This window comes from Tamandua tetradactyla, chromosome X (assembly GCF_023851605.1).
Source record: "Tamandua tetradactyla isolate mTamTet1 chromosome X, mTamTet1.pri, whole genome shotgun sequence".
Taxonomy (NCBI): domain Eukaryota; kingdom Metazoa; phylum Chordata; class Mammalia; order Pilosa; family Myrmecophagidae; genus Tamandua; species Tamandua tetradactyla.
The window spans coordinates 13,524,961-13,597,049 of record NC_135353.1 but is presented as its reverse complement, the minus strand read 5'-3'; the positions used below and the strand labels follow the sequence as shown (position 1 = coordinate 13,597,049).

The 72,089-nt window shown below is 37.6% G+C and overlaps 1 protein-coding gene and 1 non-coding gene across 2 annotated transcripts; both read right to left on the bottom strand.

Moving 5' to 3' along the window:
- Positions 1-34,856: 34,856 nt before the first annotated feature.
- LOC143672303 (U6 spliceosomal RNA) lies at positions 34,857-34,962 on the bottom strand. The gene has a single exon (XR_013169768.1). It is a non-coding gene; the product is annotated as a U6 spliceosomal RNA (small nuclear RNA).
- Positions 34,963-43,927: 8,965 nt separating this feature from the next.
- On the bottom strand, positions 43,928-59,102 carry LOC143671562 (heat shock-related 70 kDa protein 2-like). The gene is made up of 4 exons (XM_077146776.1): positions 58,998-59,102; positions 55,303-55,356; positions 55,044-55,097; positions 43,928-46,659 (listed from the first exon to the last, which is right to left on the bottom strand). Exon 4 carries the CDS (start codon positions 46,657-46,659, stop codon positions 44,743-44,745), a length of 1,917 nt encoding a protein of 638 aa, XP_077002891.1. The 5' UTR covers positions 55,044-55,097; positions 55,303-55,356; positions 58,998-59,102; the 3' UTR covers positions 43,928-44,742.
- Between the last annotated feature and the right edge of the window lie 12,987 nt (positions 59,103-72,089).

The window sequence follows — 72,089 nt, the reverse complement described above, 5'->3', positions numbered from 1 at the left end:
CATGATAAATCCACTCTAACATCCCAATCTCTCTAAGCCTCTGGATCCCCTCATCTACATTATACCAGGGCAGTTCTGGCATTTCAACCTCAGGTAATGTTGGCCACCTTTTGATCCATGTTTCAACCAACCACCCAAACAAGCTGTTAACACCTTTTCTAACTGCTCTGGCTATAACATTGAATGCAGACTCTCTGCTTAGTGGGCCCATATCAATAAATTCAGCCTGATCCAGCCTTATATTCCTCCCACCATTATCCCACACTCTTAAAATCCATTGCCACACATATTCCCCTGATTTCTGTCTATATAAATTGGAAAACTCACACAGTTCTTTTGGAGTATAACGTACCTCCTCATGTGTGATACTTTGTACCTCACCTTTAGGGGCCTGTTGGGATTTTAGTCTAGTTATAGGTCTAGAAGAAATGAGGGGTGGTGGGGGTGGGTCATGAAAAGAACTAGAAATATCTTCCAAGCCATTTGCTTCAGGGCTTTCATTTGCAGTTTCATCTGGTGAAACAGGATTAATAACTCTAGGGCTAATCCCTTCAGGAGGAGGTTGGGTGGCCAATTCCTCAAGGCAGGCTGGAGGTGGGGCGGCTATGTCCTCAGGGCAGACTATTACAGGGTTATCTAAAGAAGGCTCAGCATGGTCTAGGGTTTCAACCTCACCCCCAACATCATTATCAATCCATATGTCACCATCCCATTTTTCAGGGTCCCACTCCTTTCCAATCAATGCCCTCACTTTAACGGCAGACACCATGCAAGACTGAGATTTCAGTTTACGTTGTAAAGTTGCTACTCTAACAATAAGATTCTGAGTCTGATTTTCAGAGATCTCAAGTCTACAGCTACAGGAAATAAAATTTTCCTTCAGGATACTCATAGAAACCTCTACATCTTTCAGACGGCACTTAAGCTTCTTGTTTGAAGCCTTAAGCCCATCCCTTTCACCCTTTAATGTAGACAGTGTATCTAACAACAACCAACCAACATCGCTATAACTCTTATTTCTACAAAACTGTGTAAAGGTGTCAAAAACATTATCCCCCAGAGTCTGGCTTCGTACAAGCGAAGCATTAGGAGAATCGAATGATGATATTTTGACTATCTCCTTTGCCAACTCAGTCCATGGATTGGGAGTGTCATTCTGATTACAGGAATCAGAGTCCTTAGTGTCTCTGAGCCCAGTCAGAGTAGAAAACCATTCCTAAAAACCCATTTTTAAGATTCTGTTCCTTAAGAACCACTACCGGTACCAAGATGTATTAGTTAGGGTTCTCTAGAGAAACAGAACCAACAGGGAACACTTGCAAATATAAAATTTATGAAAGTGTCTCACGTGACCATAGGAATGCAGAGTCCAAAATCCACAGGGCAGACTGCGAAGCCGATGACTCCAATGGATGGCCTGGACGAACTCCACAGGAGGGGCTCATCAGCCAAAGCAGGAATGCAACCTGTCTCCTCTGAGTCCTCCTTAAAAGGCTTCCCATGATTGGATTTAGCATCACTAATTGCAGAAGACACTCCCCTTTGGCTGATTACAAATGGAATCAGCTGTGGATGTAGCTGACGTGATCATGACCTAATCCTATGAAATGTCCTCATTGCAACAGACAGGCCAGCGCTTGCCCAATCAGATGAACAGGTACCACAACTTGGCCAAGTTGACACCTGTCCCTAACCATGACAGTGTTACATGCTACTAAAACAACCATTTTTCTTCTCAATTGCATTATTTTATAATAAACTCTCATTAGATCTTTTACTTTTATAAAACACTTTTATAAAACCATGCCATTCTTTGTCTTTTTGTCTTTTAAGCCTTTTGTAATCCACAGATTTTGTTTGTTTTATTCTGACGCTTTCCTGAAAACACTTGCAATCAGCTACAGGCCAGAGAGTTTTGTTTTCAACAACAAAAAAGATTATGTTAGGTACCTATGGAAAGGACTGTGCCAGAGAGTCTAGGGTACTGGTTTTTACTGATGTTGCTTAAAGAATGTTGGGACCTTACTACAAGACTGAGTCAGGATTTCCAGAAATCTAATGCAGAGCTGATGGGTCATGAGATTGCTAACCCAAGATTGAGTGGAGCGAAAATTAATTACTTAGGACTGAATGAATTGATGAACTGTGATTATGGATTTTGTTTGGAAAGCTGCTGATATATATATATATATGTGTGTGTGTGTGTGTGTGTGTGTGTGTGTGTGTGTGTGTGTGTGTGTGTGTGTATATGTACATACACTTTTTTTTTTTTTTGCATGGGCAAGCTCTGGGAATTGAACCCAGGTCTCTAGCATGGAAGATGAGAATTCTGTCACTGAGCCACCATTACACCACCTGGAAAACTGCTGATATTTTAATGTTTTATTTTCTATTGCAAGGCACCCCTCTTGCTTTTCCCTAGGCTAGCTATAACTCATAAAACATGTATTTTTTTCTCCCTGCCTGATCCTAGAGAATTTGGAACCTCTTACTGAATATTCTAATTATGATTATTTGTATAAGTTCAATAAGGAAATATCCTCTTTATTAACAGGACATAACTGGAAACACTGGTTATATACCCAAAGCTTGATTGAGATGTCATTATTGAAAATGATGCTTATTTAATCTGATATAATCAGAGAAATAATCTAAGTACTTAAAGGACCAAGTCAAAGTATTTCACGACATCAGTCAGGCTCAAGCATTTCAACTGACAGACCTATTTCCTGACCTAGGTTCTTGGAATCATAGAATAATGGGAACAATTAGTATGCCTTGGATTTGTTTTTTAATTGTATCATCCTGCATGTTTTTTTTAAATTTCCTGTTCTACAGATGGTGATTCAAGATTCTGCTCAAATTCGTCATCACCTTGAAGACAGATGGTTGCTCTTAAGATAGGTAATCAAAAGAAAAATGAGATAGAAATGGACTGTCTCTACAGAATTGAAAATAAAAATAAAATAATAGACACCCCCACTCAGAAAGAGCATTGCAATTGTAATCCACTCAACTGGGTAAATAACTCCACCCTAAACGTCCTAAATGTAATTGGACTGTCATCCAGCAAATCTTGCTATAATAAAAAAAAAAGGGGGGGGGGGATGACGGGGGAAGGGACAAAATAACTCTCAAGCCTATTACCACCACTCAATAAGAAAGGAAATCAATAATGATAATCGAGGTATTTTGTTCAAATTTTCAGTGAGATCACCTGGAAAAACAGCCCAAAGAAGGGGCAGTTGCTAAACAAGATAAAATGGCTGCCTGCATGAGGTGTTGCCTGGAGTAAATTCTATCCAATAAATGACACAAACTTTCTAAAACACAAAACAATTTATCTCAGGGACAGGACCTTCCAAACCTAATAGAACTGCAGCCTGAGCAACACTTAGGCACTTGGTACTAAGCCAGAGATAGCCTGTCAGAAATGAACAAATATATCATAGTAACTAATGTGATTTCTGATCCTTGTTTCGTCTAAAACCCTCCTATGTAATAGGAAACTTAAATGTCAACCTATCATCACCCAGTTGGAAATCCTCTAAGTTTCTTTAAAAGAGACTGACCAGATGGCTACTGAGACTCCCATTCCAACTTACCCAGTTTGAAATCTTTTGGCTCAAGCAGTTTCTCTTCCAAGTGCACTGCAGCCTAGAACTTCTGGACCCTGAGTTGTGGCATCACGTGAGGATGCCTTGAGCCAGAGTTCTGTTGGGTGAGCCTTGGGAGAGGGAGCCCAGTTCATGACTAGTGCATAAAACTCTACAGATTTTTGCATGATGATCCTGTACCCTGCCATTTTGCTGAATTTGTTTAATAGGTCTAGTAGCTTTGTCGTGGATTTTTAAAGACGGTCTCTATATTGGATCATGTCATTTTTTCACTCAAATAAGATTTACTACATGGCTATTATGTTCTAGGTTCTGTTTTTGGTGTCAAAGTTACAGAAGCAAAGATAGAAAAGGCTCTGCTCTAATGGAGCTAACATTGTAGTGAGAGAAGGTAAAAATAAAAAGACATAATACATCCAGTAGTGATAGGTGCTGTGAAGAAAAACAAACAGGGAGAGGGGATGGGAGAGTGGTTGAGCAATTATTTTATTTGAGAATCAAAAATAAAAACTGAAATTCCCAAGTGACATTCAGCCTGTTCCACGCTCCATCCTCAGCAACAGAGCTGTTTCCTGGCTACAGAGATGGGGATATGTCCAAAAATGGGTAAAGTACAGGAAACCTGCCACCAGAAACTGTTAGGTAAGTCTTAACCTCTGCTGGATGACATTTTTCTTCTCTATTCTCTTATATGCAAATTTTCATTTCCTAGCTCTCCACCCTTGCTGACCTTCCCTCATGACATGCACTTTGTCTCAGTAACTCCTGTTCCAGTTTCTCTGTAAAGGTCATTTCTAGCTTTGGCCATTGAAAATGCAAGGGAAAAAGGGTTGTTCAATTCCTCTTTAAAAGCCTGTACCAATCAGTACTGAAGTCCCCAGGCCTTGGAGCCCCCAACCCCCCATGGGATTATCTTAAGTCTGCTGCTTATTTCTTGAGCAAGGAGATATATCTGGGCATCACATTTCTTTGTGGTTTTTTTTTTGTTTGTTTTTTTTTTGGCAATCTTGGCTTTAATCTGTATCAGTTCCCTTCTGATTTGCTTCTCGTGCTCCTGGAATACTTTTAATAAAAAGAATTCTACTACCTGCTGTTGTTTGTTTGCTTGCTTGTTTTTGAGAGAAAATAATTTATTTTGTTCTCATGGGTCCTATATCTGGCTTAAAATGCTGTCTCCTCTTCCAAATTTCATATATTCTAGGGCAGCAAGGGTTTTATGAAGCAAAATGTTATGTAGAAAAGACATTTTTTCAAAATCTAATTACTGCATTCATGGCTGCCCACCAGAAATACCAGTGGTACTGTTAGGAAATATGACATTATTGCCACTTCTTGGTTGCCTCAGCCTGCCATGTGCTAGGAAATATACCTTTGCTGCAGATTTGTGACTATTCCAGAAATTCTTCTCTAAGAACTCAGGGCACTATCGCTAAACTATTAAAAATGTCATATAGCTGGATTTCCAGTGAAAACTTTGCCACTCTTGACACTCTCATACCCTAGGCTAGGCCAGGATTTCTCAAACTATGGCCCAGGGATATCCTGCAATAGAAATATCTAATGTACTGGCCAACTACGCAAATTGTGGCCCCACCTTTTACTTGCTAAATTAGTAGTGGGGGCAAGAATCTATGTTTTGCAAGCCCCCAAGGTAATTCTAAAGCAAAATGTTGCTTAGCCAACAAGATCTTTATAATCCAACTAATACCTATCTCCTTAGCCTCATCTTGACCATTCTCATATGTGAACCCTTCAGTTCACCCACTCATTTAGTCAGTCATTGAAAAAACGCTTTCATGAATTACCAGATATTTATCATCTACTGTGGTGGTTTGAAACTGTATGCACTCCCAGAAAAAAAAACATGTTCATACCCATTCCTGTGGGTATAAACCCATTGTAAGTAGGAACTTACAATGAAGTTACTTCAGTTAAGGTGTAACCCACCTCAAAAAGGATGGATCTTAATCCTATTACTGGAGTTCTTTATAAGCAGAATGAAATTCAGACAGAGGAAGACAAAGCCGCAGAAGCAAGAGGCTAAAATAAAAAAAACATGGAAGGGAAGAGCGAGACCATCAGGCACTGCCACCTGTCTTACCATGTGGCAGAGGAGCCCAGGATTGCCAGCAGCCAGTCTTCGGGAAGTAAGCATAACTTAACCTTGATTTGGACATTTTTTTGGCCTCAAAACCCTGAACAAATAACTTCCCATTGTTTAACCCAACCCATTTCATGGTATCTGCTTTGAGGAGCCTAGAAAACCAAAACACATACTATGATGTGCTTGACATTATTCCAGGCTCTAGGGATATAAGTGTGAGTAGGACATAATGGTTCCTGTTTGTCTTTTCTTTTTTGTGCATCCCCACCCATCCCTTAAACAATGAGACTCTGGCATAGTCATCTTCTTCTCAATCTCTGATTTCCCTGGGATACACTTCTAGGTCCTATTACATTCTCTATGCTAATAAATGCCAGTTGTGCTCTACAACTCACTTCTCTCTCCTGATCTCCAGACATTTATAGCCACCATCCTGCTAGATATTACCACTTGAATGTCCTGCATACACCTTAAACTCACTAAGCAAAAACCCACCCACCGGAGTATTTTCTCTCACTCCCCCTTACTTGCTGCTTTTCTATCTCAGCACATACTGGCAACATCCACTCAGTGGCTCCAGTCAGAAGCCTGGCCATCATCCTAAACTCTGTCCTCTCCTTTCCACCCTGTTCAATTTCCAATAGTCACATTCTGCCAATTCTACCTCTTAAATAATTTTCAAATAACCACTTTGTTCACTGCCACTAGCTTAGAATAGTTCATGCCATCACTTCTTTTCTAAGTTAAAATAACTTTTCCTCTAATTCATCGTTTTATTATCTCTAATTACAAAATAAATCCATCTCTTTGCAACAAGTGAAGCAATATATAAGTTTATATGCAACTTAATAGCCCTCCCTTTGTCCATTTTATTTCCATCTCCTGAAGTAACTTGTGTTAACAGGCAACAGTCTCTTAATTAACTTGTCTTCCTTACTCGAAAATTGCCCCCCACATCGCAACCATTCTTGACCTCAAAGCCACAGAATGGTCTTTTTTAAGTCACAAATAATTCAAATCACTCCCCTGCATATCTTCAAGATAAATCTGAACCCAGTTCTGTCTAGGTCCAGATGCCTTGTTCCTGAACAGACTGTATATCCACTGAAAACAACTTTGTAATCCTAGAAAATTATTTCATATTATAGAGTAACAAGGGGAAACCTGACTGGTCATGGCCATGGCCAGTGCTTCGTCTTTTATATGAGTCACACAGTACATCCTGAACTGTGACATGTTAGAATGTTTCTCCTACATCATTCAACCATCTGACAAATAAACACCTGCTTCCCTTATGGGAAAACCTACTCCCTACTATTGATGGCTTTCATTTTTTTTTAGCATTTGGGGTTCAATCACACCTCAGCTTTTTCCTAACATATCTGACTGAGCTAATGCCAACCCCGACATGATTTCCTCCCTTTTACTATTCTTTTTGTTGCAGTTACTATTTTCTTGCAATTCTCTGATAAACTTTCACTTCTTAAATATCAACTTCAATTAAAGATTCTGACTTAGGGGTAAGTGCAAGCCCTAACTATTCTTACGTAGTAAGGGCTTTCTAGAAAAACATATACATATGAAATTCATATACCTGAGAACCAGTTGGCCAGAGATTCAAACTTAGCATGTATCCAACAATACAGAACGATAAAGCATATATTTTGCTTTTTAAAGACTCTTATAATTATGAACTATCTACTAAGCTATGGAGCATTTTGTTAGATACATAAGAATACACTGATTTCAGCAAATGCTTATGCTATGGTCATGCTATGTTCAAGGTACTATGGTAGATTCAGGACAGAATAAGACACAGGTGACTCTATTATAGGGCAGACTAAGGTAGGAAAGGGAGAAAAGCATGCTTCAAATAAGGATTCAACTGAGGGATGCATCACTTATTACTACCGAAATCAAGAAAGGTCTCTTATAAGTTTCAGTATCTGCCCTGGTCCCAAAAGTATGTGCAGGCACTTGATAGAAAGAAATGAAGAGGAACACATTCCAAGCAGATTCCCCTAATTATATATATGGAGATAGGAAAGCATGGGGCACCTTTGGGAAGCTCTGAGTAATACAGTTTGGCTTGATCCCAGAATATGTATAGAAAGGAAATGAAAGAGAACTCTGCAAAGAGGAATGGATCCATGTCATAGAAAGCCTTAAATTCCACACCTAGGAGTTTGAACTTCAATGTACATGTACTGCAAAACCATTGGAAAATTGAGGTATATTCAAACCTCAATTTTGAATATACGAGTGTATATTATTTAGGAAAAACATCTGGAGTAGAAAGTGGATTATAATGACATAGAAACAGAGGGCAATTATAGAAATCAAGGCAAGAGACGACTTACTCTTGTAAGAATACCTCTCACCTAGATCCTTGCAACAGCACCTAACCGGTCTTCCTGATCCCTCTCTGCCAGAAATAAGACAAGTCTTCCAAATGGTTATCTGATGGCTTAAAGCCCTTCAAGTGCTTCTTATCACTTCAATTTGTGTCACTAGGCTTCAGCCAAACTGGTCTTTCTCCCACAAGTAGACCAATTCTTCTCACCTCAAGACCTTTGCAAATGCTCTTTTCTTTGTCTCTCATGTTCTTTACCCACTCACTACATGGTTGCTTATATTTCTTCTTTTAGGCTTCCACGACTCTTACGAAAATTAAAATCCCTCTCATATTCTCTGTCCCATTCTCATTAATTTTATTTATAGCGTTTATTACAAATTCTGTTTTGCTTATCTCTAACTTGGTGGTCTGTCTCTTTTAATTAGAACTTAAGTGCTGTAATGGCAGAATCATGTCTTGTTCATTTCTATAGTCCCAGTGTGTAAAACATAGTATGTACTCAATAAACATTTGTTAAATAAATGTTGAAAGATTTTCAGCTGTATGCAGGCATTGTATTAAGTATTGAAGGTACAGCATTGAATAAGTTAGATTTCTGTTGTTATGTAGCTAATGGTCTAGAAAAAAGAGACAGACATAGAAACACGTACGTGTAATGGGGGCAAGAGTAGCCAGGAATTCCAATTAAGAAACTCTTCTAACTGTTAAGGCTAGAAATGATGAGAATGTGAGAGACGTTTAGGTGAAAAAAGCAACAGCACTTTTGAGGATTAGTAGAAGAATGGACTCTAGGGTGTCTACTGGATTTTTTGCTGACACGGAGTGATAACAGTGGAAAAGGAAAGAGACAGGCTATTGAGGAATATTTTAGAAGCAGAACCATAAGGCTTGGCAACTGATTGGACATAGGGCTTTGAGAAAGAGAGATATCAAATAATGACTGAGCTTTCGAGTGTGGGTGATTGCAAGAATTGTAATGTCATGACCCAAAGTAAAGATGCCAGGGAAAGGAAAGAAGAAGAGGAATAAAAACATTTATGAATTTTAATTTTCAGAACATTTTCCTTAAACTTAAAGCTCAATTTTTATGCAGTGTATAAGAAGTATAGTTTTTTATTATATATTTTTTGTATTTTTTATTTTTATTTTTTTCTCTATATTATCATTTTATTTCTTTTTCTGTTGTCTTGTTATTTCTTTTTCTAAATCGATGCAAATGTACTAAGAAATGATGATCATACATCTATGTGATGATATTAAGAATTACTGATTGCATATGTAGAATGGAATGATTTCTAAATGTTGTGTTAGTTAATTTTTTTAATTAATAAAAAAAATTGAAAAAAAGGAAGTATAGTTTTGAATCTTATTCAAAATAGAAAACTTTCAACGTTTGGCTTGAGAATAGCGATTTTTCAAATAATTCCTATTAAAGATGACAAAAGGGCAGATGGGACCAGAAATAAATACTGCACCAGAGACAGCAGCCACCCATTCTTCATATAGCTTCATCAAAAATTACATCTTACTTTACCACACCAATAGCTTTAAAGATGAAAGAGTTAATGCAGAGAAATATGTACTTAGGGAAAACCAAAATTGAAGTGCAGAGTTGTGCCCAATAAAAATATGTTCTGTCTGGAATGGGGGAAAGATGGCAAAGTAGGGAGCTCCAGAACTCAGTCTGTCCTTCAGGGCAGATAATAAACATCTAGAAACTGTCTGAAAAAACTGTTCTGGGGCTTGAGAGGTCAGAATAATACTGTACAGCAACCAGAGAACAGTGGGAGGAAGAGACTGATAACCTAACCTGCTGTGATGGTTTGAATCTGCTATGTACCCCAGAAAAGCCATATCTTTTAGTCCTCATTCAATACTGCTGGGTGGGACCTTTCTGATTGTTTCCATGGAGATGTGTCTCCACCCATTCAAAGTGGGGTTCCCTTTAAGAGGGAACCATTTTTGGAAAAAGCCCACACAGCCAGAAACTTTTAAAAATGAAAAAGGAAAATGTCCCTGGGGGAGTTTCATGAAACAAGAAGCCAGGAGATAAATAGACTTCGCCATGTGCCTTTCCAGCTGAGAGAGAAACCCTGAACTTCATAGGTCTTTTCTGAGTGAAGGTAACATTTGGTTGGTGCCTTAGTTTGGACATTTTCATAGCCTTGCCTTAATTTGAACATTTTCACAGCCTTTGAACTGGAAACTTGCAACTTAATAAATTCACCCTTTTAAAAAGCTGTTCTATTTATGGTATATTGCATTCCAGCAGTTTGCAAGCTAGAACACCTCCAGCGAAGAACTGTGAGTAGCACTTTCCATGCTGGTAGTGGTTGGTGCCCATTCTCTATTCTCGTGGCAGGCTACCTCAGGATCCAGTCTCTAACAGACTGCTACTGTCAGAAAGGTACATAAAAGTCTTCTTCTCCAAGAACAGGATATGGCTCATGCCCAAGCACTGATCAGGGCTTTTGATTAGTGAATTTAGATCACTGGGTCCAGGCTCTGAGGGCAGCAATTATCTCAATCAGCCCCAGATAAAAGCAGAAAGCAGCCTCTGTTTTAACCCCACCCCCTACCAGAATAGTAGGAGGGTGATGTAAAGACACAGTGCCTTCTTAGGGCTGTGGAGAGCAGTCTGCTAAAGGGTGGCACTTCCTCAAGGATAGGAGGGGAGGATGGCTAAGCACTTATTCCAGATTTTTTTGTGTTTTTTAACATGAGCAGGCACCAAGAATCAAACCCAAGTCTCCAGCATGGCAAGGAAGAACTCTACCCCTGAGCCACCATGGCCTGCCCTATTCCAGCTTTTCATAAGCAAATTCAGATCACCAGGTCATAACTCTGAGCTAGAGTTTCAATTCACCCAAGACAAAAATGGCAGGGACCTACATGGGACATGCCATCCAGGGGTGAAAGTCTCCCTGGTGACATGGGAGATGACTCCCAGGGATGAATCCAGACCTGGTACCGTGGGATCAACAATTCCCAAAAGGGGTAAAAGAAATGTAATTAATAAAGTATCAATGGCATAGAGAGTTCAAATAGAGTCGAGAGGCTACTCTGGAGGTGGCTCTTATGCAAGCTTCAGGTAGATCTTGCTACATATCATACCCTGCCAACCCCCAATCAGGACCATTCCAGCCAATCCTAAAGAACACTTAGGGCAATATATAAGATTCCACAAGGGTTCCAGGCACTAGAATAACTTTCCAAAAACCTACAACCTCCAAATGGGTCCTTGGTTCAGATGAGTCCTGAAACCTAGCCCAGCCTCTCCAGAACATCAGATAGGTTCATCTCCCTATTTCATATTAGTGACAGACCCTTCCAATATAAAAAATGTAGAATTGCCATAGCCTAAACAACCTAAAAGAGGTATGGAAAGATCAAAGGTGATAGTTTAGTTATATAGAGAAGATAGGATTTAAAAAATGAATATGAATGCTGAATCATTAAATTGATATCTCTTTTAGTCTCCAGTATTTTAGAACAGCTAGGAGTAAAAACCTGAAATTGTGAAATTCTAACCCATGTCAAAGTCTGAAATATGTTTTACAACTAATTGTGGTGCTGTGCTTTGAAATTTCTGGCTTTTTTTGTATATATGTTGTTTTTTGGAAAAAAAGTCGATTGTGATCATAAAAAAATACTTAAGGCCTCAAACCTTCTATATTCTGGAGCAGCTAGAAGGAAAAATATGAGAGGATCATATGGTAGCCCATGGCAAACTCTGGGATCTGTTCTGTAACCACTTGTTGAAGAGTGCTTTGAAACTATTGCTTTTTTATTTCTTTGCTTTGTATATATGTTATACTATACAATAAAAAAGTTAAAAAAATAGAGGAAGCCTCAATTTCGACCCCTCCCCCACAAGGGTGTAAGCAATGGAGACTTAAGACACAGTATCTCCTTAGGATTGTGGAGAACAGTTTGCTGAAGAACACTATCTGCTGGGAAGGATGGGACAGCACAGATTCAGTGGGAAAACAAAGAAACATTTGTCATTCTTCCTGGTCTCCCCTCTAGGGCATTTTGAAAACAGTCTATACCCTATCCATGTATTCCTGGGCTTGCTTTGACTGGGAAATATCAACAAGTGAAAGTCCTCTGTGGGGTGACACTCTCCAAGAATTTGCCTTCCAGGCAAAAGCAGCTAGAGACAACAAAAACAGTATTTTGCAAAAACCGTAGAATCAAAAAAAAAAAAAAAAAAAAACAGAACAGATCAACATTCCACAAGGAGAAGAGGAAAGGAAGCTATCTCCTAGGGGTCAAGCAATTGCGCAAATAGTGAAATACCAAAAATTGTACCATATATCCAGGACAAGAATCAGAAGAAGAAGAGCTGAAAAAAACTTACTGATTAAATATGGGCTATTCTAAAGATCTAGAACAAGTTGAACCAATTGTCAAAGAAAAATGTTAAGACAAAGCCAATCAATAATAAAACTCTAGGCAAGAAAGAGAAACTGACCTCCAGTGCAAACTCATCAAGAAAACCAAATGCTGAGGCATCAGCAAAAAATTACCAATCATACTAAGAAACAGTAAAATATGGCCCAAACAAAGAAATGCATCAAAACTTCACACAGACATCTAATTTGGAACAACTAACCAAAGACGTTCTAAAAATCTCCTAAATCAATTCAGGGGGATAAATGAAAATATGACCAAAGAGATAAATGAAATTAGGAAGACATTTTGTGAGCACAAAGATGAATTTGAAAACCTAAGTAGAAACATTTGCTAGGAATCAAAGATATAATAGGAGAATCCCTTTTCAACATGAAAAAAGTTAGAATGGACATAATTCAAATATCCCTAAAGATTGGGAGAAAGATCAAAGGAGAAGATGGAGTTATAGCAACGAAGTTAAGATTTAACAAATGAGTATGACTACTAAATCATTATATTGATGTTTCTTTTTAGTCTCCAGTGTCTTAGAGCAGGTAGAAGAAAAAACCTGAAATTGTGGAACTGTGACCCATATCAAACTTCGAAATCTACTCTGTAATTACTAGTTAAAATGGACTTTGAATCCATTGTTTTTTGTATATATGTTATATTTCACAATAAAAAATGTTTAAAAATTTGCAGATTATCGTCAAATTAAAAAAGATACAATAGGAGTGATTAAAAATAAAGTAGAGGGGGCGCAAGGGTAGTTCAGTGGTAGAATTCTCACCTGCCATGCAGGAGACCTGGGTTTGATTCTCGGTCCATGCACTTCCCCCAAAACAAAACAAACAAGCAAAACAAACAACAAAAAACAAACAAAAATTCAACAAATGGTGCTGTGATAGCGGATACTCACATGGGAAAATAATGAAATGTGGCCCTGCTATACAGCATACAGAAAAACAACAACAACGAAGTAGAGGCATACAACAGCAAATTTGAACAGGCAAAGAAAAGAATCAGTGAAATAGAAAACAGGACAACTGAAATTGTATAGATAGAAGACGGGATAGAGAAAAGAATGGAATACATTGAGCAGGGTCTTAGGGATTTGAATGATAGCATGAAGCACAAAAAGACACACATTATGGGTGCCCCAGAAGGAGAAGAGTAGTGAAAATGGCATAAAGAATATTTGAGGAAATAATGGCCAAAAAATTCCCAACTCTTATAAGGGACATAAATATACATGATCAAGAAGCACAATGTACTCCAGAGATAAAAGATCCTAATAAACATACTCTGAGACACACAGCAATCAGAATGTCAAATGCCAAAGATAAGGAGAGAATCCTGAAAGCAGCAAATGAACAGTGATTTGTCACATACAAGGGAACTGCAATAAGGCAAAATGCCAGTTTCTCATCAGAAACCATGGAGGCAAAAGGGCAGTGGTAAGGTATATTTAAAGTACTGAAAGAGAAAAACTGCTAGAGAAGGATTTTTTGTCCTGGAAAACTATCTTTCAAAAATGAGGGAGAGTTTACAATATTTAAAGATAAACAGAAACTAGGAGTTTGTCAAAAAGAGACCTGCCATACAAGAAATACAAAAAGGAGTTCTGTAGGCTGAAAGGAAAAGGCAGAGAAAGGGACTTGGAGTGAAGTGTATAAATTAAGACTATCAGTAAGCATATCTAAAAGGGTAAAAAGAGAGACTAAAATATGTGACATATAAACACCAAAGGATAAAATGATTAAAGTAAGTTTTACCTTTAGAGTAATAACTTTGAATGTGAATGGACTAAACAGCTCAATAAAAAAATATGCATTGGCAGAATGGATAAAAAAGTATGATCCAATGATATGCTGTCTGTGAGAGACTCATCTTAGATACAACAAAAAACAAATGGTTTGAACATGTAAAGTTGGAAAAAGATATTCAACACAACAGTAACCAAAAAAAAGAGGAAAGATAGCTATACTAATAGCAGGCAAAATATAATGCAAAAGAGCTATAAAAAAAAGAGAAGAATACTATATTTTAATAAAAGGAGTAATCCACAAGAAGAAATAAAAATCATATTTATAAACCTAAGCATGCTGCCCCAAAATACATGAGGCAAATACTGACAAAACTGGAGGGAAAAACAGACATTTCTACAATAATAACTGGAGACTTCAAAACACCACTTTCATCAATCAATAAGATGTCTAGACAGAAGGTCAATAAGGAAGCAGAGAACTTGAATTATACAATAAATGAACTAGACCTAACAGACATATACAGATCACTGCACCCCAAAACAGCAGGATATAGATTATGCTCAATTTCTCAAGGATTATTCTCCAACATAGACCAGATGCTGGGTCATAAAATAAGTTCCAATAAATTTTAAAAGACTGAAATTGTACAAAGCACTTTCTCTGACCATAATGGAATGAGACTGGAAATCAGTAACAGGTGGAGAACTGTAATTAAAAAAAAATATGGAGCTTCATCAATACACTTTTAAACAATCGGTGTGCCAAAGAAGAAATTACAAGAGTGTGCTGGTTTGAAAGGAAGTATGCCCCCAGAAAAGCCATGTTTTAATCAAAACCCCATTTCATAAAGGTAGAATAATCCCTATTCAATACTGTATGTTTGAAACTGTGATCAGAGCATCTCCCTGGATGATGTGATTTAGTCAAGAGTGGTTGTTAAACTGGACTAGGGGATGACATGTCTCCACCCATTTGGGTGGGTCTTGATTGGTTTGTTGGAGTCCTATAAAAGAGGAAACGTTTTGGAGAATAGGAGATTCAGAAGGAGATTCAGAGAGAGCAGCATCACAAAGCAGAGAGTCCACGAGCCAGCGACCTTTGGAGATGAAGAAGGAAAACGCCTCCTGGGGGGCTTCATGAAACCAGAAGCCAGGAGAGAAGGCTAGCAGATGATGCCGAGTTAGCCATGTGCCCTTCCAGATGAGAAAGGAACACTGACTGTGTTCACTATGTGACCTTCCACTTAAGAGAGAAGCCCTGAACTTCATCGGCCTTCTTGAACCACGGTATCTTTCCCTGGATGCCTTAGATTGGCATACCTGTAGTCTTGCTTTAAATTGGGACATTTTCTTGGCCTTAGAACTCTAAACTAGCAACTTATTAAATTCCCCCTTTTAAAAGCCATTCTGTTTCTGGTATATTGCATTCCAGCAGCTAGCAAACTAGAACAAAGAGAAATCAGTAATTATTTTGAGACTTAATGATATTTAGTCTTCCAATCCAGGAACACAGAATGTCCTTCCACTTATTTAGGTCTTCTTTCATGTCTTTTAGCAATGTTTTATAGTTTTCTCTGGGTAAGTACTTTACATCTATGGTCAAATTCATTCCTATTGCAAATAGACTTTTGTCTTGATTCCTCTTCAGATTGCTCACTACTAGTGTATAGAAACACTACTGATTTTTGCACATTTATTTTGCATCGCCCCACTGTTATGAACTCATTTGTTAGCACTAGTACAATTGCTGTAGATTTGGGGGGAGACTTTCTATACATAGGATCATGAAAATGAGAACACAACATATCCAAATTTATGGCATAGAAAGAAGGCAGTGCTATGAGAGAAATTTATAGCCCTAAATGCCTATATTAACATAAAGAACTAAAATCAAAGCCGTAACTGTATACCTGGCGGAACTAGAAAAAGAACAGCAAACTAATCCCAAAGCAAACAGGAGGAAAGAAATGACAAAGATTAGAGCAGAAATAAGTGAAATTGAAAATTGAAAAAAGAGAAAATTAACAAAACCAAAAGTTGATTCTTTTAAGAAAAACAATAAAATCAGCAAACCCTTAGCTTGACTGACAAAGAAAGAAAGAGAGAAGATACCAATGAATAAAATCATAAATGAGAGGTGGTACATTACTACTGAACTCACAGAAATAAAATGGATTATAAAAGGACACTGTGAACAGCTGTATGCCAACAAATTGAGCAACGTAGGTAAATGGACAATTCCTAGAAACAAATTAACACCCTGCACTGACTCTAGGAGTAATAGACCGCAACAGACCAAATACAAGTAAAGAGAGTGAATTATTCTTCAAAAACCTTCCAACAAATGAAAGCCCAGGACCAGATTACTTCACAGGCAATATCAATTCTGCTCAAATTCTTCCAAAAAACTGAAGAGGAGGTAATACTCCCTAACTTACTGTATGTAGCCAACATCACCCCAACACAAAAGCCAGATAAATATATTCCAATAAAAGCAAAGCACAGACCAATTTCTCTCATGAATAAAAATGCAAAACTCCTGAACAAAATGCTTATTAATTGAATCCAACAGTGCATTTAAAGAATCATACACTATGACTAAGTGGGTTTTATCTCAGGGATGCAAAGGTGGTGTGGTTCAACACGTGAAAATTGAATGATGTAATAAAGTACATTAAAAATCAGAGGAAAAACCACAAGATAATTATAGCTAAGGAAGAGAAGGCATTTGACAAAATCCAGCATCCTTTCTTGATAAAAAACACTTCAAAAGATAGGAATAGAAGGAAATTTCCTCAACATGATAAATGGCATATATGAAAACCCACAGATAATATCATACTCAACAGTGAACGAATGAAAGCTTTCCTGCTACAATGCACAAGGATGTGCATTGTCAGAAGTTCCAGGTAGAGTAAATAGGCAAGAAAAAATAAGTCACCCAAATTGGAAAAGAAGACATAACACTTTCAATATTTGCAGAAGACATGATCCTATATATAGAAAGTCTCCCCCAAAATCTACAGCAATCGCACTAGGGCTAACAAATGAGTTCATAACAGTGGGGCGATGCAAAATAAATGTGCAAAAAATCAGTAGTGTTTCTATACACTAGTAGTGAGCAATCTGAAGAGGAATCAAGACAAAAGTCTATTTGCAATAGGAATAAATTTGATCATAGATGTAAAGTACTTACCCAGAGAAAACTACAAAACATTGCTAAAAGACATGAAAGAAGACCTAAATAAGTGGAAGGACTTTCTGTGTTCCTGGATTGGAAGACTAAATATCATTAAGATGTCAATTCTACATTAATTGATTTAGCAGTTCAATGGAATCCCAATAAAAATTCCAACAGTCCACTTTATAGAAATGAAAAAGCCAATTATCAAATTTATTTGGAAAGGTAAGTGGCTCTGGGCAGCCACAAACATCTTGAAAAATAACAAAGTTGAAGGACTCACACTTCCTGACTTTAAAGCATATTACAAAGCTACAAATGATGAAAACAGCATGCTACTGGCATATGGATAGATACACTGATCAATGGAATTGAATTGAGAGTTCATAAATAGACCCTTACATTATGGTGAATTGATTTTTGACAAGGCTGCTAAATCCACTCATTTGGGAAAGAATAATCTCTTCAACAAATGATGCTGGGGAAACTGAATATCAATATGCAATAGAATGAAAGAGGACCCCTATTTCACACATATATGAAAGTTGGCTAAAAATGGATCATAGACCTAAATATAAGAACCAGGATTATAAAGTTCCTAGAAGAAAATATAGGGCAGCACTTCTACATTTTGTGGTAGGCAGTGGTTTCTTAGACTTTACACTCAAAACACAAGCAGTGAAAGAAAACAGATGAATGCAACATTCTCAAAATTAAAAACTGTTTTGCATCCAAGTACTTTGTCAAGAAAGTGAAAAGGCAACCTACAAAGGGAGAAAATATTTGGAAACCACAAATCTGATAAAAGTTTATAATCCAGACTATATAACGAAATCTTACAACTCAAAAATAAAAAGACAAATAATCCAAGCAAGAGATTTGAATAGACATTTCTCCAAAGAAGAAATGCAAATGGCTAAAAAGCACATGAAAAGATGCTCAACATCACTAGCTATTGGGAAATGCAAATCAAAACCACAATGAATTATCATTTTACACCTAGTAGAATGGCCACTATTATAAAAACAGAAAACTATAAGTGTTGGAGAGGATGTGGAGAAATAGGAACACTCATTCTTTGCTGGTAGAATGTAAAATGGTGCAGCCACTGTGGAAGAAGATATTTTGGCAGTTTCTCAAGAAGATAAGTATAAAATTGCCATATGATCTGGCAATCTGTCTACTAGGTAAATACTCATAAGAAGTGAAAGCAAGGGCATAACAGATTTGCACATTGATGTTGATAGCAGCATTATTCACAATTGACAAAAGATGGAAGCAACCAACATGACTATCAATTGATGAATGGATAAACAAAATGTGGTATGTACATACAATACAATATTATTCAGCTGTAAAATGAATAAAGTCCTGATGCATGTGACAGCGTAGATGAACCTTGAGGACATTAGGTTGAGTGAAATAAGCCAGACACACAAGGAAAAATATTGTCTGATTTCATTGTTAAGAACTAATTATTGGCACACTCATGAAGTTAGAGTCTTGATTATGTATTACCAGGAGTTAGATTGGCGATAAGGATGTGGAATTAATGCTCTACTTATACAGATTCTCTATATAAGCTGATGGTTTGGAAAGGAGAGTAGATGATGGTAGCATACTATTGTGAGTATAGTTAACAGCACTTAGCTGTAAAGGTGAATGTGGCTGAAAGGGGAAACTTTAGAATGTATATGTTACTAGAATAAAAATTGAAGGATAAAGCATAAGACTGTGCCACATAGTGAACCATATTGTAAACGAAGGACTATCATTAACAATACAAATATAAGAATATTCTTTCATTAATTATAGTATATGTACGACCTAAGGCAAGGTGTTAATAATAGAAGGGTATAAGGGAAAAATATAAACTTAATATAAACTATGAATGACACTTAATACTATTTGAATGATCATTAATCAATTATAACAAATGTAAGTACTGTTAAAAAAAATAGTACTTATTAAAAATTGCTGTGAACAACTGTAAAAAATGTTCCCTACAGGTGCAAGGTGTTCATGACGGGACAGGATTTTGGAATCCTGTATTTTGTGCAGAATTGTTTTGTAAATCCACAACATCTCTAATAAAAAAAAAGATTAATTTGGCAATCTTGTTGAGCTTTCCGCATAGGGAACACTCACTGATGTTCTGAAAAACAGGTTTATATGTTAGGTATGGTTATAGGTGATAAGGTAGCTTTATTGACACAAAATTAAAATTTCACATTATTTTAAATAAATAGCAACCGATATACATCTCGAATATTTACGTTGGCTTGAAGGTTCAGCAAACACCGCCCTGAGCCAATTTTACACCCTCTGAACCTTCCTAGTGGCCATGATTTAAGCCCACGAATGGTGCTTATGTATATGTACCCAATTTTCTATGGACACTTGGAAAAAAAATGGCCTCAGAATATTGTATACATAGTGGCTGCCCAGAACTTAATTAAAATTTTCAACTGACTAAGCTGACTGCAAATGGTGCCATAAGTAAACTTACTAAAACTCTTCTCCAGAGAAGTATGACATTAATTCTCAGTCCAGTCACTATCAATCTTATTTGAACACTCCAAGCACCATAATTCATATTGGAGCTGTCTTTACACTTGCAAGTGTTTTGCAAACAAAATTTATGTTTAGGCAAATGAGAAATTTATTGGGAAAAGCCTTAACAGATCAAATATATTTGTACTGGTGGAAAATGGTTTTCCAAAGAGTCATTGAGGTGAAACAGAGACCTATTTTAAGTTAACTGTGGCTCCAAACATACATTTAAAGTTTTCAAAAAGCAGTTTTTATTCACCTAGTCATCTGTGAGGTCTTATCATGTATGATAGGATTGTGGGAAATTATATGACTTAACAGTTTAACAAAGTAGTAGAGAGGCAGTGTGTCTTAGTAGAAAGAAAATAGGCTTTGGAAGCAGATGGGCCTAAGTACAACATCAGTTCTGCCGCTTACATACTGTCTAACTTCACAGAGGTAATATAATCTCTTTTCTGCCTCATCTTCATGTGCTTTCAAGAGATTGTAGTAACAATACCATTTCAGTGTTTCAAGAATCAGATGAGATGACATATACGAAGGAACTAGAACAGCGCCTGGTATGAGGTACACAGTTGACATATTTTAGATCATTTTCTCCTATTTTTCTGGAAAGAAACAGCCATGCAAATGTTGGAAAAATACCCATGTCTCCTTGCAATCCTTGCATTTGCCTGAATGGATATAACTATAATTCACAGCCCTAGGGAACACCTCAAAGCCTACATTTGTCATCTTTTCTTCTGCTTGTGCCCATACTCAAGTTAGTTAATCCTTATAACCTCAAATTCACTTGTTGTAGTCCCTCCTATTTTCTAAAATGTAACTTAATTTGTTTTCCTCCAGAATGTCTTCCACATATCGTGAGAAACCACAAAATCCTGTACAAGTGGTTGATATTAATCTGACTGACCTCCCCTACAAATGCCAAACTCTTTTAGAGTGGAACCAGTTAATATCTGTTCATGATGACAGCGGATATAAAACTGGTGCATTGGAGCTCTGGCAAAGAAGATGGTGGCATTGGCTTGTGAGAAGAGCCCTGGATTGCTAGTTGTATGTCACTTACTTGTTATATGACAATGGACAAACCACTTAACTTAGAATAATTCCCTTAACTATAAAAAAAAGCTAGTGATGATCAATTGTGGAGATAATGTAGACAAGCTTTGTAAATATCTACCTTACATTACACAGTTGCTGAACAGCCCCACTGTTCAGTGGGGAAATCTTCAGTTAGCACATTTTCAGTGATACATAGAGATGTTTCAGTCTACAATATTCACGACTGGATATATTTAGAGATTGGAAAATTCTTAGGTGATTGTGTGCTATTCAACAAACATATTTTTAAGACTTTGCAAATCTCAAATAAGCAAAAATCTTTTTATTTTTATCAGGGAGTTGCTGAGGATTCTCATTCAATAGAAAGTGGAAAGCTTATCATCTTGAAATTATACATGAGTTACTACACCTATTATAGTAGAAACTTGTTCTGCCATGTTGGTCTTATAATATCATTCTTCTGCATTTCCCCATTGTTTGGCTACATAACTAAATCAATATTGGAGATCAAAAAGAAACTCAAATATGTGCAAAACTACAACCACATTACAGCTTTTGGTTGGTTATTTAAATTAGGAAAAGGATCAATCAATTGAAGTGGAAGACCCTATAATTTTTCAAAATGTAAGAAAAAAATCTGAAATCCACACTTCAAACATGTAAGCCAATATAGCTTACAGGAGTTTTCCCATGTATTGTCTAATTTGAACCTCAAACTCCCATGGGATAGGCAGGATGGAAATTTATTCACTCCAATTTTCAGATGACATAAAAGGTGAAATATTTTGCTCAAAATCACACATTTTGAAGAGCCATGTCTCAGAACTCAAATCTAACTCCTCTTGCTAATTCATCAATAAGCTTCTTACTTTAATGATTATGATTAATTAATTTCTTAGGAAAACTACAAATACATCCATTTAATTACCAGATTCTCAATGAAAAATTCCCTTTAAAATGTACTGACTTTGGATTTTTGTACGTGAAATGAAAACCTGGAAATTTAGCTAATTCAACATCTATTAAGCGCTTGCCATGTTCCAGAAACTGTTATTGGCACAAGCATACAGTTGTGGACAGCACAGACAACTGCCTTCGTGGAGTTTCCATTGTAGTGGAGCAATGCAATAACAAAAGAGTAAATGCAGACTAGAATATTCTTGCCCTTATTTCTCTGGAAAAAAAATTTTTTTAAAGTGTATATATATGCCCCATTCATCTGCAAGCTCTGAAGAAAAATCAAATGGAGTAAGGAACAGAGAGAAGCAGGAGCTACTAATCAGAGAAGATCTTGCTGAGGGGTGAAATTTGACCAGGAAGCTGTAAATAGAAGAGCAAAAATGGGGAACTGCATTCTACACAGAGGGAGCTACAAGTGCAAAGGCCCTCTAGCAAGATGTGCTTGATGTACCCAAAAACAGCACAGAGGTCACTGTGGCTGCAGCAGTGTGAGCAAGGGGAAGAAGTGTAGAAGAGGAAATCTGAGACATCAGCATAGGATAACCAGTATAAATTTAGATTTTATTCTAAATGCAGTAGGAAGCCAATAGAGAAACTACAAAACCTAGCACATCTTACTAGGTCACTGAGGTTGTAAGTGGAGAAATCGTCATTAAGAGAGTGGAAGAAAGGAGGTGAATAGAAAGCTACTGCAATAGTCCAGGAGAGAGGTAATAATGGGTTAGCCTAGGTTGGTGGAGATGGCTGTGTGACAAGTGGACATCTCTAAGATAGCGTCATCAGGGTTTACTGACAATTGGATATGAAGGTTAGAGAAAGACAGGAGTTGAGGTTGATTCCACGTTTCGAGGCCTGGGCAACCGGATGAATGTTTTCTGTGATCACGTGCTTTAACCAAACTGAAGCACAGATCAATTATTTGCTACTGCCTGTTTCTGAGGGAATCAAAACTCTACATGTCTGTAGAATATTGGGCATGTTCTACTAGACCAAAAAGCACTCTCTCTTCATTCATATAAATCAATGCCAGGTATCACATTACTGTCAGGACATACCATCCAAGGACCTTGGCAATCCTGAATAATGATAAATTACTATGAGTGATGTTCTCAGGCTGCCAAGACGAGATATTTATCATAAGAGATAAATCAAGGGATATAAGCTTAATGAAGACAAAGTCTGTGTCTTATTTATCTCCAGACACAAGAAGCATGCCTTGCACATATTAGGTACTGGTTGAATATTTGTTGAGCCAAATGGCATAAATATTATGATTTAATTTTTCATACACCTAGTTTAGCATAAAAACAAGTATGTGTAGGAAGGAGGGTAAAATTAACTATGATAAATTATAAATCATGAAGATATTCACCTACCAAGAAATTGAAGAGCAAATTAAGGTGCCTTCTGGAGCCATCTATTGTTTAATTTTTGAGATAAAAAATGAGTCTAATTCGTAAACTTTTATTTTTTATGGTAGGCACTTTAAAATTAAAATTAAAATGCAAATAGCATTACTAATTAACTTTGCTAGTATGGTTATTACTTTGGTACCTACTCTTTCAGTTTGCTAAAGCTGCTGGAATGTAGTATACCAGAAATGGGCTAGCTTTTACAATGGGGATTTATTAACTCACAAATTTACAGTTATAAGGCTCTGCAAATGTTCCAATTAAGGCATCAACAGGACTATATTTTCTCTGAAGAAAAGATGCTGGCAACTGGGGTTCCTTGTCAGAGAGCAAGGCACATGGCCTACATTTGCTGATCCTACATTGCTTTCAGGTCCTGTTTTTTCTAAGCTCTCTCAGGGTAATTCTCTCTCTCTCTAAAGTTCCCTTCATAAAGGACTCCAGTAAAGGATTAAAACTACCTTGAATTGGGTGGGTCACATCTCAATTGAAACAACTTAATCAAAAGGTTCCATCCATAATATGTCTATAACCACAAAAATGGATTCAAAGAAGATGGCCTTGCTGGAGTACATTACAGCTTCAAACTACCACACCCACTGTGGTAGTTAGATTCAGGTGTCAATTTGGCTAGGTGAGGGTGTCTAGTGCTATTGCTGTAGACATGAGCCAACGGCATGTGAACCTCATCTGTTGTTGATTACATCTGCAGTCGGCTAGGAGGCATGCCTGCTGCAATAAACAATGTTTGGTTTAACTGACTGGTGCTTAAATGAGACACTCAATGTAGCACAGCCCAAACAGCTCAGCATACCTCATTTTAACAGTCACAGATAAGCCCAGGCCTTTGAAGAGGCAGAAAAAATAACCCCAGGGAAAGTTGTTGGAACCCAGAGGCCTGGAGAGGCCAGCAGAGACCATCCTGTGCCTTCCCACATAAGAAAGAACTTCAGTTGAAAGTTATCTGCCTTTCCTCTGAAGAACTAATGAAATAAATCCCCCTTTATTAAAAGCCAATCTGTCTCTGGTGTTGCATTCCGGCAGCAGCAAACTAGAACAGGTTTGGTACAGGAGAGTGGGGTGCTGCTGCGGTTTGCAAGTACCAGATATGTTGGAATGGTTTTTTGGGTGGCTAAGGGGAAGATTTTGGAGGAACTGTGACGAGAATGATGGAGAGGTCCTGGAGTGCTTGAAGAGACTATTGGTGTAAATGGAACTACTGCCAGTCTGGACAAAGGGGGACACAAAAGGGGCAAACTGGAGTTTGCAGAGTGAGAACCATGGAAGCTCGGGTCTGAAGCCATGAAACCTCATCAGGAGAGTGGACCCACCCATATACATGGAGAGGGTGAGTTTGCCCTGAGAGCAGAGAATGAGCCTCCCATTTCGTTGCAGGGGAAGAGTTGTGCTGCCTCAGGCCTTTGAGAAGGTACAGCATGCTCCTTGGGGACTGGGGAGAGCTTGGCTGCCACCACATGGAAGGGTTGAGTGTGTGCCCCGGAAATGGCAGAGAGCCCAGGTGTGGCCCCAAAGCTTGGAGAGGGTGAAGCCAATAAAAAGGTGGTCTCCTCAATGTCCCCCTAGGTTGTTTCCAAAAGAGGTGGGCCACTGCATAGGCCCTTGGTGGGGCTGCCACTTTCTAAAGCCAAAGGATAAATGACTTTCAGACTTTGAAATCCAATGGCACTTGCCCTGCAGGTTTTACATCTGTGTTCCTTCAAATTTCTCCCTATGGAAGTGAAAACCTGTATCCTGTGAATATCCTCCTTTGCATATTGGCACCAGAAAACTTGTTTTGAGATTCATAGGTCCACAGCTAGAAGAGAATTTTTTTGCACTTTAATATTGTTTAAGGTGATGAGCGTAATTGCCAAGTTGACAAGGGGTGGACATGTGGTAGTTAGATTCAGGTGTCAACTTGGCTAGGTGAAGGTGCCTAATTCTATTGCTGTGGACATGGGCCAATGGCATGTGAACCTCATCCATTGTTGATTACACTGCAGTCGGTTAGCAGGCATGCCTGCTGCAATGAACGATGTTTGACTTAATTAGCTGGTGCTAAAATGAGAGACTCAACATAGCACAACCCAAGCAGCTCAGCATACCTCATCTCAGCACTTGCAGCTCAGCCCAGGCCTTTGGAGATGCAGAAAGGAATCACCCTGGGGAAAGTTGTTGGAACCCAGAGGCCTGGAGAGAAGGCCACCAGAGACCATCCTGTGCCTTCCCACTTAAGAAAGAACCGCTAAAGTTAGCTGCCTTTCCTCTGAAGAACTAACAAAATAAATCCCCTTTCATTAAAAGCCAATTCATCTCTGGTGTGTTGCATTCCAGCAGCTAGCAAACTAGAATACCCACTAAGGGGAATGAAACCCCTGCAATCTTCTACTTATATCGTTAAGTGTAAGTTCCTCAACTCCACACAATTAACATTGAGTGAAAGATCATTTTTGTTGTGGCAGCTATCCTGGGTCTTAGAGAATGTTTAGCAGCATCCCTGGTCTCTATCCACTGGATGCCAGTAGCAACCACACCCCAACTGTGATATCCAAAATGTCTCCAGACATTGCTCTTTTCTCTTGGAGGCCAAATCACTACAACTGGGGGCCAACGATAAAGGCTGATCCTTTCTCTAAATTGTTTGAATGCCTATGACATAGGCAAGCCTCTGAGAACACACAGGTGAATGAAAAAATTAATGTGGTTCCTGCCTTAATGGATCTTCTAGGAGATTAAGGAAGAGAGGCAATTAACAAGCACACAAATACACACATGAACTCAAATTGCAAGAAGGTCTATGAAATAAAAAATAATGACCTGGATAGGCTGGAAAAGGAAAGCTGCTTTGAAAACATGGCATTTAAAATTTTCAGATCTCAGATTCCACGGTTCTGTCTTTGAAGACATTTTTACTTCAATCTTTCCCTTTTCTGTCCCTTTTAGTCCAGGATGGCCATGGTTCCATTCATACAGATCTTGCAAAAACCTTGTTGGTTCTGCATGTAGTACACAGGGGTCCTAACCATTAGACAATAGAACTTTCCACAATTTCCTTTCTGGATAACTGCACTTCTAATCCTGACTTGCATTGAAATGGCTGACTAGTTGCATGTTCAGTTAAATCCTCACATGGAGCACTATGCTCTGGGGAATTGCTTTCTGGAAGCTCAGAATTTTTCAGACCATCCATTTTTTGGTTTCTTTGTGCCAATAGTTCAGTTCTCAGCTTATACCTTTCCTCTCACATTTTACTATATACTGCAAGGAGATACCAGGCTGCAATTCCAACATATAGTTTGGAAATCATCTCAATGAAACATCCAAGCTCATCACTTTCAAAGCCTGCCTCCCATCTGACATCAGGTTTCAATTTTGCCAAGTTCTCTGCCACTTTAAAACAATGGTCACCTTTCTTCCAATTTGCAATGATACATTCATCATTTCTATACCAGCCTTTGTTTTAGTTTGTTAAGCTGCCAGAATGCAATATACCAGAAATGGAATGGTTTTTAAAAAAGGGAATTTATTAAACTGCAATTTACAGTTTGAAGTCATGAAAATGTCCAAATTAAGGCACAAAAGGAGGTTACCTTCATTCAAGAAAAGCTGATGCTGTCTAGAATCCCTCGGTCAGCTGGGAAGGCACCTGGCTAGCATCTGCTAGGGTCTCTGGTGTCTGGACACCTCTGTCACTGGTAGGGCACATGGCAATGTCTGTTAGCTTTCTCTCCTCATTTCATGAGTCTTCCCCAGGGGCGTTTTCTTTCTGTATTTCCAAAGGTAATATCTAAAAGACCCTGTTGCTATAGATGAAGCATCCTTGCTCTCACCTGAGGCCAAAACCTCAACTTGCCCCTTAAACCTCATCCCTTCTTACCTACTAAGCAACATTGCTCCAGCAATTCTCTCTCTTTCTCTTGCATTTTCTTTTTCTACTCTACTACCACCCTCAACACATACACATACTGATGTTTATCTCATCTCCTGTCTTACAAACACCACAAACTTCTTTTGACCTTAATTCCCCTGCCACATATTTGATGATTTTTCTCTTCTCTTTTTGCAGCAAAACTTGCAAACAGTTCTCTTCACATCCTGTCTCTAATTCTTCTCCTGATTTTCCCTCTTAAACACACTAGAATCAGGCTTTCACCCCCACCGCTCCACCAGGCTGTGTGGCCTTGGTTGGCGCTAAAGATTTTCCCAAAATGTTTCCATCTTAAAGGATTCCAGTAAGCAACCCAACATTGAATGGAGACAAATCTCCATGGAAACCAGCCAATCAAAAGTTACCACACACAATTAAATGGGTCACATCCCCATGGAAATAGTAAAAAAGATACCACCTAGCAATGCTGAATGAAGATTAAAGAAAACGGCTTTTCTGGTGTCCACAACAGTTTCAAACCAGCATAGCCTTCATCAGAAGTACCTTTAGCATCTGTATTACTACCAACAGTCTCTTTAAAGCAAACTAGACCTTTTCTATCAAGCATCTCAAATTCTTCCAGTCTCTATCCATTAGTCAATTCCAAATCTATTTCCACATTTTTGGTATTTGCAATAGCAACATACAATTCCCCATACCAAAATGTGTTTTTATTTTGCTGGGCTGCAATCATGAAATGGGTTGGCCCAAACAACGGGAATTTACTAGCTTACAAGCTTATAGTTTTGATGCTGAGATTAAATGTTCAAATCAAGATGATACTTTCTTATCAAAGACTGGCTGCTGGTGAACCTTGGCTACTCTGCCATATGGCAAGGCACACTGTAATGTCTGCTGGTCTCTCCTTTCTCACCTGGTTTCACTGCTTTCAATTTCCGGCTTCTATGATTTTCCCTCTCTGCCTGAACAGAAATATCTTATAAAGGACTCTAGTAAGAGGATTAAAACCCATGCTGGGCCATGCCTTACCTGAAGGAACCTCATCAAAAGTCTTGCTTACCGTAGGTTTACACCCAGAAGAACGGATTAGCTTTAAGAACATGATTTGCTAGAGTACATTCAGTTCCAAACCACCACAAACACCTATTTGACACAGGACCTTAACTGAGTCCCAAGCACTAAGACTGTTTCCTCATCTGTACAATAGCAATAAGGACATAAACTATACCTAAATTGAGGTTTGTCATTGAGGCTCAAATGACATAATGCCTGTGACTGAACTATATAAACTATAGAGTATAATTTACGAAACTGTTAAAAGCAAGGTTTCTGAACTGTAAGCATATTTTCTGTGGTGTTCAGCCAACCTCTTTACCCTTTGATACTTTAAATTCTTTAGAAAAGATGAAGAAATGTTTGTTCTTCTGGGGAGAAACACAGAAGTCATACTTTTGAATGTCTTAGTTATACTGTCTGATTAAGGACTCCCAGTCTGGATGTCTAGCAGCTTATGTTCCTGTAAGTCATTTCATCACTGTATGTTATTTCACTGTGGTGCTCACAAGCTCATCCACGACAGAACTTATTGCATGGCTCTCATAATTGTATCTAGTTGGGGAAGAAGCTAAATAAAGAAAAAGAAAAAAGAGATCCCTCTATTCTAGAGAAAAATTTCCAAATATTGAGTCAGCCTAACGATGGCACTTTTTCACATCTATGTTGGCCTGCTTGTACAGTCAACACTTATGTTGATTCCAAGTGGTTTAAAAATATTTCTAGAAATACAGTGACCCTTGATATTTAATCAACCTTTCAATGGCCACTTACTATAATAGAAAAATGATGAAAAGTACCTATTCTTTAGCTCATTATTTTTTTTTTACAAGGAGTCATAGGTGGGCTGTATTTTTTTAAAAAGTTGAATGAATATAAAACTTCTGAACTTATTTGGAAGGTGTTTTTAAGTGACTAAAGTAACTTTCATGCTGCCTTTTTTCTCAGCTAATATTTTAACAGTTTTATTAAGATTTAATTCACATACCATAAAATTCACTCTTTTAAGGTATAAGTTTCAGTGAGTTTAAATATTTTCTCCAACAGAGTTGTGCAACCATCACCACTATTTTATTTTAGAACATTTTACATCACCCCAAAAAGAAAGCCTGTATCCATTAGCATTCACTGCCCATCCCTACTCCCTTCCCCTCCCCTACCACCACAGGCAACCACTGATCCACTTTCTGCCTGTATGTGTCTGCCTATTCTGGATGCTTCATATAAATGAAATCATATAATACGTGGTCTTTTGTGCCTGACTTCTTTCACTTAACATACTGTTTTCAAGGATCATCCATATCATAGCATGTATCAGTCCTTCATTCACTTTTATGACTGAATAATATCCCAGTATAGGCAGAGACCACATTTGCTTATGTGATCACTAGTTGATGATGGACATTTAGGTTCTTTCCACTTTTTGGGTATCATGAATAATGATTCTACGAAAATTCACGTACAAGTTTTGTGTGAATGTCTGTTTTCACTTCTCTCCACTTTTTGGTTAGGAGTGGAATGCTGGTTTTCCATGCTGTCTTTACCCACGGTTTAAGAATGGCTATTTGAAAGAAATGTTATAGAGATTGATTAATATGATAAAATAATTGGAATTCTTCATACAAAACTACTGCAGGCAGGCAAAAATTCATATTAGAAATATTTAACTTAAAGGTTAAGAAGATTGAAAGATTATTTTTCAGAATTAATAGCTTGCAATTAAGATATTATCAACTTTAACAATCCAAAAAGCTATTTTCTCATTGCAACTGGTCGTGATAACTTCAATTTTTTTCTGTCTGTTTCAGCACTGTTATTCCTATTTATGAATTTCATTACTGTCAAATTATAAATTATACTATGAAGAATTACTATGTCAGATCATAACTCGTGGGCCATTTTTATGTTTAATTTACAAGGTTTAAAATAGCTGTATTGTTATATTTGTGAATAAGTAAATGAGCTAATACTGTGACAGAAAATATATATAAAAAACAAGAATGCAAAATATGACTGCAATTTTATTATTTATGAGAAATAAGGAATAGAGTTTTGCTATTAAAAAAATCCCAAAATACTTTGCTGGCTCCAGACTGAAAATGCAAGCAGCAATTTTAAAAAGATTTTCTTAAATGTAACATTAAATACATTTAATTGAAGTGATTCATACTCTAATATTACTGCACCGTTGGCCTCACCTAGGGTAGAAGTAATAATCGGTAGAAGTTCAAGTTCTAGGATGTAAAGCAGAGTGCTGCGGGGTCACTCTTGCACTGTAGAGTCACTCTTGCACTGCGGCCCACTCCCAACAGCAATCTCCTCACAATATACCCAGTACGTTCTTAGGAGTTAATTAGGCCTCCAGCTACATTCTCTAAGATCTAGATTCTCCCTTGTCAACTACAAGCAGGTAGAATTTCAACACTGACCATGTGATGAAACATTTGAGAACTTTTAAAATGCTATAATTAGCTTAATGATTCAGTCCAATTTTCCAATAGGATATCTAAAAGACCCCGTTGCTATAGATGAAGCATCCTTGCTCTCACTTGAGGCCAAAACCTCAACTTGCCCCTTAAACCTCATCCCTTCTTATCTGCTAAGCAATATTGCTCCAGCAATTCTCTCTTTTTCTTGCATTTTCTTTTTCTACTCTACTACCACCCTCAACACATACGCATACTGATGTTTATCTCATCTCTTATCTTACACACACCACAAACTTCTTTTGACCTTAATTTCTCTGCCACATATTAGATCATTTTTCTCTTCTCTTTTTTGCAGCAAAACTTGCAAACAGTTCTCTTCACATCCTGTCTCTAATTCCTCTCCTGATTTTCCCTCTTAAACACACTAGAATCAGGCTTTCACCCCCACTGCTCCACCAGATTCAATGTCATTTAGTTCAAAATGAGCTTCACATCCATAAATCCCATGGTCAATTTTCAAGTAACATTTGACTTGAGCTATAAGTAGCACTGGTTATAACAGACACACACAACCCCCACCTCTTTCCTTGATACACTTACTTGGCTTCCAGGAAGTATACACTCTTGGTTTTGTTTTTTGTTTTGCTTTTCTCCAGTCTCACTGGCTGTACCTTCTGAGCCTCTTTGCCAGTTCTCTTCTCCTTGTAATTTTAACTCTGTTGGGCTCCAGGGCTCAGTCCTTGGATTTATTCTCTTTTCTCTCTACAATTTATCCTTTGACTATCTCATCTCCTCTCTTGGCTTTAAATATCATCTATATATCAATAACTCCCAAATGTCTATCACTAGCTATACTTCATATCTTTCTCCAGAACTCTGGACTAGTATTCCACTTCCTATTCAATATTTCCCCTGGTTATCTTATAGATATGCCAAAATGAGCATGCCCAAAACTTAATTTCTGATTTTCCACAAAAACTTACTCCATCCTCAGTCTGCCTCATACAGAAGGCAGAAACTATCCTTCTAGGGGCATAGGCTAAAATCTTTGGAGTCATCCTTGATTTCTCTGTACCTCTTAGACTCCACGTCTCATTCATCAGCACTTCAGACTCTTTTTCCAAGCCATCATGAGCTCTTACTTGGTTCACTGCAAACGCCTTCTAACTCCTCTTCCTGTCTCTACCCGGCTTCTTCTCCACAGCCAATCAGCAGTTGGAGCTGTCGTGTTTTTACATAACTCAGTTCATGCCAATGGCTTTACAACTCAGGACTCAGGGTAAAAGCCAAAATTCTTGCCATGACATGGTCCCATTAATTCTATGACCTTGTCTTGATCACTATGCGTGAAGCATGTTGGCATTTTTTTAAATATCCTTCAGTACTGTTAGTCACGTTCCTACCCCAGGACCTTTGGATTTACTGTTCCATTCCCCAGGAATGCTCTTCTCCAAGTAACTGCTCAGATAATTCTGCCACCTTCATCAAGTCTTTCTTCAAAGTCACTTTTCAGTGAGGCCTACCATGAACATATTCCTCTCCACCACTGATAGCTTTTCACTGGCACTCCCCCATTCTGATTTTTTTCACTGCACTTATTTATTATGTTTATTGTTTATTCACTGTCTCCTACAATTAGAAGCTAGGGGGTGAGGATAGTTTTGAGGCAAGCTGTTTAATTTATTCAGCATGCCAACCATACAAAATAGCACCTGGCAACAATAAATAGAATCAACAATAAAGAACTTTAATTATATCCATACATCTATATATGTGTACAGATAGGAATACAAAAACACTCTCTTATGTTATGTTCTCTCTATGTTGGTATTTTCTCTCAACTTTCAGAGAATAATTATTTCATCTGCTTTTCTTAATAGCTGATTTTGAAATATTTTCTTTGTTTTTGTTTTCTGTAGTCTCACTACAATTTGTGGATTGTATTTTATATATCCTATTGTGTGTACATGGTACTTCTTGTATCCATGAGTTCATGACTTCAATCAGTTCTGGAAAACGTTCAGCCCTTATTTCTCCAAATAGTACCCCTTCTATATTATTTCTTCTATCCTTCTTTGTCTTGGTTTGATATACATTAACATATTTATTTCACAGAGCAAAACATAGCATATATTAAATATCTATGATAGGCACATGGGTATATTTAAAATATTTAATATTAAAAATAATAATAACCCATGATTAAGGACTAATTATCAAGTACTAAGCTGTTTCTAAATGGATGTGCATATCACCAAAGCAATAAAGGCAGACAAACTTATTAAAAAGCTAAAAGCTGAAAGGTATAGCTTCCTTCCAAATCCTCAATAGCACTTGAACTCCTTTAAAAATTCAATTTTAATAAAAATCCATATACAATAAAGCAAATATTTGCTTTAGACATTAAGATTCCCGTGTTTCCCCATAAAATTCTGGAATCTATCACAAATTCTTAGTGTTGTAGTCATGAAATACTTAGAAATATTATGTCCTCCTGATGCTTGTTTCTCATAGAGGAGGTTTTCATGTAGGTGTGACTGTTCTACATAGAGAGATGAGACTGTATTTGTTTCAACCCAACTCCATATATCCAGTGTCCATATGGAAGCTGGTTGCAAAAAGATGCCCACAAAATATTTAATGCCGTGGCCCTCAAATTTTAATATGCATAAGAATCCTATTGGAGAACTTATTAAAATATCGTTTCTTTAGCCCTGTCCACAGAGATTCTGATTCAGAAACGGGGGCAGGGGATCGTGCACATGAATTTACATTTTTAATAACCTCCCAGGTGATGCTGATCTGAAGACCATAATTTGAGTAATAATGATTTGATGAATGAAGATTGCAGGTAAAGATATGTTGATTTGGGGAAAATATTGAAATTCACTTTACTCACGTTGTTAATCTGATTCTCTTTTTGAGTGATCAGTACAAGGAATATTCTTTTTTCCCTTCTTAAGGACAGGCCAGTACGGTGACATTAAGAGCCCTCTCTATCTTGCTGGCCACATACTTTTCTAGCTTCATTTGTTGCTCTGTTCTCCCCTGTTTTTGATATTCCTAGCCACACCACAATACTCTTTCTCCAAATTCATAGGCACTTCTATACCAAATTGCCTTTACGTATGTACTCTCTGCCTTGAATGCCTTACCCTCAGCCAAAAACTGCATTTTCTAAGGCCTAGCTCAAACATTTCAAGTCTTTCGTAATCCTCCCCTCTCCCAACCACAACCTTGAATCATAATTTTATTACCACCTTACCTCTACTCCCCAAGCACTCTCATACTTTACTAAAAAGTAAAGTAAATTACATTACTTTAAAACCTAAATTACATTAGGGGCAGTCATTTATGTCCCTGTCCCTCCAGCTTTGTACAAGTTCTTTGAAGGGAAAGTCAGTGACTTTTCATACTGCATCCATCACCCAGCACAGAACCTGGGACATAGCAGATAGCTAATAAATTTTAATCGAATTAGAACCAAGAGAAATACAACTTCTAATACATGTTAATTTAGCATTAAACTTTTGATATGGGAAGAAATGTTTTCCTAGTGATATGCATGAGACAGGGTGACCCTATATCCAGGTTTATCCCTGCTATCCCAGCATAATTATTATTAGCACCTACTTTCATCTGAAAGGATCCCATTTAGGATGGTAAATTATATTGTCACCTGATCATTAGCTCAGGGATACACCTGAAAAATCGTTTACAGAAGGATTGGGCAAAATGCTGCCTCTGGTTTTCATTTTACCCTACTGGCCCCACCAAGAAGTAAGCCAGATGCCATTTGATGCACACCCGATTCAAAGTGGTAATCTAAGAATTCTATTTTCATAATATAAAAGTCACTGTTCACTTGCATTTTAATATGAACTATGAAGCCTTTTTTAACTATATGAGCAGAAGTTCATGCAAGGAAAGATCAGCCATATGTCCTTAGACAACTGTAGCAGAAATGCAAAATAAATAGCATGTTATTCATGAAAGGGGAGTATTCCCGATCCAGAACTCTGGTATCTGACATCTGGAAGGGGACCTAACTAACCATTCTTTTCTTTTTAAAAAAATATGGAATGCTTGATGAATTTGAGTGCCATTCTTGCACAGGGACCACGCTATCTTCTGTGTATCATTCCAATTTTAGTATATGTGCTGCTGAAGCAAGCACCAACCATTCATTATTATTATTATTTTTTTTGCATGGGCAGGCACCGGGAAACCAACCATTCATTTTTAATACAGATTTCAAAGAGCAGGCATGAGAATGAATACTTTTTTATCAGCTAAAAAAGAGCTTCAACATATGACAAGTGACAGAGACCTTTTCTTGAACAACATAAGAATGAATGAAGTTACTGAGATGCAGTGTGGCCTTGGAGTCAGAATGAGATTCAAATTTCAGTTCTTCCACTTACTAGCTGTGTGACCTCTCTGAGCCTTGTTTCCTTGTCTATAATAGGAGATAATAGCACCTACCATACAAGATTGTGGAGAAGAATGGATGAGATTCTATTTATGAAGAGTCCAGTGCATAAGGAATTACTCAGTGAATACCTATATATTATTTTATTGATCTCCAAAAACACTTGAAGTGTCTTCCATTTGTGGATCTACAGCTTTAAACCAAGGTTTAACATCTCTTACTGATTGTAATATATTAACTAATGGTATCTTCACTAGTACCCTTGATATTAGTGGGAGAAGAGAGAGAATGATCACTAAATAACCTTTAGGGTGCTGGAGTATGGACACAGAACCCTGTAAAATGCAAAACAGCCAAAGAGGAGACATGTGCCAGTATTTTCTCCACGAAACCTCTAGGTGAGTGCCTGGCTGCCGTGGTCTAGGACGTCCTTAGGTTGTGCAACCAGCATTATACTTGAGCAGTAAATATAAGAGTTAATTTAGGTAGCTTAGGGAAAATTACCTTTCCTAGAGAATGAGATTATAGGAAGAGTAGTGAATTGAAAAGAAGAGTGCTCAGACTTGGGATATAAACCTCAGTTAAAATTCCAGCTCTACAGATTATGACTTTGGACAAGATATTCAATTCCTGATCAACCTTAGTTTGTTCAGCTGTAAAATAGGAACGAGGATATCAATTTCTGAGTTTTGTAAGAGTGTTGAATACAACGATTTTTCATTTTTAGGGCCAAGCAAGTACTTGGCATATATAGATGTTCAATAATCAATAGGTATATTACTACAATAACTTGGTTTTATGACGTGTTATTGCCATTTGATGACAAAAACCCCTTGTATGCATAATACGCACATGCAAGTAGCTAAATAATATATATATATATATACGTTGTTATTCAAACACACAATTACAAGGACATTTAGAGATCATTTAGCACAATTGTTTTCAAACCTGGCTGTACATAAGAACCATCCAGATGGATTTTAAACAATGCAAGAAGTCCCAGCCCCTCCTCCCCTTTTGTAATTTGGATTTAATTACTCCCAGGTGACTATAATATGCAGTCAAAGTAGAAAAGCACTCATCTGATGCAGATCCTATATCTTACAGATGCAGAAACGAAATCCCAGAAACTGTTCAATTTGGCGAACATCTTTCCACACTTTGGAACCTCACAACTCTAGTATCCTGCATTTTGACAATACAAAGCACAAGAGTTCTTCTGAGGCTGGAGTGAAGAGCGCTGTTCATGTTGCCGGGGATAACTGCTGTGTTGACTTGCAACCCATCCTCTTTAAAGATCAACAGACCTCCAATGAGCTTTTTTTTTTCTCCTATTGGCAGAACGACTCAAGACTTGCAATGCTCTGAGTGCAAGCATTACTTTTTAAAGGGCCAATGGAGTGTAGAATCAAATAAATTGTGTCACTATTTTCAACCCTGCTGGGCTGTCAGAATAACAGGAGTGCCTGAGCTAAACATTCTTGTCCTGTCATCAGTGATCAAATCAATCCTTTAATTTAAATAGTTTATCATCTAGGGATGCAGCTGGAGAAAGAAAAAAAAATCTGCCTATTGAAAGGAGATAAGCAACATTGTCAGTGTGAGGGCATCCTACATGAATAATGTGTTACGTTCACAGCACTGTTAGCCAGTACCAAAACCGCTATGACCTTTCCTGGTGCAGTTACCACAGTTACCACATATGTGCATGCTGGCTGAGAAGGAAACATTCAAGTTCAAAATGTTCATTTATTAATTTAAAACAGCCACATCAAAATGATTTTTTATAGTGTAAGGCCTCACTAATATGGAATATCCATAATTCAATTCTAGAATTGAATTTGAAAGCATAAGCTATCAGGGGATAGAACATGGGCAGAGATTGGGCAATTGATGAAGGAGTATAGAATATTCAACAAAGCTTATTGTAAAGGTCCCTAGATTTAAGCTTTTACAGTAGTCACAACTATACCTTACTTTTAACTGTTATTTCTAAATTCTGAGATGTTAAGCTTTTTGTATAGCCTGGTCATTCCCTGGAACTTTGGGTATCAGTGTGATATCTGAGAGAGCAGCTCTGAAAGTCAGCATTATCCCCTACAGCAACAGTTAAAGAAGTTGAAAAGAGATCAAACTTCAATTAGAGATATGAATGAAGATGATCTGGTTAGGACTAAGGTAAATCAGAATACAGGGCAAAGGATGATATTGACTGTGCTTTAAAAATTCAACTTCCATTTGAGACCAAATGAACAGAGGCCTATTTGGTATAAAATTTATACTTGCTGTAGCACAGTATCTAATATAACCTGCATGGTCAGTGTATTCAAAGAACATGATTACATGGAACCTTGAATAGGAATGACATCTTGTTATTTTGTACAGGATGGAACCCTGATACATCCCAGAATAATTTGAGCAGAAAATAAAATAGTGTTTGCAAAGTCACCATTTGGGACTGGGGAAAAGTGTGGAAATATTAAACTCCCTCACCTGGGGAATTCATTATATTCTCACAAACATTAGGGACTAATAATTTAATAAACCAAGCCCTCAATCTTGGGGTTTCCCTTTAGGAAATTTATTGCTACAAAGGAGAAGCTGAGCTAATTAATAATTATTCCTAAGAGTCCCCTGAGAGAACCTCTCTTATTGCTTAGATGTGGCCTCTCTAAGCCAATTCTGCAAATAAATTCACTACCTTACTCCCTCCATGGGACATTACTCCAAGGGGTGTAAATCCCCCTGGCAGTGTGGAACATAACTCCCAGGGATGAGCCTGGCCCAGGAATTGAGGGATTGAGAAAGCCTTCTTGACCAAAAGGGGGAAAAGAAATGAAACAAAACAAAGTTTCAGTGGCTTCTGGACTTTATTCTTATGTATTATATAGATAAGCCTTTGTAGTTTCTACAGCATTAGAATAGCTGAAGGAAATACCTGAAACTGTTGAAATGTAATCCAGTAGCTTTGATTCTTGAAGATGATTATATAACTATTTAGCTTTTACCGTGTGACCATGTGATTGTGAAAACCTTGTGACAGGCATTCCCTTTATCCAGCGTATGAGCAGATGAGTAAGGATATAAAGACAAAAAGTAAATAATAGGGAGGTGATAAAGGGTATGGGATGTTTTGGGTGTTCTTGTAATTTTTATTTTTTGGAGTAAAGAAAATGTTCTAAAATTGATTGTGGTGATGAATGCACAACGATATGATGAAACTATGAACCACTGATTGCATACTTTGGATGATTATATGGTGTGTGAATATATCTCAATAAAATTTCATAAAAAGGGATTTGTTAAAATGAAACCCCTAATTTCACCTCAACCCAGCCACATCAATTTCTGCTCTATTTATCCACTTGCCATCTGTACACATATATCTCTGTGTGCATACCTAATAAATTCTGTAGTTATAATCACTGTATCTGCAATTTGAAATTTCACTTTCTTTTGGCAATAAGAATCTTCTAAGTCAGAGGTTGGAAAATTTTCTGCAGAGGACCATATAGTAAATACTTTACTTTGAGGCTAGACTGTCTCTATGAAACTCTTAACTCTATCACTGTAACACAAAAGCAGTCCTAGACAACATATAAAGTAATGACATTGCTATATTTTGATAAAGCTTTATCTATAAAAACAGATCATAGCTGGATTTGGCCTAAACTGACCAGGTTGCTGACCTCTGAGCTCCATACTCATCAATTTTAATGGTTAAATAATATTCCATCTGGTTGAGACAATTTTTACCTTAATTGTCCTCTATTGCTGGACATTTCATTTATCCTTTTTCTCTTTTCTGTGGATGGGTGTAGAAATACATAATGTGCTATTAGCTTCTTCCATCTTGGATTAGTTTTCATAAAATGGATTTGAGGAACAGGATTACTAGGCCAAAAGGTGTAGTTATTTATATTCTGCCAAATTGCTCTTATTGGGGTAATTGTTATGCCATCAGCAACATATGCCTGTTTCTGCACAGCTTTGCCAGCATCAGGTTTCAATTTTACTAATTTAACTGAAGCAAGTTATTATCTGAAAGAAATATGCCAAATCCCAACATTCATGGGTGAGTTATCTATAGCTGTAGAATTCTGAGTGCCTTACATTAAATCAAATATCTAGATAATGGGAGGGTTGCAAGATGGACTAGATCTTTTCACCACCACTCTCCACTTCAGCAGGCTCTGTCATAAGACCCATCACTTTCCATCAACTATAGAAAAAAAAATTGCAGATTTTTTTCCTTCTTTGTCTTAAAACTGTCACATCACTCATTCTCACTTGCTGTGGTTCTTTTAAGACACACCACACACCCTAAAATGTATAGAAAAGCTATGAGGACTTGCAGTTGGGAAATACTTTATTAAAGCCAATTTCATACCCAATGTCCATAAGTAAGGTAGGACTTTCCCTCTATAATATGGAATATGAAAGTCTGTATTACCTGAATTTAAGGGAAGGTATTGGAATCAAACCATCCATAAAATTGAAAAGCATTGCTAAGGATAGTGAAGTGAATATATTGCCTTTTATTATTTCTTATTTAAATTCAATGGATGGAAATGGAGTAGCTCTTGAGAAATGAGAAAGAGGGTCAGCTCTTGATATGGAAATAATCTTCAAGTTAATCAATTTTACAATGTGAAGTCTTCCTCTCTGCTGGCCTTTGTGGATCCTGCCCCTCCATATTCCTTGTCACACCATGTTACCCTTTGCAAAAAACGAAAATAAGCCATCACATACCTTTGATATGTCACCTAATTCTAGAAATGAAAGACATAAAAATGGCACACTGTGGGATCTACTGGGAGGATTGAGAGAAAGTAGCTTTATTTTTAATAGGAAAAAATGATATCAATATAATCCAGAAGATAATGGGGGGCCAGGGGATTCACTCAGGCAAAGTACAACATCCAGAGCAGATGAGAGTGGGCTATAGAAGCTTGGGAACAGACAAATCCAGGAAGAGGTAATTAGGATATTCTGGGATAGGTGTAGCACAATTTAGAAACACATAATCAAAAATCAGCCAGTTCACACACTAACAGAGAGCCCAGAGAGCCACCTAGCTGCAGGAATTGGACATGAAGATCAGGCACAGGGCCCCAGAACTATGTGTTGGCTTCTAAGTGTTTGTGTGTGTGTGGGGGGGGGATAGTGGTGCATGGATTAAGTAACCAAAAAACATTCTTAGGATTCAGGAATCAATCAGATCACCAAAGGTAGAACTAGCTAGGTGGCATGAAGCTTGTCATGGTTTGAAGCAGTTATGTACCCCAGAAAAGGGCATGTTCTTTTTATTCATTTCTGTGGGGCAAAACTATTATGGTTGGGACCTCTTGATTAGGTTGTTTCAATTGAGATATGACTCACCCCATTAAAGGTGGGTCTTAATCCTTTACTGGAGTTCTTCATGAAGATAGAGAGAGCTTAGATAGAAAAGCCCCAAAAGAAGCAAGCAAGAACTCACAGAAACTGAAAGAGCCTGACCTGAAATCAATGAAACCCAAGAAAGAAAGATCAGTGGATACCATCCATGTGCCTCCCCATGTAAAAGACAAACCCTGGATTCCATTGATCTTTCTTCAGAGAAAGTATCATCCTGTTGATGCACTGAGTTGCATTTTTCATGGCCTTAGAATTGTAAATTTGTAAACTAATAAATCCCCATCATAAAAGCTAACCCGTTTCTAGGATACTGCAATCCTGCATATATACTAGTTAGTAAAGCACACTAAGGGCAAAAATCAAAGGCAAAGACATCTTGATGTGGAGATAATAACCCCTGGAGCTACACTGCCTGGATTCAAATCCTAGCTCCCATACCGATTAGTTATGCAAACTTGGGCAAGTTAAATAACTTCTCTGTGCCTTGGTCCCCTCATTTGTAAAATGGGGGGAAAAGGTATTTATTCCGTAAAGCTTTAGCAGGAATCAAATGAGTTCACTTTTGTAGCAAGATTGATGGGTACATGGTGCTATGTAAGGATTTGGTGTTATGTATGACTTCTTCAAATATCTAAGCAAGATTCAGCTTGGACAGAATCTGTAAATAATGATTCAACCAGACCTAGGGTACCTTCCTCTACCACAGCAGCATTCCTCCATTCTAGGTTCCTTGATCTGCGTTTACACGGCAAATGCCTATACTGACCTACATTTGGTTGCATGCTACCTTCTGGGAGCTTCTTTCACAGATCACCCTTTCTTCTCAGACTACACTCTTGAGAACCTCCTGAGGGGGCCTGCTCTCAGGTTATGGGAACTGGGAAGGATTCAGTGTGCTTTTCGTAACCAGGAGCTCAGAGAAAGGAATGTTTATAATGTACAACCAACAATCCCATTCACACAGCTGTTCTGCTTCCGGTATTTGCCTGAAGCCCATGTTAGGGTCAGTTTACAGCTCGAAAAATGGACCCATGAGAGAATTTAGGGAAATGACAAAGGAGTGAAGACCAGCCATCCAAAAACACAAACAGGCCACAGGTGAGTTAAAGGAAAATAATCTATCCCAAGCTGAATCCATTATAATGGTCCTGAGGAATTTAGGTGAATGCTCTGAATGACTATCCCTCCCACTTGAGGCCCTCTCTCTGATATGTTTGAGGTTTAGAATGTACAAACAGGAGACGCTCTGGAGTGATTCTTGGAGGGGTTGAAAGGCACCACTGAGCCACGTGAAAACATTTCTTATGTCTGTTGAATCTTTTGTTACCCTGATTTCAATAGAGAGGTAAAACATTAAAAGACAATTTTGTTTCTGCTTCCTATTTGAATACCGATTTTATATAACTGTGGATGTCATAAATCACCATCATATTGCCATATTGAAGAGAGCAAGCCTGGATTAAATCTGCAAATATAACTTATATTAGTAAACATAACGTGTGCTTAATTAATTAAATCTCACGATTTTTTTAATAAGTAATAGCCTTTAGACTTATTTGGAAATTCATCAGTAAATACTATAGAATTTTTATCTTAAAAGGCTATAAAATCCAAGAATTACGCTAAACAGTTTGTATTTTATTATCATTAAGCAGTTACTATGTGCAGCCTAGTATCTCTTTTCTTAATACAAACAACTGCAATAGCCTAAAACCACTGTTTTAGGTCTTGACTTGTGGGGTACTATAAAGGTTACTTGTTCCTGCTTCTCAAACAAAAATTAAGTGAAACTGTATTCCTATTGTGAGATTCTGGGAAATTATTTCGTTCTAAATACCACTAAATTCACATCAGGCAGATGGATAAATACTAGTATCCTGTCAGCTTTGTTTATTTCTCATGTCCCCAAAAAGCTGTCATCAAGGCAGTGTCGTGTTTTGAAACAACCAAAGTCAAACAAAGACTCATTTTCTTTGAAAGTGATGCAAACATTTATTTATACTTTAGACATCTCCATATTAATAGTTCTGAGACTTCTGTGATTCTACCACTGATGCTGTTTAAAGTCTGCACCAAAAAAGGAAAGTTTGCATCCTTCTTCACCCATCTCATTTTCCCTCTGCTTATCTCTGCAGACACTCCCAAAATCCTTTCCATGTTTTTCTAAACTCAATCCAATCATCAATCCCTCCTTACTCAGATACCAAAGCAAAATGCATACTCTAAACATCTATCCCCAATAGACAGCATTTTAAGGGCAAGATCTGTATTTTGTCCATCTGTTTATCTGGCTCTGATTCCAGCAGTTACTTTGAGTAAAAGATGAATGTTTATATACCCAACATATTTCCTGTGTCTGGTGGTGTTTCCCCTTCCCTCAATTTCAGTGGACTCCTAAATTTTGGCCTGGTCATTTAACATAACCCTTGTCTTGCTGTGCCTCATATAAACTCTCTGGTGGCTGTTTGTATGGACCTTAGAAATCTCACCTCAGTTATATCCTTTGGTATCTATCCCCCACCCTCAGCCCCAAAATGATTGTTTAGCCTGTAATACATCACCTCCCCAAACTTCCTCATCTTGGAAAAACTAATTTATGGTCCTAAACATCTGCCTTGGGAAAGAGGAAGGGAGTGAGTATTTGTGGAGCACACCTCCTACTGCCATTCCTCCTACCGGGTCTATCACCATGCTCTCCACATCTACTCCTCCTCCAAATCCAGTGTGATACCCTCAGCAACTCTGGATCTTCTAGTAACCAACACGTTTAGTGCTCTGCTTTCGCCATTACTGCTTCACATGGTCTCCTGTGGGTCAACACAGCATTTTTATAGATGTATTTGGATACAGAATGTTCAATTAAAGTTTGATAACTGAACTGAAGGGAAATGACCCCATTCAGAGATTGATTTGATTAATTCAAAAGTCTAAATTAATCTGATTAAGATATCAGATAGGTGAGTTGAACTTAAATGGGATGTTTCTGCCCTTGGTTTGGCACTAATACATCATTGCCACACAGACCCACAATGCCAAATGCACACTTCTCTGGTCTTAGGCTCCATCCTATAAACAGTTAATTCACTATTTTCAACCCATAGAAGAAAGGAAGACCCTAAACTACTTCAGAAAATCAGATATTTCATATCTCATGTAACCAAAATCAACACATTATCAGTTCATTTAAATTGCAGCATAACTTTTCTTAATGTCAATATCCCCAACTTAACATCTTTTCCCAAATTTAAATAAATCAAAGATATTCAGTCTTAGAAATAATTAAAACACAGTACCATAACTGTGATGCAAAAAGAAATATTTATTGTCTACAACTGAAACACGCCAGAGGAATCATTGACAAATTGACATTGCAACCAAATATCCATGGAGACTGACTTTAAAAAGGACAAGAAACAGATTTTTCCTTCTTAAATAAACAGATGTTTTCAAATTTGTAGCTGAGAGGTCAATGGATGAACAATCAGTGGCAAGAAAAAAACATTCTGACCCTTGTTAAGCAACTTACAATGTGAAGACTTAAAATCTCAAATGGTAACTCGGTCTTGGGAAGGACTTCGACTTTTCTCTAAATTGAGAGACCCAGATTTTTTGAAGAAATACAGAGAAATGTGACTAAAAGAGCTAAATTCTACCGTAGTCTATGGATTAGAACAAAATGTTTATGTAAGTTTACAGGCAGAGAGCCACAATTTCTCACAAGTAGTAATGGTTATTAAAGTGGTAAGACTGTGGGATGACAATAAAACCTCTTTCTTGTTACAAAGGTTACATGTTTAAATGTTTTTTTAAGTGCTAATTCCAAATAAACCCCTACCCACAAACTTGAAGGGCTAAAAATGTGTCCAAGTTCATAAATCCATAAGACATGTTAAGAGAAAAATTAATATTAAACTATTGATCAATCTTGCAAACATTTTTATCACTAAACTAGGTTTTTTTTTTTTTTTGCATGGGCAGGCATCAGGAACTAAACTAGGTTTTGAAACTTCCTCCTTTTTTGGATTATTTCCTTTTTCATACATGCTTATGCAGACTAAAAATAAAATATTGAAATAGAAATCACATAAGTGGTGTAGCACTGGAAAGGTTTTCCAAAGTGACTGTTTAGTCTTCTTCATCAGTACTTGACCCAGGCGCCTCTGAGCACTGGGCACCACAGCAGCCAGATCTTGCTGAGAAGCAAAGCTTGACAAAACTCAGGTTAAAAATTCTTTCAGCCTCTTTCTGTTTATGCTCGTACTCATCTATTTCAGCCATTTGGTTGCACTCGATCCAATTTAGCACTTCCTGGCACTTTTCAAGAACCCCCTTTTTATCTTCTTTTCCAAACTTAAGTTCCCTATTATTATTTTCAACTGTCTGTATAACATCAAAGATGTAGGCTTCCATAGAATTTCTGATTGCCACCCTATCCCTATTGACCTGGTCTTCTAATCTATATTTTTCTGCTTCTTCAACCATCCGGTCAATATCATCTTTACTGAGACGGCCTTTGTCATTAGTAATGGTGATGTTGTTCTTCCTGCCGGTACCTTTGTCTACAGCAGTGACAGTGAGAATGCCATTGCTGTCTATCTCAAAGGTAACCAGAATTTTGGGAACACCACAGTAAGCTCGACGGATCCCAGAAAGTTCAAAACTGCCTAGCACCTTATTATTTTGAGCTAAAGCCCTTTCTCCCTCATACACTTTCACCAAGACAGTGGTCTGGTTGTCAAGGTAAGTTGTGAACATCTCGGATTGCATCGTAGGAATGGTGGTGTTTCTCTTGATCAGAGGTGACATAAGACCCCCTGCTGTTTCAATGCCTAGAGAGAGAGGGGTGACATCAAGGAGCAAGAGATCTTGAACATTCTCAGATGTGTCACCAATGAGAATAGCTGCTTGTACAGCTGCACCATATGCCACAGCCTCATCAGGGTTGATGGTCTTGTTGAGCTGCTTTCCATTGAAGAAATCTTTCAGCAACTTCTGGATCTTAGGGATACGAGTGGATCCACCCACCAGCACGATTTCATTAATCTGGCTCTTGTCAAGGCTGGCATCCTTCAGAGCTTGCTCTACTAGCTTCAGGGTTCCACGGAAGAGGTCAGCATTGAGCTCCTCGAAGCGAGCTCGGGAGATTGAAGTGTAGAAATCCACACCCTCGTAGAATGAATCAATTTCAATGTCGGCATTAGCAGAGAAACTCAAGAGGCGCTTTGCCTTCTCACAGGCTGTTCTGAGGCGGCGCACTGCCCGCTTGTTGGAGGTTATCTCCTTCTTGTGTTTGCATGTGAACTCTTTCATCAGGTAGTTCACCATACGGTTGTCGAAATCTTCCCCACCAAGGTGGGTGTCGCCAGCTGTGGATTTTACTTCAAAGATGCCTTCGCGGATGTTTAGGATAGATACATCAAAGGTGCCACCACCCAAGTCAAAGATCAGCACATTTTTGGCATGTTTAAAGCTTCTTTTTCTATCAAGGCCATAGGCTATGGCTGCAGCTGTGGGCTCATTAATGATTCTCAGGATGTTGAGACCAGCGATGGTCCCTGCATCCTTGGTGGCCTGACGCTGTGAATCACTAAAGTAAGCTGGAACTGTGATTACTGCATGATCTACTTTTTTCCCTAAATAGGCTTCTGCAAACTCCTTCATCTTGCTTAAAACCATGGCAGAGATCTCCTCTGGGAAAAAGGTCTTATTAACACCTTTACATTTTACCATTATTTTGGGTTTCCCTTTTTCACAGATCACTTGGAAAGGCCAGTGCTTCATGTCTGACTGAACTGTGGCTTCATCAAACTTGCGACCAATCAGCCTCTTGGCATTAAAGATGGTGTTAGTGGGGTTCATGGCCTCTTGATTCTTAGCAGGCTCTCCAATGAGGCGTTCGCTCTCTGTGAAAGCTACATAACTTGGGGTCGTACGGTTGCCATGGTAATTGGCAATGATCTCTACACTTCCATGTTGGAATATACCCACACACGAGTAGGTGGTACCCAGATCAATGCCAATGGCAGGACCTTCGGCAGACATCTTGAACGCAGGAAAGCAATGGGGAAAAAACAGAGAGAAAACAGGAAAAGAGAAGTCAGTGTCAACACAATTAACCTCTCACAATTAACCTCCACATATGAGCTATATCCTCTGATTTCTTTACTACATCCTTAAACTCTATTTCAGACCTTAGGTGGGTCAAACGCAAATGAATTCAGCTTTCCAATTCATTCAGGCTGTGACGTGTGCCACCTGTTTGCCACAGTTTGCTGACTGTCATTACACTCTGGTAATAGATACCTGACTACAGGGTGACACCCCCATACACACAATGTCTGAGAGTGGTGCCACACCATCATGGCAAACAACAAAGCTTCACAAGCCTAAGTGTCATGTGTGGCTGCTCTCTTGCCCATATGGAGTATGATTCGAGGCCCAGTCAATTTTTCCTCTTTAATATCCTTTTTGTGTGTTTTTTCCTACTATCAATCTAGTTGAGATTTATATTACCTCATGTTCAGATTATCACAGCAGTCTTCTCACTAGCATTTCTCCTTTCTCAGATTCCAGGCACTATATGTCACCACCATTCATTCATCCACTCATACAATGGACATTAATTATGTATTGACCATTTGCTGAGTACTGTGTTGGGGTTGAAGGTAAAGGGATGAATTATATATGGTTCCTATCTTCAGGGAGCACCATCATGCTGACCTTTTAAAACACTCCTTTTACCATGTTCAACTCTTGTTCAAAAACTTACTTTCCATCACCCACCAAATAAAGTCTTTTTAAGTATAAACTATGGATAGCTACCCATATAAGCACATAATAGATGCTCATTAATAGTTCCTTTTCCTTGCCTTGCCTTTGAATAAATAGCACCCCCAAACACAGACTCATATGCAGTAAGAATATAAGGCATTCTAGATATCATCAAATAAAGCACCGTAATTTGATAGCTGGGGAAACCACGGTACAATTTGTGAAGCAAGTGGCCCTAGGTGACCCAGCGAGTTGGTAGCAGATGGAGATCTGAAGATCTCCTGACTCCCCATCAAAGCACTAAATGGTGGCAGCAAGGAAATGCTTAAGGAAGACATATGAAAGCAGAAAGGAAAGGACCATTCTGCACCAGAAGAGTGTTTAGCTTTAGTGACCCAGATTTCAAACATGTGGCAATATTCTCAACTGAGAGGAAAAGGCTGCATTTGCTTTTTCCTTCAAATGTCAGTGTAGAAGTTCCTGATGAAACTGTAAAATTCGAAACACAACAAACACAGGGCTGTTTGACACAAATGTAACAGAGCAGCACCTCCAGTGGAGGTAAAGATGGAATCACAGAAGGTAAGTAGGGTGATAGGGGAGGATGCCATCAAGCTATAGAAGGCTAATCCTGGGCTGAATTTTAAAAAGCATCACCTCTAAGCTGTTCATATGACAGACAAGGAAACTGAGGCCCAGAGAGGTCAAAAGATGGTACAAGATTGCAGATACTTATAGACAGAGCTGAGATGCCTGGCTTTTTAAAGTCCTGTAATTTTTTTTCCATTTGACTGTAGTGGCTACTCAGAGAGGAATATCTTCATCACTGGGCATTTGCTGAATACTTCCTATGTGCAGATCACCAAGCAGAGTGGCAAAGAAAAAAGAGAGGTCTATAAGTTATAGCTGGGCTAAAGGTGAGTAGAGTGTAGAGGGGAGAAAAGTTGTTCAGTTTTTCCTCCTGTGAGTGCATCCACTGCTTCACAGGCAAAATATACAAATGTCTGTAGTCAGAGATAGCTTAAACAGGGTGACTTCAAAAGAGGTTATTATGCTGTCATTTAAAATTAAAATTTAGTAAGTTATATTCAACACTAGTTGAAAACATTCATAAATTTAATGAATCATCTCTAAATACTGTATATGCAACAGTATGGAGCAGACTTAGAGAAAGCCTTAAGAGTTATTTTTATGCGTAAATGCAATTAGTAAGTAATGTTTTAAAAAGAAAACCCTCTTGAATTTCATGAAGCTTGTTTTCTCAGCAGAAAATGGTTATTTCATATACCATCCCTTGTTTTCAGGAACTACATGCTTATTTTTGCTTTCAATGCTAAGTAGTGAGCTGAATTACAATTTATACAGACACTATGTTATATCGGTCTTGACTTAGTCAAGCCCGATTTCATGCAGAATGATCACATGGCAATATTGTCCAGGATTCTGCTATGATGACAAAATAATTTCATGTTAGCAGAGTCTATCACGGGGAAGCAGAGGATGTGCATTTCCTTAATCCGTCTGTGACAACTGGTTCCATTTATATAATTTTTCCTCAATATGCTTTCCTTTGCCAGTATTGTATGGTAAAGTTACTCTTCACTCTCTTTGGGAAGGTATTGATGAGATATCATCTAAATTAGTATCTCAGCTAGCTTCAAGTCCAGTATACAACATGACACCTCAAATTGGAATTTGACAAATAATTTGCTATGCAAGTTTGTGACGTACAGGTTTGAAAGTATTTAAGCCATACCAGATTTAGGTTTGAAGAACTCCCCCATTTGCAATCCCCCAAGCCTGACTTCAGAGAGCCTTTTGGTTACTTTGGAACTTTGGTAATCCATACAACATTAAACGTCATTTTTCCAAGCAGCATGGTAAATGTGATACAACTCGTCTCTTTCATAACCCCAAGTGCCAAATGAATGGGCTTCAGATTTCCAAAGGGCAGAAATGCTCAGTTCCCTTCTCTTTCAGGTTTGTGGATATAATCATTTCTTTTAAAAATAATTACTGTAGGGGCGGCCACGGTGGCTCAGGAGGCAAGAATGATCGCCTACCATGCCAGAGGACCCGGGTTCGATTCCCAGTGCCTGCCCATGTAAAAAAAAAAAATTACTGTACTGCTGCATTCAGGAATCTAAGAAACTCAGGCAACAAAAGGAGATTGCTTGTGTACCTTCATGCAGGATCTGGTATTACTTGCCCACCCACCCTCCACCCCCATTTTCCAAGACTCAATTCTTTAATGAGGTTCACAGGATTTTGCTAATAAACCATGAGAATAGAACCTTCCTCCCTGTGCCAGCTTGGGGCTATGATTCTATTTCATTCATTTCCTTACATTATTTAGCATATACTATACAGCTTGGCCAAGGGTAAACTTTACTTTTCCTCCAATTCAACTATTTCCCAGTCCTTTCTACATTTCTCCAGAAGCTGTGTAATCCTTAATGTAAAAATGATGATTTAGCCTTGGGTAAAAAGAAAATCAAGTTAAAGATGATAAAATTGCTTTGGGAGATGAGAATATTGGCCTGAAATATATGACAGAAAATTATTGCACCCCCTGAATCTGAGGAAGATAATCAGTTGACTTTTCTTTCCCCTTTTCCAGAGCAAAACATATCTCTGGAAAAGCCAATGAATGAAACGGAGGGAAATAATTCATACAGCTCTATTCAACCAGAAATAGGAAAGAAGCCATAGGAAAAAAATCTGATTTATGATAATTAGCAATAAAGAATGTCAAGAAGTTCTAAGAAACCTGCAGGTGTTGCTCTAAGTCAAATACACACCATTTTTTATTTCTAATAATATGCTGTGAATTAAAATGTATTTATGCATATAGATGGTGCATTTGATTATAACTCAAAAGCAGAATAATATCCCAATGCTTCCCATTAATGCCTTTTCAGATATGAGAATATGCAGCAGCATTATTTGCTAGCAGATATACAGCGGTTAAGATATGGGAGTATCTAAAGGGGTTAATGTACCCTAAACAGGCTCATACATGCATATCTATTAGACTTTCAAGGCTTTGCAGGGCCAGAGAAGTAGGCCTGAATGTCAATTAATAAAAGGTGAAATTGATGAAATACTTCAAAGTATTTTGGAAATGTAAACTGCTATACAAATGCAATATATTATTATCAATATTAATTTAGGTTATAGGAAATACATTTCAGGGACATCAAATAAGCATAAATCTCTCTATATATATACTTACATATGTATATACAAACATACACATGTACATATTCATATATGTAATAATTCTTAGACACCAACTAGACTGCTAATGTTTTGAAAACAATGTTCATTTAAAAATCTCTGCATTAAAAATGCAGAATAACTTCTAAGGGCAGATGAGGACTTGGGATCTGGGAGGGCATACAAAAGGCTTTAACCGTATAACAATATTTTCTTTCTTCAGCTGGGTGATGGGTACAGAGGTGATTCCTCTATTACTCTTTTCACCGGCTTGGTGTTTAACTGGTAGGCAATCATATTTTAAAGATAAAGAATGTTCCATTCTAAACACATATGGGTATTTGTGAGAGAAAATAAGAGAAAAAGACATGTTTAGCTGCAGAACAAAACACATACATATACTATCTCACACACACAAACACATATACATACACACTCAGCGTGGTGTTAATGGCATCAGGAAAACCAGAGTTCTGTTTTTGGCTCTACCACATGTGAGATGTTTGAGCTTCTTTAAAAAGTCACAATTCTGCTGAACTCCAGTTTTACTTCAATGAAAACGGGATTTTTACTTCCTAGACAGGATTACTGTGAAAATAATTAGCATAATACAGAAAAAAAAACATTAGACCAGAGTCCCTTATGATGACTCAGCAGTCAGTGCCAAACATGTTGAAGGGACGAAGAAAGTCTTTCGGCCCTATATAGTCACTGCACTGAATACTCACCTATAGCCTGCAATCCAATTTGAAGTTGCCTATGTACAAACTCAAGGGAAAAAGTGCCTCCTTCATATTTGAAATGGTCCTACCTCACAAGCCAGTGCCTTCCTAAGGTGCAGATGGAAAGGGGGACGTCATGCACCTTTGGTATCCTGTGTCTGAGAATGGAGTATGTGTTTGAAAATGAGGTGTCTGTGACTCAGAGATCAACATCAGACTGGAGGGAGGCATGAAGCCATCTACAGATCCCACAATTTATTGGACTCAATCATTTTCTCACACTATACTTCCAAATGTTTCATGCACATGTTTAATCTTTGAAGTCTGAAAATGGCTCGTGTTGAACATTTTAGAGATGCAAGAGACAAGTTCCGGGGGGGGGGGGGGGGGAACAGCAAAATGTCGAGGTGAAGAATAGCCTCAAGCACACTGCTCAAAGGCTACCATCATGGCTGCCCTAGATTAATGCCATAGCTTCCGAGTTTGTCTCCCTGTCTCAGCCTTTGCCCCTATTTTATACGCAGTGGCTAAAGAGGCTCCTCTAAAGCAGTGTTTCTCAAGGTGTGTTCCTCAACCCCCTGTATCAAAATCACTTGAAGACACTTAGTAAATAATGCAGATTGCCGGGCCCCACACCAAATCATCTGCTTTCACAGGTCTGGGGTAGGACCTAGGAATATGCATTTTGGCAGTGACCTCAGGTGATTCTGATAAGGCAAACATTTGAAAACTACTCAAATACCAGATATATCCCAATGTAGCTCCTCTGCTCAAATCCCTCCAAGTGGCTTCCCCTCTCACTTGTTAAAGGCCAGAGGAGGCATCATGGCCCACAAGGTTCTTCCTGAGGCTTCTAAACCTCCTTGCTGTTTCTGAGCTGCTTCCACAGGGCCTTTGCACTTGCTGTTCCTTTGGCCTGGAATGCTCCTCTGCTAATATTCTACAGAGCTCACCCCTTAACTCTCTTCAGGTCCTAGTTCAAAGGTCACCTTACCTCAGCAGGTCTTTCTTGACTGTCCCATATAAACTAGAGCCTCCTTACCTAGCTTGCATCTATTCAAAGGACTTAGCATCACCTGCCATGTACTTGACTGTCCCCCTTCAGTTCAACTGAGGTGATTTGATGGCAGAGACTTTGCCTATTTGTTACCTACATTGCCTAGAACAGTGTTTAGCACCCAGAAGGCCATCAATCAATATTCGTAAAATTAATTTCAAAATTCAGTGATTTCATATAAAATATTTTTTATTTTTAAACCCAAAGGTATCCACGGTCTCTTCAGAGGAAAAGGAAATAAAGTACCCAGAGCCCACTTTTCTACACAGAAACCACGGGAAGGAGCAGTAAGCAGAGTGGCCAGGGCAGTAAGGCAGCTCATCTGTAGCTCACCTCGAGTCCAGTACTCCCTTTCCTCAAGAGCTCTTTGGCTCTTTCACCTTTGTTGCTTGACCCTTGTACATTCCTTCCTTCCTTCTTGCAACTTTCTTCCTGTACTCTCTCCCTAGCTGGCCCTCTCTCTTCTCCTTGCATTTCTCCTCCTTCCTCCTTCCAATCTCTCTCTCCTCTTCCCATTCCCTCTTCCTACACAATCTACCTCCCTCCTCTACTCCCCCCTCATTCTCCCTTCTTCTTCCTGCTCTCTCTTCCTCTCTTTTGCACTCTCCTACTTTCTGCCTGTGCCAGTTTGAAAAGATATATGTACCCTAGAAAAGTTATGTTTTAATCCTAATCCCATTTTGTAAAGGCAGCTGTTTCTTCTAATCCCTAGTCACTACTGTGTGTTTGAAACTTTAATCAGATCATCTCTTTGGAGATGTGACTCAATCAAGAGCGGTTGCCAAACTGGATTAGGTGGAGATGTGTCCAGGTGGATGTTGATTAGTTTACTGGAATCCTATAAGAGGAAACATTTTGGAGAAAGTGGGAGATTGAGAGAGCGGAGACTGACATAGCCACAAGAAGCAGAGAGTTCACCAGCCAGCGACCTTTGGAGATGAAGAAGGAGCCTCCTGGGGAGCTTCATGAAACAGTAAGCCAGGAGAGAAAGCTAGCAGATGATGCTGTGTTCACCATGTGCCTTTCCAGATGAGCGAAAAACCCTGACTGTGTTTGCCATGTGCCTTTTCACTTGAGAGAGAAACCTGAACTTCATCAGCCTTCTTGAAGCAAGTTATCTTTCCCTGGATGCCTTAGATAGGACATTTCTATAGACTTGTTTTAATTGGGACATTTTCTCAGCCTTAGAACTGTAAACTAGCAACTTATTAAATTCCCCTTTTTAAAAGCCATTCCGTTTCTGATATATTGGATTCTGGCAGCTAGCAAACTAGAACTGAAATATCCATCATCCAATACATCTTGCCCTCTCACTCCCTTCAGAAATCCTGCATTCTCCCTCTCCCAGTTTTCTTTCCCAAGGCTGTCATTTCATCTCCCTCCAGCACTCTCCTTCCTGCCTCCCTTTGATCTTCTAACCCTCCTATACTCTCTAATCTGTATTCTTCCTCTATTCTAAACCATTCCTGTCATGCACTCTCTCTCCTCTCCATCATACACTCTCTTCCCTCCTTTCTTCAGGCCATCTCCAGCCTCCCTACTTTTAGTCTTCATAGCCTGTAATCTCTCAATCCTCCCTCCCACCGGTATTCTGTGGATGCCAGAAGTTCCCAAACTAGGCATATTTGTCTCCCAGCCCCAGAAGACCTTGGCAATGTATGGAGACCATTTTTCACTGCCACAAGCTGGGTGGGTGCTATTGACATCTAACTGGTCAGGACAAGGGATTCTGTTACACATTCTACAGTGCATAATGTAGTCTCAACAGCAAAGAGTAATCTGAAACGAAATTTGAATTTGAATAGTACTGAATTTCAGAAACACTATTCAAGAGTTTATTACCCATACAGGAAACTTTTCTGACTCCTGACATTTTCAAAAATCCCCAGCATAAAAGAGGCACAACTTTCTTCCCCTCTTGATGAAAGCATTGCCTAACAATAGAATATGGAAACAAAGACATTTTAGTAAAAGTACTACAAAACAGAAGTTATACAGAGAAGCTAGGGTTTAACAAATGAGTATAAGTGCTGAATCAGTATATTGATTTTTTTTTTAGTTTCCACTATCTTAGAGAAGCTGGAAATGAAAACCTAAAACTGTGGACTTGTAACCCATACCCAACTCTGAAATCTGTTCTATAACTAATCATTGTGATGCACTCTGAAATTTATTGCTTTTTTGTATATACATTATATTTCACAATTAAAAAAACATTAAAAAAAGAATACTACAGAACATTTCAAATAAAGCACAGGATGCCTGTTTCAGATTGAAATCACAAATCTCAGTTATGGTTTATAATATTTGGCCATTAAAATGTTTCTATTGGGTTTTAATGAATATTCTAATACCTTCATGGTGGAAAGACTAGTGGGAAATATAACAGTAGTTTAACTGTGATTAACTGTGAATTATAGGATTATATATTATGATTTTCATGACTTGTTCTTGCTTCCTACTTTACTGTATTTTTCAAACTTTTCACCATGATACTACTACAATCATAAAAATTAAATGTTATATAAAACACTAATGAAAAACTGCCAACAACAAAATCATTTAAAATCAGAAATCAAATACTATCTATATGAAAAAGACATCTTAAAAGCTGACAGGTGAAACTTAAAATGAAAAAATAAAAATAAAATACTTACTTTCGACAGATCAACTTTGGCTTTTATCGTGAACCAAACCGTACTCTCAAAACCCTAAAGTAAGAACCATGAATTACAGAAACAGATTAGTATAGATTTTGCATTTGTGGTATAATTAATTTTAAATCGGAAGCTGTAAGAAATTTGATCATATTGACTTCATAGTTTCCCAAACTTAGTCCACTTTTCAAGTAGTACCAAAAAGAACAACTTAAAATCCATCTTTTGAAAGTTAAAAAGAAACAGAAGAAACACTTACTTTTGATAGATCAACTTTGGCTTTTATCCTGAACCAAACAGTACTCTCAAAATCCTAAAGTTAAAACCAAGAATTACAGAAACAGATTAGTAAGAATTTTGCATATTGTGGTACAATTTTTAAAGGTCAGGAAGGTGTGAGAAATGCCTTCATAGTTTTTCAAGTTTAGTCCACTTTTTAAGCAGTATCAAAAAAAGCAACTTAAAATCTATCTTTTAAAAGTTAAAAAAGTAAAAAAAAAAAAAGAAACACTTACTTTTGCTATATCAACTTTGACTTTTATTCTATCGATTGTTCACAAAATCCTTAAATTAGATCAAGAAATAGATCAGCATGAATACCGCACAGTGTGGCACACTTAAGAACTTTTAAAACCCTGGAACCTATGAGAAATGCCAACATGTTGACTTCATGGTTTTCCTGGATAGGCCAATTTGAGATTCATTCAAGTATTCTCACAACTACAAATGCGCTCACTAAGGAAGCACACTAGGGAAATACCTAATTACAGATCACTAATAAACAAACTTCTAGGTTAATAAGCACGTATATTCTACTAAAGGCATTACAAAGTAGTGTCCTCTCATATCTTTATTCTCACTAAGCTTCTTGATTTTTGATATCTTTAAGAACCTCAAAAAGACTTCAACATCTATGAGAAAGTTGAAAGATTCAGGATAAAAAGAAATCCTATTCATTTCATGTAAAATAAATATAAAACAACCTATCTTGTTGGTTTATATTGTTTATCATAATCAATTTAATATCACCTCCTGCAGTGTGGCACAGCACTGCATAAACAATATGATCATTGGAATTCCTCTGCTCCTTGAATTAGAAGTTACAGAGCAAATCAATCATGCATAATGAGTCTGAAGCATGGCTTGATTATGGTTCATTTGCATAAGAATTTTCTATAATTTTTTTAAACTGATCATTTTTAATTCAAAATAAATTTAAACGCCACACAACTGCCTCTCTGGTCCTGAAATACTAATCAATCTTCTTACATAATACAAAAATGCTAATCAATTTTTTTAATGCAGATCCTGGCTTGTTAATGAGTTTTCACCTTTCTACATGCTGTCAAATCTCATTAAACTGTCACCTTTCTAGGGTTCACAACTAGAGCACACATTTATATGGTTCAATTCTAATTGCCACCTTATTTCATTGCATTTACAAGGGAAACGTCTCAAACAATTCTTGGAATTGTCCAATTTGAAGAATAATTTGTTCTACTTACATTCTGTAGTTTGTAAACCCCCTACTATTAATTTATGGAAATATTGGTTCAAACATGCTTTCTGATGAGCCTAAGGTCTGAAAGCTTAACAGTGAAACAAACAGGAACCAAGAGACAAATAAATATAGATATAGGAGTCAAATCACAACAAGATGAAATAAAGAAATAAAAAGTTTATTAAATAATTTAGAAACTTATAATCGAATTGGGAATCATTACATTGAAAGAATTACACATAAGAGATTTCTTGAATTTCATATATACACTTCTCACAGTAGTCATAGATTCCAAAACACTTCCACGTGAAACCTGCTGAAATGCTTTAAAAGACTATTTCCAAGAGCAGACCTTAGAAACTTTTTAAAAACACACCATGTATTATGGCAATGATGTCTAAAATGTTTAGTAAGAAAAAAACTAAAAATGGATTATTTAGGAAAAGCAAGCAGCTGGTGAAAAAGCGCATTTAACTTGCTAAGTAAACTTCTAGATCCAAATCTCTAAGCAATACCAAATATTAACCCAGTGGCTAGAAGCAACAGTTTCCTAATAGATCTTGTTTCTACACATTGAATTCTTATTCTTCACAAGTAAACAACATATATTCTCCAGCAAGAGAACTTTAGGAACGCAACATTTTCATGGAGAAAAATCTGCATGGTAAAAGGTTTTACTGAAACATCCTGTGGCATTTTTCCATCTATAAATTCCTAGTTTAGATGATAGTATGTAACACATTTGCTCGAAACCGGGAAACAAAAAAAACTCTTAGTTCACTTGTTCATATACACATATTAATTCCTGAAATTTGTTGATTTACTTTCATTCATAATCCTGTGTAAAGCTTTTGAAAGCAGAATACGAAATATTCTTTGAAAAGAGGTGTATAGGACATTTTAATAAGCTATTCCACATTTCAAAAATCATAAGATACATGACATTTCCTGGATTTATCTTTAGCTCTAAATCTGAAATCGCCCATTTAATATAACGCATTATTGAGAGACCGGCTCTTTTTCCTTCAATAAAAGCAGTATTGCTCATTAAATTAGGATTTAAACAAATGACCACCGAGCTGTTTGTTTCGTGATGGGTCTACAATTTCTCACAAATTTCTTATTTCCAAATTTTCAACAACAAACCTGTTGAAAACTTTTAAGACCAAAATTATTTTTTATCGTCTTAGCCAAACAGTAAAAAGTGGAAAACGCAGGACAAGCAATATATTTTGGATTTCTAGAGTCTTTATGCTCTGCAGGGAATTGGGATGTCCAAACAACACTAGTCTTTGTCACAAAAGAGCTTCCCACTTCAGTACAATTTCAAGTGATGCGGCCAAGCGGGAGGGCGCTTTACGGTCAAAGCAGAAAGCCTCTTTGTATACAGAGTGATTAAAATATAGCAAACAAAATCCAACCTCAGAGTAAAGGTAAAGAAATGATTATGGATCCTGAAAGCTCAAATCTTTGAAACTCTATGGATTAGGAGAATGAAGGTAATCAAACAAATTGGAAGCTCAGGGTAAATGCAGAGAGGTTGAGACCGCCTTCCGCTCCCAAAGCTAAAAGTCGAAATACTTCCGGGTGGCCGGAGATTTTTCCTCACAGACCCGACGGCGCAACCCGCAGCCGGCAGCAGGTAGCTGCGAACCAGCCACCAGAAGTGGCGGACTCGCCCGGCGCCTGCGCAGCTGCATCCAGTCCCAGCCCGCCCAACCTCGGAGCAAGCCTGAGGTACGCTCGCATTTGGGCAAACGCCAACGTTCCCGTTTATCTATATTATCATTCTCCTTCTCATCCAGTTTCTTCACGTTTCTCATTCTTTAATTTTTGTCCTATTTCCTCATCCATTCTAGTTTCTCATTCTTGCTCTCATATTTATATTACCTCCATGCTCTTATTTTCTAGTTTATTTCCTAGTCTACTCATTTCCTCCCTTTTCCCCCATAAATGTTCTCATGCTTTATATCATCCTCGCATTTACTATAACATTTTGAGCATTTTCTCTATGTTGCTTTTTCTTAAGCATCCTTCATTCTCAAATTTTACTTCAGTGCCCCTCACCCCTTCTGCATTCAATTTTAATTTTCTTTCATGTTCACCTATAATCTTTTCCCCTTTCATATTTATGTATTTCTATGTTTGCTGTCTGTTTACTCAGCTTTATTTTCTTACAGTATCTCAGATTATCCTTTATCATTTTATCTTTTCTATTTTCTCATTCCTCAATTACACTCCTCTTTTAACTTCCATTCTCCCTACAATCCTTACGCTTTATTTTTACTCACATTCTCTCCAATATTTTCTGTCACAGATCTCTCCCATATGCTTTCACACTTTCTTGAACTAATTTTTCCCTCTCATTTGAAAAAATAAATTTTAGATTTCGTGCCTTTGAATAAGAAAAGGTTTTCTCTAGTGCACAGGTGCCTGTTGGTTACAAAACTTACTCGTTAGTAGTCACGGCACGTGAATGGTGAAGCTCAGGCTCCGCAAGCCCAGATAAAATGAGGTGGATTACAACCTTGGCGGGGATAATAATGGTGTCCTAAAATGGGGTGGGGCCTAGGAAGAACCTCTCATTGGTCACCGTTAACCACATGACTCAGTTACAGAAATTTCTGGAAATGCCAAGGGAGGGGGTTGAGTCAGTTGAAGGCTTTCAACCAATCAGGTTTTAGCACTTGGTTTCTTCACGGGATCAACTAAGTCGACTCAGGCTTCTCGCTGTCTTTTGGGCCCCAAACAGGCGCAACATCCTCTTACGATTCCAGTTAAAAACTCCTGACTGAAGGAAAATAAATGCACTGTTTGGAGATGTGGCAATATATATTTACAAACATACTTAAAGCCATGGAAGTAAAGGTGAAGAACAGAAAAGTTTAAGACAAAGCGAAAGATATGTATATTCAAATTACAAGAACCAGATGAGGGATAAAGAATGAGCAATCAGGTACCGAAAAAAAAAATAGTTAAAAGATTTTGTGACCAGAATGCTTCAGAAGCATCAAAGTTTTAGAGATAAACTGGAGAGATAAAATATCCAAAGCAGAGTTTCAATGGAGTCAGGGGAGTGGAGGCCACAACAGAAAGGCAAAGAGAGAAACAGGATCTACCTAGCTTCATCTTCAAATTAACTGTAATGAGTCAGGCAGTATATAACTGTAAAGATCAGCCTGACCTATGTCAAAAAAAAAATAAATCTGGACTTAAGTAAGGAGGGACTTCATTCAAAAGGCCTGCTGCAATAGGGCAGCCCCTCGGACCTCAGCATCTGCAAGTCTCAAAATCAGACAAGGACTTTTCTTTAATAGGGAGGGCTAAGTAGGACTAGCAAGAACTTTGTGGGGGAGGGCAGAAGCAGTAGGGTGAGCAGGTGGCAAAATCAGGGAGCTTTGACAGGAAATGTTCTCCCGTGAGTGGCAGATTCTCAGTGTAAAATGTTAGAAGGGAACATTCTGTACCTTAGTGGTTGCTTAAGCTCAGGTAGGTGAAGTTCAGGGGCCTATCTGGAGGAGAGAAGCTTGTCAAAAGTTTGGTTATCAGGCGGGCCACAGTGGCTCAGCAGGTAAGAATGCTTGCCTGCCAAGCCCGAGGACCTGGGTTCGATTCCCGGTGCCTGCCCATGTAAAAAAAAAAAAAAAAAAATTAGGTGTGTCAAGTCAGTGGGTCAAGAGTGGGCAATTGTGAGCACTTGGTCACCAGCAATTTAAGTAAACACTAGTGGGTTTAGTCTACCTGGCCTCCAATGGTGAATCTTTTCTGACCAGAATACTTGGACTCATCACCCCATTTTCAACATTTATATCTATTTCATTCAACAAATATTTTGGAGCCTATTCTGTGTGCAGAGGTCTTGAATGTTTATCTGCTCCTGTCCATTTATAGAAATTGAGGTTAAGCTACCGAATAAAGTTGCACAAATGGAAAGGGCTTTAGTGATTATGAAAGCCATATTCTCTAAGTTGCAGGTGATAAAAGTGAGACTCAGAGAAGTGAAATGACTTGCCCACAGCCGCACAATTAACTGATGGCAGAATCCAGGTCTGAACACCAAACTCTAAGTTAATTTCAATTCTTGAATTTGATACACACACACATACACACATTTGATTATAACTGATGCTGAGAATGGATATCCAATTGCTAAAATAAATTATTTAGATTTTGTTGTGGCTAGTTATAGTTAATTTAATTTTTTGGGAAATGTAAAGTTACACTTTCTACTTGGAACATATACGCCCATGAGAAAATAAAAATATGCCTATTCTTTCCCAATTCAGAAAACTGCATTTTCCAGGAAAAGAGAACATTAAATCATGTTGAGGTCAGAGTTATGTTTTTAGTTTTAATTAATCCTGAAATAACCCAGTCAAAGAATAATCTGTGTTACTATCATTTTAACAAGAGTTCTTCATAATGTATACTGATCAATATAACCTAAAGTGAATCTGCTCAGAAGAATCTGTTATGACATTAGTATTTATCGGAGACTACACAGAATTCACACTTCCTACATCTGCAGTCTGAAGTGAACAGAGAGCAATAATGGTCAAGAAAAGGTGACAAATTAGTTGGAAAAATATCAAATCTAAAAGGAAACATTAACCATTATTAAACATATTGTTTGCTCTGCCTATTGCAGTGAAAAACAAGAATTCATGAAATTGTAATAGTTCTTTTTACAACATGAAATATGGGAAAAGGTATGATAAAAGTAATGTATTACTGAAATCTGTCACTTTCCGGTTTATCTTTTATTTGTTTTATATTTTCTTCTTCTTAGAAACCATTTATCTCTAGAGCTTCTAATGATATTACACAACATTATACATACTGTGATCTAGATGTCAAGATTGAATGAATATAAGACAGCTATTCCAAAGATGTATGAATGTGGCAAAAAAGAACCTCATCTTCTCCTTAAAGCAAGGGACAATTGCCTACAGATAAGATAACATTTTGCTAACTGTAGACAATAAATAATAAAACATAAACCACAATGGAATAATGAAACATTTTAACAATCAAACATGTATTATCCTTAATGTGTGCCATATATCACAGGTTTAAATCTAGGATTTTCATAACTACAGTTAAAACATATGGAGATATGTTTCAGAATGGCAAAGTGATGGCATGTTATATTTTCACTCAAGTGCCCCTCTACCACCACCATTATAAGGTACTAAGGTTAAAACAGGAGACTACACACTTTTCCTTTGATTCGAGATCTTTTGGCAAATGGATATATGCACAAATATATATGCACACATGCACTTATTTGTATATTTCCAGATTTTTTATTGAGAAAGGGGAATAGCAATTGATTTTTTGCATACACAAATAAATATGAGATATGAATGATTTAACCATCCAAATAACTCATAATAAGGTTTAACTATTTTTTTTTTCATGTATACATCACCTTGTATATGACATAGGGGAATGAACAGGTGAATATGATGGGGACATAAAAACTTTGTAGAGGAGGAGTTAGGAGTTTCAGTCCTGACTTTGCCATTCACACTGAACAACTCCAGGAAAAATAATGTCATCACTCTGAACCTCACTCTATCCATTTAGAAAAGAGTTGATAATTGTCATTATAATAAGAGTTCAATGAGATAACACATATGAAAAAATGCTTTGTAAATTGTAAATATCAATACCAGTGACAGATCATTTCACTCCCTAGCTACCCTCTCCACCTGCCCTCTAAATGCCTCCTTCTCTAAATGGCAAAGTTCAAGACTTGTGCATGTTTTGCTTGTTGATTTCTCTTAGCTACCACTTATAATAAGGATTTTTTTCACATTTCAGTTATCAAAATTACAAACAGGCATCACACTAATGAATGCATATATAAACCCAATACTACGTCTAAAGGCAAAGTTTCCAAGCAACTCCTAAATGAAATAGATATTTGAAGGAAAATGTAGTACTCTAAGCCCAGTGATGAAAGTCTTGGTCAGAAATTAATGATTACCTAAGAATGTGGCTCAGCCCTAAAATGCACTCCAAACTGTGGTAGCAAATCTTTGTCTTTTCAAACTCTGTTTTCTGAGCACTTGTTTGCTACTCCAAACCTTATTAGAGAACAAGGAAGAGCTTGTCATATGTGCTCTTTTGGGGAGCAGTAATTTTGAAGCCACTTGATTTGTGGACTCGGTTCATTTATTCCTCTGTCTCCAGTAACTGCTATCAGTGGCTTTATCCCCCAAATCATGAGTACCACAATCAGGGAAGGCCACGCTAATAAATTGGCATTATGTCAGAAACCTGAAAGACGGAAATGCATGATCTATGCAGATGTCCAGAAGACAGGCATTCCAGGAACAGGAGGAAGCAAGTGCAAATGCCCTGGGGTAGAAGTGTGCTTGAGGAGCAGAAAGGAGAGCAGTATGGTGACAACCATAGAGATAAAAGGGTTGGGAAATTGGCCAAGACACCTTGTACACAGGGCTTCACACCAACAATATATCTACAAGAATCTCATGGAATGAAATAGTAAACCATTCTTAAAGCACACATAAGAAAACCTAAGTATATGAAAGGGATACTGACTAGAATTTTTTTCTTTCCTTTGACCAAGCTGCCAGCCTTCCTCCTTGTGCCCTTGTCAAATTCCTTGAAACTAATCTTGCAGCTGTGTGATTGCAGAGAAAAGCAAATAGGACTTGGAAAAGGGTGGGGGTAAGTGGGTTGGGGACAACAACAATTTCAGACACTATTTATTCTAAATATCTATTTCGCCCATGACCTCCCTCTTCCCTCTCCCTCTCACCCAAGCCCTTACCTTATCCAGGTGCTTGAGAGGCTCCTAACCAGGTAATCCTTTATCTCCCTTTTTCTCCTCCTAGGCCTCTGAAGACTCAAGGTAGCCTAATTACCACAAAGAAAAAGATCCAAGACCAGGTAGTCCAAACGCAACCTCAAAATCACTCACCCATCCCCTATTATCTTCCAGTGTTTTGCCTCCAACCCACTCCTACCCCTTAAAAAGCTTGCTTTTCTGGAGTCGAGGTCCACAGAAAAAGCTCCTTTCTTCCTGTAGAGTAAGTTCTATTTTCTGTAGAGTCAAGTTCTATTTACTCTCTCCTGCTATAGCAGCTACTTAAAGTCATCTTTGCCTGTTTAACATTATCCAGTACAGTGTTTATTTTTTTCTGTCATAATACCATGCTCTTTATCAAAGGATACTCACTTTCAGAAAGATAGATAACACGTCTCCCCAAATTTATATTTAGGTTCAATGGAATTCCAATCAAAGTTTCAACAAGGTTTGTCAAGGAAATGACAAATCAATTCTAAAATTTATATGGAGAAACAATAACTAAGGATAGCCAAATCACCAAAATACTTTCATAGAAGATGGGAGGAATTTGATCTAAAAAAAAAAATCGTTTCGCATAAAGCTTTAGTAATTAAAATAGAGTGGCATAATTATTGGTCTGGTCCCACTATAACCACTCTGACTTTGTTGTTCTTTTGCTCATTTCACTCTGAGCTACACTGGCCTCCATGCATTGCTATTCCATGTAGACTTTTGTACTTTCTGTCCCCTCTGCCTGTTATAGCCCTCCCTCGGTATCTGCATGGCTCACCCATTAATCTCCTTCAGATTTATGCTAAAAGCAGTGAGGCCTTTTTTGTATATTTTATTTAAATAGAAACCCTCAACCCACCTGGCTCTCTTTATACTTTTCTGCGTTATTTTCCTTCATAGTACTTGTTGCCATTTGATATTTGATATATATATATATATAAATTATTTAATTTAATGATTTGTGACTTTATCACTTTCTCCACTGGAGTATAGACTTCCGAAGGGCAGGTGTTATTGTCCCTTTTGTTCAGTGATGAATTTTTATCATCTAGAAAAGTGCCTGGCATATAGTCGATATTTAATAATCTTTCAAGGAATGACTGAGTGAATAAATGGCATAAATGCAGAACCAGCTAAATATTTAAATGAAGCACAAAAAAGTCCATTCACAGCCCAAACAATATATAAACATTTAACATATAACAAAGGTGGCATTGCAGACGAGTGGAAAAAGGATGGATCACTCAGTAAATTTGGTGAAACAACTGGTTATCCATCTAGAAGAAATAAAAATGGATTTCTATATCAAACCACACATATAAATCATTCTTAATGGAGCAAATGCCTAAATATGAAATGCAAACCTTTAAATATCTTTGAAGAAAATATGAAATACATTTACACCTCGGGATAGGAAATTTTCTAATGTAAGACAAAATACTATTCTTAATGGAAGAGCTTGATAATTAAACTACATTAAAATGAAGAATTTATGTTCACTAAAGGACAGTATGAATCAACTGAAAAGAGCAATCAAAATTGGAAAGATTTGTATGCATATCACTAACAAAGAGTTAGTTTCTAGAATATGTAGAGAACTTCTTAAAGTTAATAATAATGACAACCCAGATAAAATGAGCCAATATGTGGACACCTTAAGAAAGAAAGCACCCGAGTTGTTTATTGACATATTCACTAAGAATCAACATCATTAGGAATTATGGGTGGGTAAAATCAAATGATAAGATACCATTTTATATTAACTTGATTGTAAAAGTTAAGAAACCTGAGCGTACCAAATGTTAGTGAGAATTGTAAAGCAACTCTCAGACATTGTGCAGAGAAGAGTAAAGTGGTCTAACCACACTGAAAAATCACTTGGCATTATCTTTTAAATTAAATATACTTGTAATCTACAATCTAGTAAATCTACTCATATATATATAGCCTTAGAGACAATCTTGTGCACAAAACAGGAGCGATGTGTTCATAGGAGCATATGTTTATTATATCCCCCCCAAAACAAATCAACACAAATAAAATATAAATAAATAAATAAATAAAACCACTAAAAGTATCCCTAATAGCCATTAACAGGATACACCATGGTAAATTTTCAGAATGAAATATTATACAATACTGAAAATGAATGAGCTACAGCTACACACATTAGCATGGATAAAACTTAGAGACATTGTAGAATGAAAAAACAAAGTCAAAGAAAAATATACACCAATTTATGCCAATTTAAAACAGGAAAAATTAACAATACACTGTTTAGAGATATATACAAAAAGTGGTTAAAATTGAGCTGGACAAGGGAATATAAATAATTTTTTTATTTATATAAAATGATGTTTACCCCTTGAAGAGATTCGATGTAAGAGAAAATTGGGGAGGACAAAGATACATTCAACTCTATTGGTAATTTCTAATTCTTAAATGGAGCAGTATTAGTTTTATGGGTTCATGGGTATTGGTTTTATCATTATGTTTTATAAATTACATAAGCACAATGAGTTCCTTGGTGCTTTGGTTTGATAATGGTGCTAGAAATGCAATATACCAGAAATGGGTTGGTTTTTATAAAGGGAAATTGTTAAGTTACAAGTTTAAAGTTCTAAGGCCAAAAGAATGTCCAAACTAAGGCATCCAGAGAAAGACTCCCTGACTCAAGAAAGGGCTGATGATGCTTGGGATTTCTGTGTCACCTAGGAAGGTGCTAGGCAATGTCTGCTAGCTTTCTATCCTGGCTTCTCATTTCAAATGGCTTTTCCAGGGGTGTTTTCTTTCTGTATCTCCAAAGGTCTGTGTCTGTGTCAGCTCTAAACCTTTTTCCAAAATGGTTCTTGTCATGGTCAGGATCATGTGTCAACTTGGCCAGGTGGAAGTACCTGTTTATCTGGTTGGGCAAGTGCTAGCCTGTCTGTTGCAATGAGGACATTTCATAGAATTAAATCATGATCATGTCAGCTGTATCCACAGCTGGTTCCATTTGTAATCAGCCAAGGGATATGTCTTCTGCAATGAGTGATGCTTAATCTAATCACTGGAAGCCTTTTAAAGAGGATTCAGAAGAGACAGGCTCTCTTCCTGGCAAGACTCTCCTGTGGAGTTCGTCCAGACCCTCCATCGGAATGATTAGCTTCACAGCCTGCCCTGCGGATTTTGGACTCTGCGTTCCCACGGTTGATTCTGTTTTTCTAGAGAACCCTAACTAATACAGTTCCCTCTTAAAGGAATCCAGTAAGCAACTCCACCTTGAATGAGTGGAAACACATCTCCATGGAAACCACCTAATCAAAAGATCCCACCCATAATTGGGTGGGTCATATTTCCATGGAAACAACTTAATCAGAAAGACCACACCCAACAATATTGAATCAGGATTAAAGAAAATGGCTTTTCTGGGGTACACAACAGTTTAAACTGACACACTTGGCTTGTTTTATATATATCATAATGATGTATTTGCATGATAACATGTCTCATGAACAAGGATTTCTGCTCATCAAGAGACAAAGTTAACAAACAGGTGACAGATTGAGAGATGATATTTTCGATGTTAAAATCTGATAAATGTTATACATAGAATATACAAGCTACTCCTCCAATTAACAACAGAAAAAAATCAGAGAAACCAATAAGAAAAATGGACAAAAATATGAATGGACAATTCATGGGTGTGAATTGTATAACACTAGTCATCAAAAAATGCAAATTAAACTTTGAGCTAACACTTGCTCTCCATAATATGGTCAATAAGAAAATTAGATTTTGATGTAGATTTAATTTTAAAGATAACTGTCTGCAGAAAGGTGAAGTAACAGACCATTTCTGGCATTTGCGATCAATAGATGATTGGCTGAGATTTGATAAAAGGAAAACGGACTGAAATATCTTCTTCAAAACTGAAAACAAAAAGTTCATAAAGTATATAATGGATGAGGACAATACCAATAATATATTGTGTTTTATAGCACAATATCATCTCATGTAACCCTTGTGTTGACCCTATGAGATGGCCAGGACAGCAAGGCAGAGCTATGTGGTTCTTTCTGGATACGAGGCTTAAAAAAATAAAATACTCTATGTAAAAGTGATCTGCTAACTTCATTAATTGGCCAATATATGAGTACTAACAAGAGTATTGCAAATTCAAAGCTGTATTGCACTTTAGTTAATTACAAAGCACTTTCACCTGCACTGATTGTGAGGCGGCAGGAAAACAAGCCCTGTAAATTAGGCAGCAATTATCAGCCCCAGTTTACAGAATTAAAACCTGTGTCCCAGAAAGATTGTCATTTAGTTAGCAAAATACAGAAGAGGCACTAAAAACATCTGTGTTCTGACTGGACCTGGGAGAGATACCAAGAAGTGCTGAATCAGAGAGCACTTTGCAACTTTGCATTAATTGCATGAAGTCTTTTTAAGGTCAAGAAAATAGCAGAAACTGAACATATGTGTTTAATTGGGCCCAGAATCGTCCTCATACTAAATTCTGATATTACTGCCATCCATTAAGGAATTAGTGTGACTGGTGTGAGTGTTTATAAACCTAGTAAAGTTACCAACTAGAAAAAGAAAATGGCAAAAAAAAAATCCGATTTTAATATTCCCATCACATGGAATGGGTTTTGAAATATTAAATTAAGAAGGATGATATCCTTCAAGAAAATATATGAAGAGAAAAAATGTTCTAGTTTGTGTGGTAAAATTTCCACTTGGTTCATGTTTTATTAATGAAAATTAGCTAACAACAGCACTCATATATTTCTAAAACTATTATGCTAGAAAGCCTTGACAAAAGAATGCTGCACATAGTAAGTGACTACACAGATGAAAAGATAGCATTTATATTCTTTAGTAATTCTAGGGTAATCAGATATTGAAAGAGGTTATGTATTTTTTCAGAACCATTTCAAAGTGTAATTCAAGTGTCCTCATTTTCAATTTCTTCCTCAAAAATAGACTCAAGTGGCTTTTTGTAATATTTATTTTCAACAATTTTTGGTCAAGTTTGGTTACACATAAGTCTAGGCAAATACACTTTCTTTTAGGGGCTCCCTCAATGAAAGATGTTCTCTTTTATTTCATTTTTTTTTAACTGGACCACATTAACAGGTTGTGTTATAATCAAGGCCTAAAATGAGGAACTCAGTAAGGATCACTCCACATTGGATGGCTATATATTTGTTTTATTTTGTCAGTTTACTTGGCAGATTACAACTTTACAATATTACCATGGTTTTGATGTATAAGATTAATATCAGTACTACTACATGTAGATTCCTTAATTGCTACACAAGACTGACTTGATACTGGAAATATATCACATATCCTTTGTATTTCATTAACTTACAACCTCAGGTGTTTTTTCATATCAATTATTTGGTTTAGTATGAATTAGCAGGAAGACTGCATAGTGGTCACAGCTAGGGAATTTCATTCAATGATATTTTCCAACTGTAGGTTATGGTGTCTTTAATAAATCAAGACATTAAAAGTAAAATGATTGGGAATGTGTAATGGTACAGCTGCTATGGAAGACAGTTTGGCGGTTCCTTAGAAAACTAAATATCAGGTTGCCCTATGACCCAGCAATACCAGTACCTGGTATATACCCAGAAAAGCTGAAAGCAATGACACAAACAGACATTTGCACGCCAATGTTTAGCAGCATTATTCACAATTGCCAAAAGATGGAAACAATCCAAGTGCCCTTCCACCAACGAGTGTACAAACAAAAAGTGGTATACACATACAATGGAATATTATGCAGCAGTAAGACAAAATTTAAGTCCTGAAGCATATGACAATGTGGATGAACCTTGAGGACATAATGCTGAGTGAATAATCCAGACACAAAAAGATAAATACTGCATGATTTCACTATTATGACCTTGGTAAAGGTAAACTATGAGGCTTATAATTTAGAATAGAGGGGACCTATAGATACACAGAAGCTAGAGATGGGTGAACAAATAGCTAAGGAGGTTGAAGTTAAATGTAAAGGAATGGATAGAAGTGAAGGCAGTTCATTAGCGGGTTTATAAGTAATATTTCTGTATTGAAGCTGAACATGATTGAAAGGGATTGTACAGAGTCATGTATCCAACCGATTAACACTACAAATATAAATAAGTTCCTACATGAGCTACTTCAAAAGTATGAATCTTGTACAAAGAATCAATAATAGGGGGCTATAAGGGGAAAACTATTGCATGCCATGGTCTATATGTAACAGGAAGCCATCAACAGTACCACAGCAACACCAGCGGTAAATAATTTTGAGAGTGAGGATATGAGTTAAAGGATTTTCCATTTGATGAGGGTGTGTTTATCAGTTATTCCTCTTGGGAGGAATGAAAATTGTCTAAAATTGAGAGTGTTGATGATTGTACAACTAAGTGAGGATAATGTGAGACATGAGTCATTGACTTTGGACATTATACATGATGTTTAATAGATGGAGGTGGCTGAAGGATAGATTGATTGAGAAGTAGGATGGCGAACTATGGTGTGCATATATGATGGAGTAGTTTGTGGCTACAGAAAGGAACAAGTTGTGAAGCACTCAATGAGATTAATGAAACTTCAGAACATTATATGAAGCAAAATAAGCCATAAACAAAAGAACAATTATTATATGGTCTCTTTTAGAAAATACTTTTAAGAAAATTGGGGCCTAGAGTGTAAGATCTTGTAGCAGTCACATTTAGTCCAGAGCTGGTGATGCTATTTTCTAGACTTTGAGATGCCATGCTATACATGCATAACCTAGTATCTCCCTAGAACTGTATGATACCTAAGACTCAAATTTGGAGTTCTGCAGCTCTGAATGTCACATTGCTGCACACAACAACTATTAACTAAACTGAAAAAAAGATCTGGTTTCAATTTATAAGACTGAAGCCAATCTGGTAGAGACTAAGGTGAATCAGAATACAGGGGTAAGGATGACATTATCTGTATTTTATAACTTCAACTACTGTATGAGACCAAAGGAAGAGAGCTTTATTTTATCCAAAACCTAAATTTCTGTGGCACATAATCTAACTTAACCTGTCTGGATAGCTCATTTAAACAACCCAAACACATGGAGCCCAGAATGGGAATGAGGGTTTGTAATTCTGTATAGCTTAATGTAATAGCCAGTTACATCCCAGAATATTTGGGCAGACAATTAAAAGGCATTGGCAAAGTCCCTTAAAGGACAGGAGAATAAAACATGAAACTATTAAGCTTTACCCCCAGGAAAACACCTGTCTCAAGCATTAGGGACTCCCAGGTTAATCTTGATCTTGAGGCTTGCTTTTGTGGAGCTTATTTCTGTAGTGGAGAATCTAAGCCTACCTATAGGTATGTCTAAGAGTTACTTCCAGAAAACCTTTTTAGTTGCTCAGATGTGATCTCTCTCTCTCTCTCTCTCTCTCTCTCTCTCTCTCTCTCTCTCTCTCTCTCTCTCTCTCTCTCTCTCTTTCTCTCTCTCTCTCTCTCTCTCTCTCTCTCTCTCTCTCTCTCTCTCTCTCTCTCTCTCTCTCTCTCTCTCTCTCTCCATGCAACTCTGCAAGTAAAAATCATTACCCCCCCCCCCATGTGGGACATGACATCCAGGGGTGAAAGTCTCCCTGGCAATGTGGGACATGAGCCTGGCCCTAGCACCATGGGATCGATAATGCCTTCCTGACCAAAACAGGGGAAAGAAATAGAATAAGGTTGCAGTGGCTAAGAGAGCTCAAACAGAGTCCAGAGACTATTCAGGAGGCTACTTTTATGCAAGTTTTAGATATACACTGCTAATTACCTCTATCCCAACCCATTTGCTCCAATAGGCCCTCAACTCTGGTTCCAATCCATATCCTTTCAATAATTTCTGCGAGATTCCAAATGACAGTTCACATATTTTTGATGAACAAATACAAGTAGCTGCATGCACCACAACCATTTTTCCTGACGATTGCTATGTTCCGTGAGCACTGTTGCCTCTGGCAGGCCTTATCATCCTGTCCTGCTGGGTACAGTGGTCTAAACCATAGCCCCTAATAGTGCCAGGGACCAGTCTCCCACATATACTCCCACCGTCTCGTTCTAGGCTCTGCCACTGTGCACTAGAACCCTCAGATTAACAGAAATATCTGCTGTGAATAAGAGAAATGTTGTCCAACTCCCCTTCATATTACCCTCAGTTAGAGAGGACCCAAAGAGGATGAGTAAAACAGGCTTTTGCATTTATATCTACAGTCCTCTCTGGATGTAGGAGGCTGGAACCTACCCAAAGCAGATTGGACTAGGAAAATACTAAGTAACAGCTACCAACCTGTGGTCAAAGCTACACCTCCAACAACTATGATTAAGCCACTGGGGCTAGCTTTTGTAATATCTGTTGCCCTCTTCCATTCCCATGTGTTTCTACTCATGCAAATTGTCCTCTAACTACTACGGTTCATCACATATGTTTCTATGATTATTCAATCCAGTGATGGGACCACTTTAGACTACACAGGCTGGGAGTCAACACACAAGTGTACACCATACTTTAAAGGCCACAAAATGTTTTCACACACATCTTCTCATTTAATTCTCACAACAACCCTGTGAAGCAGACTAGATTTTTCTAGGAAGAAAATCAAAATTCAGAGAGGAAAGGGTATTTGCTCAAAATGACTTAGACAACTTGATAATATGGAGTAACTATAATCCTTCCACTCCA

Bases quoted from the DNA above. Each gene is read 5' to 3' on its own strand.
- LOC143671562 (XM_077146776.1), bottom strand. From the start codon at position 46,659: ATGTCTGCCGAAGGTCCTGCCATTGGCATTGATCTGGGTACCACCTAC.